Raw genomic sequence first — 72,089 nt, 5'->3', positions numbered from 1 at the left:
TTTCCTTCCAAGCACATGAACTTGAAGGAAGCCGCCTAGATAGTAATTAAAACTCTTAGTTTAGTCACTACAAAAGACGACTGAATTTTCTTTATTTCTGGCTGTCTTTATATACAAAATTTCTTAACATAATTAATTAAAAAATGCTATTGATAAATGCTGATATAAATTAATTGTAATGTAGGTCGGATACTAGTAGACATTAAATGCTATGTAAGCAAAATAAATAAATGTGTTAAAGAAACTTAAAAACATTGCAAAAGTGAATGAACCAATGGCCAATGAACTAAAATAAAGAAAATTAACTGTAACAATAAAATAGTCCAAATATGTGATATAATAATGCTGTATAAGCAGTTTTAAAACTTATAAATATGTAGGTGTGTTTGATTTTGTATTTATTGTTTGTTTTTGGTAATTAAATCTAAAGTATGTTTATAGAACAATAAAAAATATTTATGTATGTTTTAACATTCTCCGCCGCGTTGACATTGTTCAATGATTGCGCCTGGGTTGGATGCATGTGGGAATGACTCCATTGTAACATCTATTGTTGATTGATGAGATCTTATAGCTGGTGTAGGTATGAATTGAGATGGCTTCTTAAATTTTGTGTGGATCCTCCAACTCAGCAGGCCAAGTAAAATAAGAATGCAGCAAGCTAAAGATGCGTAGCTAACTGCATGATGATGTGGATTTGATGAGTGAATTAATTGTGGTAGGTGTTTTAGAGTTGATTCATGCAACTGTTTTTGTATATTATCCAATTCTTCTTGATGAATCTTGTAAGAGGTGGTGTTGGTATTTGTTGAAACCTTTTCAATTTCCTCTTGTCGACTTATATATTGAATGCCTTTCAATCTTACATAGGATGTATGTAAACTACTGGAAGCTGCAAAATGTCCATGTATCGTAACAAATTTGTTTTTTATTACGCAGGTAGGACCAATTTCCATTATTCCGGAATTTTTAATGATGATGAGGTTGGTTTCAGATCCGCATACCATTGAAGATTCAATATCGGCTGTAGTAGCAAAGATCCATTTATTTTGATGATGTAATTGACTCCAAACTGCTGTTCCAGTAATTTTGTGAAGACGGCAATTGCTAGTTGATTGGTTATTGAAGATATTGATCTCGCACGGGTTAACAAGTGCATTTTTCTTGAGCTTTGACTGCTGATTTCTGCAAATATATTCATCATCGTTTGGTTTGAGACAGCTTGAAATATCCTCTGATTGGACATGAATATATTCTTCTCTATGTGCATCGGTAGACATGTATTCCGTTTCTGGTTGAATGGCGATTAAGGTGTCATTTTGTATTGTTGGAACTGCAACTATTTTGAACAACTCAAAAAACTGTTGGTTAACTAAGGGTATCTTCACTTCAAAAATTATTTCATATTTTGTAACTGCCCCTTTGACACTCATAAGCTTATAAAGTTGAATCAAATTGTCACCTGATGTTGGCAACGCATGTGAAATTGGAAGATTAGCCTTAATGACACTAATTTCTTCTTTCAATTGTTGAGGAGCCAATAACAGGGGACTTATTTTTCCATGATGAGTATCAGTAAGTACATTAATGATTTCGGCCTGTGTTCTCTGTAGCTTTATTGCGGATAACATCAAATGCGTTGATAGAAGTCCAAACAGTTGAGAATTGTTGAATTGGGCGGATTCTTCAGCTATATCGTTATTGTGTTTGTCAATCATTTTCAAAATCTCCCGTATTTTTTGATGAGTGTTAATCTCATCTCTTTTTATAACATTAATAGTTGAATCAATTATTGAAGTCTGATTTTTCAATAGACTGATTATGTGGTCCTGTTCGCCTTTTGCTTGGTTGATAGTCTTTGACATTTCTTCCGCATAGTCCGTATCGAGAACGCCAAAAAGTGAGTGCGCAATATTCCCAATTATGTTGAATGGAGATCTTTTTACACGTTTGTTGATGAATAATTCTTTGTCTTGTAGTAATTCATTTTTCGTCTGCTTCAGGTTGTTTACAAAAATGTTGCACATCTCATGCTGATGCATTACATGGCACATTTGCTGCAACGTTTGTAAGCCGGATGCCAATGACTCTATTTCCGAAACGAAGGGCTTTAAGTCATAATATACTAACATCTTCCATTCTGCTGTATTCAATTTCATTGTTCCTAACCCTTCAAAATACAATCCTGGATCATTGTGAAATTGTGTAACTTTCAAATTGTTGCACAGGACCATAGGTATTAGGAACAATGTTAATAATACTGATAGTATTATAGGACTGTTTGCAATTCTCACTCTTTTTGCCGGAATGACATCTCTTCCATGTTCATCTGTTACCGATTTTTTCTTGTGGGAAATTGTGCTTTCTTGAGTTGTATCTTTGTCAATTATAGCATTATCATGATCTTCTGGAAACAGTGGTGCTAGTCGATGGATGGCCCGCTTGAATACCCCGGTTGAGGTTTTTATTTCAGCAACTCTTACAGCTCCGTCATCACCGAAAAATACGTTAAGAACTCTCCCTAATGGCCACTTCATTGGAGGTAGATTGTCTTCCTTTATAATGACCATATCTCCTTTTCTAAGATTGGGCATCTTTTGCCTCCATTTGTTACGTTGCTGGAGTTCTTGTAGGTACTCTTCCGACCACCTTTTCCAGAATTGGTGCTTAATATGCGAAATTAACTTCCAGTGTGTTATCCTGGATGTTTTCGAAGTTTCTGCTCTACTATCTACCTGCGAAGTTAGAGCTTCGCCGATTAGAAAATGTCCCGGCGTCAATGCATCAAGGCAATCTGGATCGTTTGAAAGAGGTGTGAGCGGACGCGAATTTAAAATAGCTTCGATTTCTACTATTATTGTCTCTAATTCTTCATGAGTAAGTGTTTCCGTTGAAACACTACGGACCAAGAGACGTTTTGCGGACTTTACTGCAGCTTCCCATAAGCCTCCGAAATGCGGAGCTCTTGGTGGAATGAAATGGAACTGTATGCCCTTGGAACTTGCAGCTGATAAAAGTAGCTCTTGCGCCTTGTCCGAATATAAGGTTTCAGATAATTCCTCTAAACTATTTTTGGCTCCAACAAAGTTTGTAGCGTTATCGCAATATATATTTTGGCAGTGACCTCTGCGAGCTATAAATCGTTTAAGAGCGCCAATGAATGATTCGGTTGATAGGTCCGATACGAGCTCCAAATGAACAGCCTTTGTTGCAAAGCAGCAGAATACAGCGACATAAGCCTTTGTTGGTCGCTTGCCCCTGACTTTGTAATGGATCCAAAATGGCCCACAGTAGTCGACCCCAGAGTTGATAAATGGTCGAGCAGGAACTACCCTTGTTGCTGGTAAATTTCCCATTATTTGTTGATACAGTTGTGGTCGCGCTCTATTACATTTTATGCATCTTTGAACGGTAGACCTTGCTGTTATCTTGCCTTTTATTGGCCAGAATCGCTGTCTTATTGCGTTTAACAAGGCTTGAGCTCCACAATGTTTATTTTCTTCATGAACTGTCTTAAATAGCAATTTCACCAAAGGATCATTATAAGGCAATATCATTTGGTGTTTCGCATCCATTTGTAGCATAGCATGCTCCAACCTTCCACCAACCCGAAGAATGCCTTCATCATCCAAAAACGGTGATAAACTGCATAGCGAGCTATGCTTATTAATCTGCTTTTCAGCCTTCAACGCGTTGATATCAGCTGCAAATTCAGATGATTGTACGGCTTGAATTATTCGACGAAGGGAGTCGTCTAATTCCTTGGAAGACACTGCTATATGTTGAGGCCGGTGTGCCTTTTGCATACGTGCATTGCTGGTGAATCTAAGCACGTATGCCAAAATTCTTTGTAACTTCCTGAATGAATTTTTGTGCTCGATCATATGTATTAGATGCATGTCAGAAGTTACTATTGACGTCGTAGCTGCAGTCTTTAACTCCATGCTATTTGTTATATCCTCCTGCGGAGAGAATTTGGTCGGCCATAGTTCTTCCTTTCCATGAAGAAAAACTGGACCATGAAACCATAATCGGCATTTAGAAAGATCAGCTGGCGAGAGTCCTCGGGATAAAATGTCGGCAGGATTTTCTTTTGACTTAACGTGGTTCCATTGTTCTGGCAATGTTAAGTTTTGTATGGTGGATACCCTATTAGCCACAAAAGTCTTATATACGTTGGACCTTGATTTTATCCAGGCGAGTACTATTTCAGAATCAGTCCATAAAAACATCAGATTATTCTGAAGCCTTAGGTCATTTTTCACCCTGGTAGCCAGTTGAGCTGCTACCACTGCGGCACATAGCTCTAATCGTGGTAGAGTTTGTTTTTTCAAAGGAGCTACCCTGGATTTAGCACAGATCAGACGTACGACGACTCGTCCATCTTTCCCAATAAAACGAATATAAATAGCCGCGCCAAAAGCTCTTTCCGATGCATCGGCAAACACATGCAACTGGGTTTTCGTCGGGATCTCTCCACAGAATACATGTCGCGGTATCTTAAAGTTGTTGAGACCTTCCAATTCCCTTCGAAATGTTTTCCAAGTGGCACAAAGTTTTTCGGGTAATGCTTCGTCCCAATCTAATGTATGTTGCCACAGCTGCTGAATAAATATTTTTGCCTTCACCACAATCGGTGCAAGTAGGCCAAACGGATCAAATAATTTTGCTAGTTCAGACGTAACTACTCGTTTTGATATGATTTCATTATGATCAATGTTCGTTTTTACACAAAATTGATCTGCTTGCGGCATCCAATATAATCCCAACGTCTTTATTGTTTGTGATTCGTTGAGATCCAGGTTCACTTCTCGATCGCTATGTGGTATGTCCTTCAGCAATCTTGGTGTATTGGATGACCATTTCCTTAGAATGAAGCCGTGTTGTTTCAAGATTGTTATTAACTCCTTTTGTATTTCAATAGCTGTACTTAGGCTATCTGCACCGCCGAGACCGTCATCCATATAAAAATTATCTTTCAGCATTTGTGAGCCTAATGGATAACGCTCCATGTTCTCGTTTGCAATCTTTTGTAAGCATTTTGTAGCCAGATACGGTGCTGAACGTGTCCCATATGTGACCGTATTAAGTTTGTAATAACTGACTGGATGGGATGGATCCTCTCTCCAGATAATTAGCTGATACCTTTGATCATCGGGATGCATTAAAATTTGCCTGTACATCTTTTCAATATCGGTTGTGAAGACGAATTTTGGCAATCGAAACCTCAGCAAAATAGAAAACAATTCACTTTGTACGATTGGTCCTGTATACATTAGATCATTTAACGATTGACCTGATGAAGTTTTCGCTGATGCGTCAAATACAACCCTAAGTTTTGTTGTTGTACTATCGGGCTTGAGAACACAATGATGCGGAATAAAATATTTAGGATTTGATACGGTACACACGTCAATCTTTTGCATGTGTCCTAATTGTTCATATTCTCGCATAAATTTAATGTACTGACTTCGGATATCTTCCTTCCGTAGAAGTCGGCGTTCAAGGCTCATAAATCGGTTATAAGCCATTGCATGTGATTTCCCCAATGCTGTTGGAGATTCTTGAAACGGAAAGCTGACGATGAAACGACCATTCTGATCCGTCTTAACATGTTGATTGAAGTGAGATTCGCAAAGGGTTTCTAATGGAGACATGACCTTTTCAGTTGATTCCACTTCCTCAAGTTTCCATAATTTTTCGATAGCTTGTTCCAGTGATGTTTCACTAAAAATTGCGCATGTTAGCGCTGCTGATGTGTCGTCCGCTGACGATTGTTGAACTAAACCACCTACAATCCAGCCAAGCGCCGTATTTTGGAGTATGGGTTGATGACCATTTAGTTTTATTGTGCCTGGTTGCATTAAACTGAAGTAAAACTCAGCTCCGAGTAAAATGTCAATTTTTCCTTGAACGTTAAAATTAGGGTCTGCTAATCTAATATTCTTGGGAATTTGCCAGTTTTGTATATCCAAATCATGATTTGGTTGCGGAGGTATAATTGTGGGCAAAACAAATGCTTCCAAATTTGTGGAAAATTCAGAATTGCTTGATAACATTTGTATGTTTACCCGATGATAAGCCTTCTTCTGAATCCTTCCGACTCCGGAAATAGATAAAGAGGCATCTGCTGTTCTAAGTGACAATTTTTGTATGAGTCTTTCCGTCACAATGTTCACTTGCGAACCCGAGTCTAACACCGCTCTAAATTCGCCTGACATACCGTTAGTCGCTTTGATGATGACTCTAGCCGTTGCTAGAATAACATTTTTCTGATCTTCTGCTGATGCCGAAGAAACTGCAGTAACGTTGACTGGTGCGATATCGATTTTTGTTGGTGGTGATTGATTTGAGGCCTTCGGCGACGGTTGAGATTTTTTTGGCAAATGTAGCAATGTATTGTGCTTATTACTACATATTTTGCAGTTGCCAGAAAAACAAGTTTTTGCTGCATGGTCCGATTTGAAACAATTTACACACAATTTATGTTGCTGTATCCATTTCAATCGCTCACCTTCTGTCATTGCCAAGAACTTCTTACAATGATAAATTGGATGGGAGTCGTTCTTGCATAGTTTACAACTCCTGTGATCCTCCACTGATGTTACGGACGAAACAGTTTTGGTTAAACCCTTGTGCGTAGATGCCGCTTTTCCAATCGATTCCATTGATTCGAATTGAAGTTCCAAAAATGAAAACAGCTCTTTCATAGTAGGAACTTCCTTCGGATTCGCCAGTGATTGCATGAATCGTATGTACAGAGCGTGATCCAATTTCTTTGTGATCAATTGAATCAACAGAGCATCCCAAGACGTTGTGTCGATTTGAAGATTGTTGAGGGCTAGCATGCATTCCTTTGTAGTGTCATGCAGAGCCTTGATGGAGGCCGTTGATGAAGTTCCATTTGGTTGACTCAAAATCCGTTCTACTAGAGTGGAAACAAGAACCCGCTTATTGTTATAACGTTCTTGCAGCAACATCCATGCCGTTTTGTAATTATCCTCTGTCAAGGATAGATGACTGATTAGTTTGCCAGCCTCGCCAGACAAATTGGTTTTGAGATACCACATTTTTTGAACACTTGGAAGAGACTGTTTGTCTACCATCTCCAAGAAAAGTTCATAGAACTGACGCCACTTCAAACAATCCCCATTGAATTGAGGAATTGTTACCTTTGGTAGTGGGAGTGAACTGTGTGCTATAATGTCACTCCCTAATTGAGGTGCAATGGTCACGGTTTCGCTGTATTTGTCTTTCAAGACTGCAAGTTTTATTAAGTTGTCTTGTACCGAATCTTCCAGCATATCGTAGTTTTCTTGACTTAATCCAATTTTCGATGGATCTTCAATCTGCTGCAATATTTCATCGTAGAACTCCGTTATTTGATTCCATAGCTTTTTTATAGTATCTTCTTTGATGCTATAAAATTGCTTCGGCTGTTCCGCTTCGATTGTGCCCAAGCCTTGCAAGTGACGACTAAGGGCACTCATTCGAGCATTTATCATTCTGACAAGCCCATCAACACGGGAAGGTATTTTGTCTCCTGCGACAACTTCAGTCGATTTCTCTCTCAAGGTGGGAACTGGCTTACTTTTGGCTGACCTCAGTTTCTTTATTTCCGCGTCTATGTATTCCATTGTTGAGCTGAACTTCTCTCCAATCGTTCTATATAGATTCCGAGCAATATACGGATCATCCTCTGACAATGATGGATCATCGCGAATTCTGTTTTCTGCCTTCTCAAAATTCTGCCATAACAGCCTTAGTTCATCAAGTTTGCTCTTGTAGAACTCTTCCGTTCTCCTTTCAAGAGGTGCCTTCTTTATAGTAGAGACGAATTTTTCGAAATTGCTGCCTCTTTCTTCTTGCTGAGAAATAAACTCTTGAACGTTTGCCATTATTGTTTGTTGATTTATCAGCGAGTAGCAGCAGTTGTTGTATGATGATTAGTTACCGGCAATTTCCTCCTGGTTTTCCTCCAGAGCTCCAAAAGGGGGTTTTTGAAATTGGTACGCGTGCGTTACGTCCTCACACCTTGTGGATAACGTCACCAAAAAATGTTTCGGTCTAGTTATCGTCAGGATCACGTCTTACGATTCAAATCCTTTACCACTTGTGGGGCAAAAGGATGTGTGTAAACGATCACGTCTTACGATTCAAATCCTTTACCGCTTGTGGGGCAAAAGGATGTGTGTAAACGATCTCGCCGGGGCCTCCAAAAAAAAAAAAATGTTTTGATCGGGGTCACCAAAAAATGTTTTGATAGTAGGATCTAGTGCGATTCAATCCAAACACATAAATTTGAACTGACACTTAGTATCCAAATTAATTTCCTTCCAAGCACATGAACTTGAAGGAAGCCGCCTAGATAGTAATTAAAACTCTTAGTTTAGTCACTACAAAAGACGACTGAATTTTCTTTATTTCTGGCTGTCTTTATATACAAAATTTCTTAACATAATTAATTAAAAAATGCTATTGATAAATGCTGATATAAATTAATTGTAATGTAGGTCGGATACTAGTAGACATTAAATGCTATGTAAGCAAAATAAATAAATGTGTTAAAGAAACTTAAAAACATTGCAAAAGTGAATGAACCAATGGCCAATGAACTAAAATAAAGAAAATTGACTGTAACAATAAAATAGTCCAAATATGTGATATAATAATGCTGTATAAGCAGTTTTAAAACTTATAAATATGTAGGTGTGTTTGATTTTGTATTTATTGTTTGTTTTTGGTAATTAAATCTAAAGTATGTTTATAGAACAATAAAAAATATTTATGTATGTTTTAACACACTCCTTTGGATTTATTCATCCGAGCTACTAATGCTTTGGTAAAATTTGATGCCAATTTCAGTTCCCAACGGGACGAAGAGCTCGATGTTTGCATCCTAGAATTACAAGGCGCTGAGGTCATAACACTATGGGATAAAGTTAAATTCGTATTTGAAAAGTGCCTCGATTACCTACATGAAGATAAAAATTCTAATGAGGACGACATTTCAGCCGCCGACATCAAATACGATGTCGCCTACAAATGTTTTTTAAATGTTTTAGCGTCCATTAATAGAAAGTTTGGCGCGCTACGGGCTCCGCCTGAGTCACCTACTGTAATTACACCAAAATCTCATGTAGGTAACGCTTCAATACCTCGTTCCGAGGATACAGCGACCGTATCAAATGCTCCGCATCGATCCGAAACTTCCCAAAATTCATCTTTCACATCCTGTGGAAATGAAAATTCCAGTCACAGGTTAAATTTGCCATTCTGTGACATCGAAGTATTCAATGGCGATTTTCTTTCCTGGCCTACGTTCAGGGACTTATTTTCTGTCATATATATAAATAATAGCGGTATAAGCGATATCGAGCGTTTATGCCATTTAAATAACAAAACTAGTGGTGATGCCCATGAAATTGTGTCTAAGTTTTCGCTTACACACAAACACTTTAATCTAGCATGGAGTGCATTATTCTCTACATATGACGATCCTCGAATTTTGGTGAACCATCAACTTAAGCTCCTCTTTGACCTTCCAGTTTTATACAAAGAAACTAGTGCAGGGCTAAAGAAATTACAGAGAGGCATAAACGGGTGTATTCCGTCCATGTCTAATTATGATGTGTCGACAAAAGACTGGGATCCTATTCTAGTTTTCCTGTGTCTTCAGAGGTTACCTAAGAACTGCGTGGTGCTTTGAGAACAAAGAATAAAGAACAAATGTACTTTGTCTACGTGGAAGGATTTGGATCACTTTCTTACAGAAAGGATCCAAACTCTGACCTGTTTACGTGACATTAGGGGAATCGATTACGTCGAACTTCTAAACAATGATAAACGTTCCCTTTCTACGAATGGTGCAACGAATACATCAAATTCCGTCACGGCTCAAAGTGTCCCTCATTTCTTTAAGTTACCTCGTACATCCTCGCCTAAATCATGTGCTCTTTGTTCACGACAAAGGCATCATCTAAGAGTTTGTCATAAATTCCTAAGACTTTCAGTCCCTGAAAGAATCCGCACAGTTAAGAAACACTTCTGTTGTCTTGATTGTTTGTCTCACGGACATGAATCTTCATCTTAATCTTCCAGCATAGACAATTTTCTGTCACAGGCTGTAGCATCCATTTCGAACTTCAAATAAAACATCTCAAACAGTTTCGGGGGTTTTTGTACCTAAACTCGTCAAAATACCGAATATAGGGGGTACTGATATATGGGGCCTATACGAAGACCTGGACCTGCATAGACAATTTTCTGTCACAGACTGTAATTCCTATTACGAACTTCAAATATTAAACTTCAAACAATTCCGGTGAATAATGTCGCTAAAATCATCAAAATACCGAATATAGGGAGGTACCGTTATATGTGCGCTATACGAAGACGGGGACCTGCACATATAGTTTTCTGTCTTAAGCTGTAGTATCCATTTCGAACTTCAAATACCAAATTTGAAACCATTCCGGAGAAGGGACGTACCGTTATATGGGGGCTACACGAAGACGTGGACCTGCACAGACAATTTTCTGTCATAAACTGTACAATTTATTACGAACTTTAAATACCAAATTTAAATCAATTCCGGTGAATAATGTCGCTAAAATTATCAAAATACCGAATATAGGGGGTACTGATATATGGGGCCTATACGAAGACCTGGACCTGCATAGACAATTTTCTGTCTTAGGTGGTAGTTCCTATTACGAACTTCAAATATCAAATTTGAAACAATTCCGGTGAATAATGTCGCTAAAATCATCAAAACACCGAATATCGGATGGTACCGTTATATGGGGGCTATACCAAAACGTGGACCTACATGACCTATTTTCAATACCAAAAGTCCTGTAGACATAATATACATTTGAGTAAAATGTTATTAATCTACTTCAATTCAGATATATCTCATTTTCAATACTAACTATCCTAGACACAATACAAATTGCTCTGCTACGTAAAATAATGTGGGCTGTATCGTGATTTCAACAGACAGACAGACAGACGGACATCGTTAAATCGACTTAGAATTTTACGCTGATATATATTTTATGGGGTCTACGACGAATATTTAAGGATGTTACACACGGAATGACAAACTTAATATACCGTCCTTTCCAATGTGGAGGGTATAAAAATATCATTTTTGACAATTTCACCAAAACTTGAGAAAAGTATTAAAAGATTATCCAAAACCTACTTGCTTTTATTTGTGCTTTTTGACCAACTTGTCTAAATTAAGTAGGTTTTTTAAATCAGCTATTTGACGTTTAAGATAGCGGTGGCATTTTTGAAAAAATTTTGCCTATCTAAAGGAAAAAGATCAATTCAAAACTTCCAAATATAAGAATTTGTGAATTGATTTCTTTTATATTTGTTTAATTTCAAACTTAGTTTTCATTAAATTGCGTTAATATTACATGTTTGTAACACGGGTGATTTTTCTCCTCCTTAGGTAATGTCTACTACCTCTTTATACGACTTTGTACTTCGTACATAATGTCAAAGGTAATGACATTTCCTAAGGAGTGACGTTTTTGTAATTGCCGCCTTTACAGTATTCTACCGACTCTACGAGTACTAACAAGCATAGGATTACGTCCTACTGCTAAAAACCCTTTGTACGAAGGTAATATTGTTCTACGAACAGCCATCCTATAAAAAATATACAGTCCACTGCTCAGTGGGAAAAAATATTAATTGATTGTGTTTTTATTTTTCTCCCATTTCCCTTATTTTCATTTTGCTACGCAAACATTGGTCCGATCGATCCGGATTTTATGATCTGTCTCGTTCCTTCAAGAGGAAAAACAAACAAACGCCTGCACCGCAGTAATCATCGGATTATACGATCCACCTATTTGCCTTGGCGAGGAATACAACGACTACGTCGTCAACAACAACAAAGGGATCATCGATCCCATCCATCTAATTAATTGCATTGCATCCTAATTAAACTCCACAACAAAGGTATGTACACTGTGAATTACTTCTAAAGTGGCATACCGAAATTTGTTATTGTTGTGCTTGCAAAACAAACCAAAGCCTTCGGTCGTTTTTCAACAAGTTTGTATGTCCGTCCGTCTCCTACGAGATTGCCGTCGGAATTTATATCCAACAACAAAACATAACTAGTGTCACATTTCGATTTGTTTCCAACAAAACACACACTCACAACCACAATCACAGAATTGGATATTTTCTCATTGCCTATTTACATTTTTGGCATATTTCTTTTATATTTGTGATTTCTTTTCTCGTTGCGCTTATTGTGTTTTACATCTTCATGTAAGTAGTTAAACATAACAACAACAACAGAAAAGAATATTTGTTGTCATCACTGCTGATTGTTGTTTCCTCTTTATTTACATATTCGTGTAAATAACAATAGTGACACTCACATACCATTTATCATAATATATTTATTGAAAAATTGAAAGTGCCATTTGCAATGAAATTTTGTGTTGATTTCTTCGAATATCAACCAATAATAAAATTTTACTTGCGTCTCCGATACAATACACCCTACATTCGGTATATACATACATATACGTGCATAGTAATATTTTATTAAATAACGTTTAATACAAATATTACTATTTATTTTTGCAAACTCTTTCGAGAAAGCTGTTTCGTTTCTTCCTTTATTCTCAACGATTGGAAGAGCACAACTAACGGTCTGTGCACCCTACCATCGGCTTTAGTGATTTTCGTCACATTTTTGAGTTTTTCGACTTTTTACACATTTCTTTTAGATTTTTTTGTCCGTAAGTGGTATTTACGATACCCTGCCACGCACTGTGTGTATTTTACGATACATTGTAAGCAATATAAAGTACACTGAAAGAAAAATTGAAAACTTTCGAGTTTCTGTATAATAATATTTTACTTCTTGTGGTTTAATCACGTTAAACCTCAATTAATATTGGGAATAGCCCACGACTATTATACAATCAGCGTATTTTCATTAAATAAATATTGATTTTCTTGACATTACGTGTCGTTTTAAAGATATTTTACGCATTTTCGTGCAAATTAAATTACAATTTCTTGTATTTACGCTGCAGTTTTGTATTCTTCGGCTGCATTTGTTTTTCAAACAAGACATTACGTGCCTAAATAAACATTATTCATTTGTTTTGCTTCTGATTTGCATTCAAAATGCCACTCACTCCTTTGGATTTATTCATCCGAGCTACTAATGCTTTGGTAAAATTTGATGCCAATTTCAGTTCCCAACGGGACGAAGAGCTCGATGTTTGCATCCTAGAATTACAAGGAGCTGAGGTCAGAACACTATGGGATAAAGTTAAATTCGTATTTGAAAAGTGCCTCGATTACCTACATGAAGATAAAAATTCTAATGAGGACGACATTTCAGCCGCCGACATCAAATACGATGTCGCCTACAAATGTTTTTTAAATGTTTTAGCGTCCATTAATAGAAAGTTTGGCGCGCTACGGGCTCCGCCTGAGTCACCTACTGTAATTACACCAAAATCTCATGTAGGTAACGCTTCAATACCTCGTTCCGAGGATACAGCGACCGTATCAAATGCTCCGCATCGATCCGAAAATTCCCAAAATTCATCTTTCACATCCTGTGGAAATGAAAATTCCAGTCACAGGTTAAATTTGCCATTCTGTGACATCGAAGTATTCAATGGCGATTTTCTTTCCTGGCCTACGTTCAGGGACTTATTTTCTGTCATATATATAAATAATAGCGGTATAAGCGATATCGAGCGTTTATGCCATTTAAATAACAAAACTAGTGGTGATGCCCATGAAATTGTGTCTAAGTTTTCGCTTACACACAAACACTTTAATCTAGCATGGAGTGCATTATTCTCTACATATGACGATCCTCGAATTTTGGTGAACCATCAACTTAAGCTCCTCTTTGACCTTCCAGTTTTATACAAAGAAACTAGCGCAGGGCTAAAGAAATTACAGAGAGGCATAAACGGGTGTATTCCGTCCATGTCTAATTATGATGTGTCGACAAAAGACTGGGATCCTATTCTAGTTTTCCTGTGTCTTCAGAGGTTACCTAAGAACTGTGTGGTGCTTTGAGAACAAAGAATAAAGAACAAATGTACTTTGTCTACGTGGAAAGATTTGAATCACTTTCTTACAGAAAGGATCCAAACTCTGACCTGTTTACGTGACATTAGGGGAATCGATTACGTCGAACTTCTAAACAATGATAAACGTTCCCTTTCTACGAATGGTGCAACGAATACATCAAATTCCGTCACGGCCCAAAGTGTCCCTCATTTCTTTAAGTTACCTCGTACATCCTCGCCTAAATCATGTGCTCTTTGTTCACGACAAAGGCATCATCTAAGAGTTTGTCATAAATTCCTAAGACTTTCAGTCCCTGAAAGAATCCGCACAGTTAAGAAACACTTCTGTTGTCTTGATTGTTTGTCTCACGGACATGAATCTTCAAAATGCAACAGCATTTACAACTGCACTATATGCAATAAACGGCATCACACGCTGTTACACATCGAGGCCACGCCTCAATCGTCTCCGACGACTTCAAATGTTAAAAGTCTAGATCAGGTAATTCTACCTACTACTTCTACCAATACTATAATAGGGTCTTCAAACCGACAGGTATTTCATTCCAACCAGAGCAGAAAAATATTGTTAGGCACAGCTATGGTGCATATTGTGCACAACGGTACTACGTACCCAGCTAGAGCCTTAATAGATCCTGCTTCAGAAGCACCTTTTGTTTCTGAACGTATACAAAAAAGACACGCTTCAATCTCGGGGATTAGTGGGTCCGTTTCACAAATTTCCCGTAAGCAATGTCCCGTTCGTATCAGTTCTCCATTGGATGCTACGCAGACAATGAAAACTAATACTCTGGTTCTGCCGACAATTGCAGAAAATCTGCCATCATTTTCCATAAAACGTGACACCATTCCATAATTCACATAAATATAACCGAATGTGAGGAGCGAAATTTAATATTGAAAACGGCACTTTCGTCCGACGGCCATTTCAATTCCTTTCCCACTCCTACGGAGTTAGTTATAGTCGATGTTTCGCGTCGTCTACGCCTCCTCTCTACTTTTTCACTACAAATTTGGAAAAAATTTAGTTTAATGGCCGAGCTGCAGCCGCGAAGTATCGAACGACCTACGGTTTTGTGGTCATTCTGACCAACGTTCGTTCCTATTTACATTTTCCCTTCCTCTCTACTTTTCATATGAGTTGGAAAATTTAGAATGATGGTTGCGATGATGGTGTGCGGATTACGTCCCATATACAATAAGGAACAACGATTTGATGGCTGCACTGATCCCTGAAGCCCACGGCATACACAACGGATGAAGCAGAACCTCCCTCGGAGAAATTTGAATTAAAAATCCGTCTTCGACAGCCCCTAGAGTTCCTCCAGGAGAGATCAGTGGTTTCGCCACATTAGACTCGACGAGTTCAACCTTTAAAAGATCAGGACCTTTTCGGGCATTGCACGATCGTGCTCTATGAGCTCGCATGAAAAATTGAAAAAACCTTTTTTATTTTTTTGTCCATTGTTTTCATGAGACGATCAGTTCCTCCTCGAGGCATAGTACGATCGTGCTCCACGAGCTCACATGAAAATAACTAACATTAACGTAAAATTTACAACACGGTGAAATGTTGCAAAGGCAAGGAAACTTCCCAAAATTCATCTTTCACATCCTGTGGAAATGAAAATTCCAGTCAAAGGTTAAATTTGCCACCCTGTGACATCGAAGTATTCAATGGCGATTTTCTTTCCTGGCCTACGTTCAGGGACTTATTATGTGCCATATATATAAATAATAGCGGTATAAGCGATATCGAGCGTTTATGCCATTTAAATAACAAAACTAGTGGTGATGCCCATGAAATTGTGTCTAAGTTTTCGCTTACACACAAACACTTTAATCTAGCATGGAGTGCATCATTCTCTACATATGACGATCCTCGAATTTTGGTGAACCACCAACTTAAGCTCCTCTTTGACCTTCCTGTTTTATACAAAGAAACTAGTGCAGGGCTAAAGAAATTAAAAAGAGGCATAAAGGGTGTATTTCGTCCATGTCTAATTATGATGTGTCGACGAAAGACTGGGATCCTATTCTAGTTTTCCTGTGTCTTCAGAGGTTACCTAAGAACTGCGTGGTGCTTTGGGAACAAAGCATAAAGAACAAATGTACTTTGTCTACGTGGAAAGATTTGGATCACTTTCTTACAGAAAGGATCCAAACTCTGACCTGCTTACGTGACATTAGGGGCATCGATTACGTCGAACTTCTAAACAATGATAAACGTTCCCTTTCTACGAATGGTGCAACGAATACATCAAATTCCGTCACGGCCCAAAGTGTCCCTCATTTCTTTAAGTTACCTCGTACATCCTCGCCTAAATCATGTGCGCTTTGTTCACGACAAAGGCATCATCTAAGAATTTGTCATAAATTCCTTAGACTTTCAGTTCCTGAAAGAATCCGCACAGTTAAGAAACACTTCTGTTGTCTTGATTGTTTGTCTCACGGACATGAATCTTCAAAATGCAGCAGCATTTACAACTGCACTATATGCAATAAACGGCATCACACGCTGTTACACATCGAGGCCACGCCTCAATCGTCTCCGACGACTTCAAATGTTAAAAGTCTAGATCAGGTAATTCTACCTACTACTTCTACCAATACTATAACAGGGTCTTCAAACCGACAGGTATTTCATTCCAACCATAGCAGAAAATATTGTTAGGCACAGCTATGGTGCATATTGTGCACAACGGTACTACGTACCCAGCTAGAGCCTTAATAGATCCTGCTTCAGAAGCACCTTTTGTTTCTGAACGTATACAAAAAAGACACGCTTCAATCTCGGGGGTTAGTGGGTCCGTTTCACAAATTTCCCGTAAACAATGTCCCGTTCGTATCAGTTCTCCATTGGATGCTACGCAGACAATGAAAACTAATACTCTGGTTCTGCCGACAATTGCAGAAAATCTGCCATCATTTTCCATAAAACGTGACACCATTCCGCAATTGTCGCGCAAATGAATTAATCCGCATAAACAATCGCTATACGGCCATCTGTACTTCATTTGCCCAAAGGCATCCCATATTGTTTATCTTGCATATTTTGAATGCCAAATCTTGAAGCAGATGCTACGCATCTATAATTATTTATATTGCTGGATCACCGATCCATAATTCACATAAATATAACCGAATGTGAGGAGCGAAATTTAATATTGAAAACGGCACTTTCGTCCGACGGCCATTTCAATTCCTTTCCCACTCCTACGGAGTTAGTTATAGTCGATATTTCGCGACGTCTAGGCCTCCTCTCTACTTTTCCACTACAAATTTGGAAAAAAATTAGTTTAATGGCCGAGCTGCAGCCGCGAAGTATCGAACGACCTACAGTTTTGTGGTCATTCTGACCAATGTTCGTTCCTATTTACATTTTCCCTTCCTCTCTACTTTTCATATGAGTTGGAAAATTTAGAATGATGGTTGCGATGATGGTGTGCGGATTACGTCCCATATACAATAAGGAACAACGATTTGATGGCTGCGCTGATCCCTGAAGCCCACGGCATACACAACGGATGAATCAGAACCTCCCTCGGAGAAATTTGAATTAAAAATCCGTCTTCGACAGCCCCTAGAGTTCCTCCAGGAGAGATCAGTGGTTTCGCCACATTAGACTCGACGAGTTCAACCTTTAAAAGATCAGGACCTTCTCGAGGCATTGCACGATCTTGCTCTACGAGCGCATTCTTTCAGTTTTCATGTTACGATCGGTTCCTTTTCGGGCATTGCACGATCGTGCTCTATGAGCTCGCATGAAAAATTGAAAAAACCTTTTTTATTTTTTTGTCCATTGTTTTCATGAGACGATCAGTTCCTCCTCGAGGCATAGCACGATCGCGCTCCACGAGCTCACATGAAAATAACTAACATTAACGTAAAATTTGCAACACGGTGAAATGTTGCAACAGGCAAGGAAACTTCCCAAAATTCATCTTTGACATCCTGTGGAAATGAAAATTCCAGTCACAGGTTAAATTTGCCATTCTGTGACATCGAAGTATTCAATGGCGATTTTCTTTCCTGGCCTACGTTCAGGGACTTATTTTCTGCCATATATATAAATAATAGCGGTATATTACGTGTCGTTTTAAAGATATTTTACGCATTTTCGTGCAAATTAAATTACAATTTCTTGTATTTACGCTGCAGTTTTGTATTCTTCGGCTGCATTTGTTTTTCAAACAAGACATTACGTGCCTAAATAAACATTATTCATTTGTTTTGCTTCTGATTTGCATTCAAAATGCCACTCACTCCTTTGGATTTATTCATCCGAGCTACTAATGCTTTGGTAAAATTTGATGCCAATTTCAGTTCCCAACGGGACGAAGAGCTCGATGTTTGCATCCTAGAATTACAAGGAGCTGAGGTCAGAACACTATGGGATAAAGTTAAATTCGTATTTGAAAAGTGCCTCGATTACCTACATGAAGATAAAAATTCTAATGAGGACGACATTTCAGCCGCCGACATCAAATACGATGTCGCCTACAAATGTTTTTTAAATGTTTTAGCGTCCATTAATAGAAAGTTTGGCGCGCTACGGGCTCCGCCTGAGTCACCTACTGTAATTACACCAAAATCTCATGTAGGTAACGCTTCAATACCTCGTTCCGAGGATACAGCGACCGTATCAAATGCTCCGCATCGATCCGAAAATTCCCAAAATTCATCTTTCACATCCTGTGGAAATGAAAATTCCAGTCACAGGTTAAATTTGCCATTCTGTGACATCGAAGTATTCAATGGCGATTTTCTTTCCTGGCCTACGTTCAGGGACTTATTTTCTGTCATATATATAAATAATAGCGGTATAAGCGATATCGAGCGTTTATGCCATTTAAATAACAAAACTAGTGGTGATGCCCATGAAATTGTGTCTAAGTTTTCGCTTACACACAAACACTTTAATCTAGCATGGAGTGCATTATTCTCTACATATGACGATCCTCGAATTTTGGTGAACCATCAACTTAAGCTCCTCTTTGACCTTCCAGTTTTATACAAAGAAACTAGCGCAGGGCTAAAGAAATTACAGAGAGGCATAAACGGGTGTATTCCGTCCATGTCTAATTATGATGTGTCGACAAAAGACTGGGATCCTATTCTAGTTTTCCGGTGTCTTCAGAGGTTACCTAAGAACTGCGTGGTGCTTTGAGAACAAAGAATAAAGAACAAATGTACTTTGTCTACGTGGAAAGATTTGAATCACTTTCTTACAGAAAGGATCCAAACTCTGACCTGTTTACGTGACATTAGGGGAATCGATTACGTCGAACTTCTAAACAATGATAAACGTTCCCTTTCTACGAATGGTGCAACGAATACATCAAATTCCGTCACGGCCCAAAGTGTCCCTCATTTCTTTAAGTTACCTCGTACATCCTCGCCTAAATCATGTGCTCTTTGTTCACGACAAAGGCATCATCTAAGAGTTTGTCATAAATTCCTAAGACTTTCAGTCCCTGAAAGAATCCGCACAGTTAAGAAACACTTCTGTTGTCTTGATTGTTTGTCTCACGGACATGAATCTTCAAAATGCAACAGCATTTACAACTGCACTATATGCAATAAACGGCATCACACGCTGTTACACATCGAGGCCACGCCTCAATCGTCTCCGACGACTTCAAATGTTAAAAGTCTAGATCAGGTAATTCTACCTACTACTTCTACCAATACTATAATAGGGTCTTCAAACCGACAGGTATTTCATTCCAACCAGAGCAGAAAAATATTGTTAGGCACAGCTATGGTGCATATTGTGCACAACGGTACTACGTACCCAGCTAGAGCCTTAATAGATCCTGCTTCAGAAGCACCTTTTGTTTCTGAACGTATACAAAAAAGACACGCTTCAATCTCGGGGATTAGTGGGTCCGTTTCACAAATTTCCCGTAAGCAATGTCCCGTTCGTATCAGTTCTCCATTGGATGCTACGCAGACAATGAAAACTAATACTCTGGTTCTGCCGACAATTGCAGATAATCTGCCATCATTTTCCATAAAACGTGACACCATTCCATAATTCACATAAATATAACCGAATGTGAGGAGCGAAATTTAATATTGAAAACGGCACTTTCGTCCGACGGCCATTTCAATTCCTTTCCCACTCCTACGGAGTTAGTTATAGTCGATGTTTCGCGTCGTCTACGCCTCCTCTCTACTTTTTCACTACAAATTTGGAAAAAATTTAGTTTAATGGCCGAGCTGCAGCCGCGAAGTATCGAACGACCTACGGTTTTGTGGTCATTCTGACCAACGTTCGTTCCTATTTACATTTTCCCTTCCTCTCTACTTTTCATATGAGTTGGAAAATTTAGAATGATGGTTGCGATGATGGTGTGCGGATTACGTCCCATATACAATAAGGAACAACGATTTGATGGCTGCACTGATCCCTGAAGCCCACGGCATACACAACGGATGAAGCAGAACATCCCTCGGAGAAATTTGAATTAAAAATCCGTCTTCGACAGCCCCTAGAGTTCCTCCAGGAGAGATCAGTGGTTTCGCCACATTAGACTCGACGAGTTCAACCTTTAAAAGATCAGGACCTTCTCGAGGCATTGCACGATCTTGCTCTATGAGCGCATTCTTTCAGTTTTCATGTTACGATCGGTTCCTTTTCGGGCATTGCACGATCGTGCTCTATGAGCTCGCATGAAAAATTGAAAAAACCTTTTTTATTTTTTTGTCCATTGTTTTCATGAGACGATCAGTTCCTCCTCGAGGCATAGTACGATCGTGCTCCACGAGCTCACATGAAAATAACTAACATTAACGTAAAATTTACAACACGGTGAAATGTTGCAAAGGCAAGGAAACTTCCCAAAATTCATCTTTCACATCCTGTGGAAATGAAAATTCCAGTCAAAGGTTAAATTTGCCACCCTGTGACATCGAAGTATTCAATGGCGATTTTCTTTCCTGGCCTACGTTCAGGGACTTATTATGTGCCATATATATAAATAATAGCGGTATAAGCGATATCGAGCGTTTATGCCATTTAAATAACAAAACTAGTGGTGATGCCCATGAAATTGTGTCTAAGTTTTCGCTTACACACAAACACTTTAATCTAGCATGGAGTGCATCATTCTCTACATATGACGATCCTCGAATTTTGGTGAACCACCAACTTAAGCTCCTCTTTGACCTTCCTGTTTTATACAAAGAAACTAGTGCAGGGCTAAAGAAATTAAAAAGAGGCATAAAGGGTGTATTTCGTCCATGTCTAATTATGATGTGTCGACAAAAGACTGGGATCCTATTCTAGTTTTCCTGTGTTTTCAGAGGTTACCTAAGAACTGCGTGGTGCTTTGGGAACAAAGCATAAAGAACAAATGTACTTTGTCTACGTGGAAAGATTTGGATCACTTTCTTACAGAAAGGATCCAAACTCTGACCTGCTTACGTGGCATTAGGGGCATCGATTACGTCGAACTTCTAAACAATGATAAACGTTCCCTTTCTACGAATGGTGCAACGAATACATCAAATTCCGTCACGGCCCAAAGTGTCCCTCATTTCTTTAAGTTACCTCGTACATCCTCGCCTAAATCATGTGCGCTTTGTTCACGACAAAGGCATCATCTAAGAGTTTGTCATAAATTCCTTAGACTTTCAGTTCCTGAAAGAATCCGCACAGTTAAGAAACACTTCTGTTGTCTTAATTGTTTGTTTGTAAGCATTTACAACTGCACTATATGCAATAAACGGCATCACACGCTGTTACACATCGAGGTCACGCCTCAATCGTCTCCGACGACTTCAAATGTTATAAGTCTAGATCAGGTAATTCTACCTACTACTTCTACCAATACTATATCAGGGTCTTCAAACCGACAGGTATTTCATTCCACCCAGAGCAGAAAAATATTGTTAGGCACAGCTATGGTGCATATTGTGCACAACGGTACTACGTACCCAGCTAGAGCCTTAATAGATCCTGCTTGAGAAGCACCTTTTGTTTCTGAACGTATACAAAAAAGACACGCTTCAATCTCGGGGGTTAGTGGGTCCGTTTCACAAATTTCCCGTAAACAATGTCCCGTTCGTATCAGTTCTCCATTGGATGCTACGCAGACAATGAAAACTAATACTCTGGTTCTGCCGACAATTGCAGAAAATCTGCCATCATTTTCCATAAAACGTGACACCATTCCGCAATTGTCGCGCAAATGAATTAATCCGCATAAACAATCGCTATACGGCCATCTGTACTTCATTTGCCCAAAGGCATCCCATATTGTTTATCTTGCATATTTTGAATGCCAAATCTTGAAGCAGATGCTACGCATCTATAATTATTTATATTGCTGGATCACCGATCCATAATTCACATAAATATAACCGAATGTGAGGAGCGAAATTTAATATTGAAAACGGCACTTTCGTCCGACGGCCATTTCAATTCCTTTCCCACTCCTACGGAGTTAGTTATAGTCGATATTTCGCGACGTCTAGGCCTCCTCTCTACTTTTCCACTACAAATTTGGAAAAAATTTAGTTTAATGGCCGAGCTGCAGCCGCGAAGTATCGAACGACCTACGGTTTTGTGGTCATTCTGACCAATGTTCGTTCCTATTTACATTTTCCCTTCCTCTCTACTTTTCATATGAGTTGGAAAATTTAGAATGATGGTTGCGATGATGGTGTGCGGATTACGTCCCATATACAATAAGGAACAACGATTTGATGGCTGCGCTGATCCCTGAAGCCCACGGCATACACAACGGATGAATCAGAACCTCCCTCGGAGAAATTTGAATTAAAAATCCGTCTTCGACAGCCCCTAGAGTTCCTCCAGGAGAGATCAGTGGTTTCGCCACATTAGACTCGACGAGTTCAACCTTTAAAAGATCAGGACCTTCTCGAGGCATTGCACGATCTTGCTCTACGAGCGCATTCTTTCAGTTTTCATGTTACGATCGGTTCCTTTTCGGGCATTGCACGATCGTGCTCTATGAGCTCGCATGAAAAATTGAAAAAAACCTTTTTATTTTTTTGTCCATTGTTTTCATGAGACGATCAGTTCCTCCTCGAGGCATAGCACGATCACGCTCCACGAGCTCACATGAAAATAACTAACATTAACGTAAAATTTGCAACACGGTGAAATGTTGCAACAGGCAAGGAAACTTCCCAAAATTCATCTTTGACATCCTGTGGAAATGAAAATTCCAGTCACAGGTTAAATTTGCCATTCTGTGACATCGAAGTATTCAATGGCGATTTTCTTTCCTGGCCTACGTTCAGGGACTTATTTTCTGCCATATATATAAATAATAGCGGTATAAGCGATATCGAGCGTTTATGCCATTTAAATAACAAAACTAGTGGTGATGCCCATGAAATTGTGTCTAAGTTTTCGCTTACACACAAACACTTTTATCTAGCAGGGAGTGCATTATTCTCTACATATGACAATCCTCGAATTTTGGTGAACCACCAACTTAAGCTCCTCTTTGACCTTCCAGTTTTATACAAAGAAACTAGTGCAAGGCTAAAGAAATTACAAAGAGGCATAAACGGGTGTATTTCGTCCATGTCTAATTATGATGTGTCGACAAAAGACTGGGATCCTATTCTAGTTTTCCTGTGTTTTCAGAGGTTACCTAAGAACTGCGTGGTGCTTTGGGAACAAAGCATAAAGAACAAATCTACTTTGTCTACGTGGAAAGATTTGGATCACTTTCATATAGAAAGGATCCAAACTCTGACCTGCTTACGTGACATTAGGGGCATCGATTACGTCGAACTTCTAAACAATGATAAACGTTCCCTTTCTACGAATGCTGCAACGAATACATCAAATTCCGTCACGGCCCAAAGTGTCCCTCATTTCTTTAAGTTACCTCGTACATCCTCGCCTAAATCATGCGCGCTTTGTTCACGACAAAGGCATCATCTAAGAGTTTGTCATAAATTCCTTAGACTTTCAGTTCCTGAAAGAATCCGCACAGTTAAGAAACACTTCTGTTGTCTTAATTGTTTGTCTCACGGACATGAATCTTCAAAATGCAACAGCATTTACAACTGCACTATATGCAATAAACGGCATCACACGCTGTTACACATCGAGGCCACGCCTCAATCGTCTCCGACGACTTCAAATGTTAGAAGTCTAGATCAAGTAATTCTACCTACTACTTCTACCAATACTATATCAGGGTCTTCAAACCGACAGGTATTTCATTCCACCCAGAGCAGAAAAATATTGTTAGGCACAGCTATGGTGCATATTGTGCACAACGGTACTACGTACCCAGCTAGAGCCTTAATAGATCCTGCTTCAGAAGCACCTTTTGTTTATGAACACATACAAAAAAGACAAGCTTCAATCTCGGGGGTTAGTGGTTCCGTTTCACAAATTTCCCGTTCGTATCAGTTCTCCATTGGATGCTACGCCGACAATGAAAACTAATGCTCTGGTTCTGCCGACAATTGCAGAAAATCTGCCATCATTTTCCATAAAACGTGACACCATTCCGCAATTGTCACGCAAATGAATTAATCCGCATAAACAATAGCTATACGGTCATCTGTACTTCATTTTCCCAGAGGCATCCCATATTGTTTATCTTGCATATTTTGAATGCCAAATCTTGAAGCAGATGCTACGCATCTATAATTATTTATATTGCTGGATCACCGATCCATAATTCACATAAATATAACCGAATGTGAGGAGCGAAATTTAATATTGAAAACGGCACTTTCGTCCGACGGCCATTTCAATTCCTTTCCCACTCCTACGGAGTTAGTTATAGTCGATGTTTCGCGTCGTCTACGCCTCCTCTCTACTTTTTCACTACAAATTTGGAAAAAATTTAGTTTAATGGCCGAGTTAGGGCCGCGAAGCATCGAACTATACAGTTGGAAAACGACCTACGGTTTTGTGGTCATTCTGACCAAAGTTCGTTCCTATTTACATTTTCGCTTCCTCTCTACTTTTCATATGAGTTGGAAAATTTAGAATGATGGTTGCGATGATGGTGTGCGGATTACGTCCCATATACAATAAGGAACAACGATTTGATGGCTGCGCTGATCCCTGAAGCCCACGGCATACACAACTGATGAAGCAGGACCTCCCTCGGAGAAATTTGAATTAAAAATCCGTCTTCGATAGTCCCTGGAGTTCCTCCAGGAAAGATCAGTGGTTTCGCCACATTAGACTCGACGAGTTTAACCTTTAAAAGATCAGGACCTTCTCGAGGCATTGCACGATCTTGCTCTACGAGCGCATTCTTTCAGTTTTCATGTTACGATCGGTTCCTTTTCGGGCATTGCACGATCGTGCTCTATGAGCTCGCATGAAAAATTGAAAAAAATCTTTTTTATTTTTTTGTCCATTGTTTTCATGAGACGATCAGTTCCTCCTCGAGGCATAGCACGATCGCGCTCCACGAGCTCACATGAAAATAACTACCGACTCTACGAGTACTACATAGGACTACATAGGATTACGTCCTACTGCTAAAAACCCTTTGTACGAAGGTAGTATTGTTCCACGAACAGCCATCCTATGAAAAATATACAGTCCACTGCTAAGTGGAAAAAAAATATTAATTGAGTTTTGCCTTGTTATGGCGAAGATCATATGTTTTATGATTTAAGTGTTTGTTTTCTCTTTCGAGACGAGCTTAATGATCTGAAATTTGCAGTCTATTGGCAGATCTTTTTTCACAGCAACGTTTTTTTTTTTTTTTTTTTTTTTTTTTTTTTTTTTTTTTTTTTTTACCAATAGAACTTGAGTCGAGCCTGGAGAGTTTCTAGTGTATAATTCGCATATGCTAAATTGCAATAAGTTCGAAATATATACTACTTTCCAGAGAACGGCCCTTGTAAGCCATCATCCACATCAAATATGCCTGATGAGCCGCTTAACCAACGGCGAAACGCGTCGCATAGTGGTGAGTATGTGATAGTGTCTATCTGGCTTTCCTTTTCACTGCAAATTTCAGATCATTAAGCTCGTCTCGAAAGAGAAAACAAACACTTATATTAATTGATTGTGTTTTTATTTTTCTCCCATTTCCCTTATTTTCATTTTGCTACGCAAACAAAATTAATTTTATTTTTATTTTAATTGAAAATCCATACGTTACGAAGGTAACCATACTATTTTTGATTTTCTACCTATATTTAGTTTAGAATGATAATTAAATAATACACTATTTAAAATCGAAATTAATAAATTATAACGAAATTTAGCATTGTTTTATGCTATTTGAAATAAAAAATACCGACTACTAGCAACTGGCAAAAAGCTACTATTTTAGTAAAATTGAAATTCTGCCAATTTAATAAAAACAAATTCGATTTTTGTTCATTATTTCGAAAACTAAACAAAATTTGGAATCTGAACTACTTTATTTTTCTACATTTGAAAGATTTTACACAAAATGTTGAAAGATTGAAAAATCGAAAATCCTAAAAGTGCCGACTACTGGTACACTTACCCTATAAATGAAACAATTATAACTAAATGTTAACAGAATTTTTTGTTTGCTTCGAATATGTCAGCTATCTTTTTGTACAATTTCGCTAAGAAAAGATGATTTATTCTAATAAAAATTAAATTTTTGTCTGTGAAGGTCCACAGCATGAACGGTACAATCCATATTCTTAAGAAAAGTTCAATAAAGACATCGAATCCGTTTAACAAAACAAAAATATAATATTTTAATAAATTAATTAATTAATTTATTTATTTATTTATTTTATTTTATTTATTTATTTTTTTTTTTTTTTGTAATGCTACGGAAGAACGAAAATGTGAAAGATGGAGATCTGAAAAACAAGTTAAATCGCTTATTACTCTTTCAAATCTAAGCAGAAAAGGGAGTCCTACAAACCTGACCAACATTTCGGCTGATGGCAACTACAATTCTCAATTTTTTCCAATGAGTAAATCTTCTAATTGTATTATAAGAAACTTAAATGATGAAATTGCAGAAGAATGACTAAAATAAAGTACAGCAAAATAGCAGCTCCTCGTACCATTATCAATCATCCAGTAGCCAGTCCTATCAATGTCACACCTTCAATCCCTGTTTATGGACACTAATCCTTTACCAATGTATAAGAACTGGAAAAAACAATGCCAATTTTTACAAAACAAATGTCTCAGTTACTTACCTCGCTGAACTGCACGGAAAGTTTAGACATATTAGACAACTTCAGAAAATCCCTCTTACCAGGTCCTGCAAAAAACACAACAAATAACATGATATCAAATGAAATAGCAAATCTCCAACTTCAATTCAAAAAATTTAAATTAAAAAAATTAAAACAAATGATATACTGTCATGTGAAAATATTACAACACATCATTCAAAGCCTCAAAAAGAACTATCTTGAATTATATTTGAATAAGCTTTGTAACAATGCTGTAAAATTTGCCAAAACGAAGTTCTTTAAAACAAAAATTCAGGATCTTAACAACGAACCACACTCTAAAGCACTTTTTAAATTCGTTCGCTCACATTTATAAAACAAAATGGCCTTCTGAAAATGATAAACAGTTTTTTATCCATCTTAGAGATCAAGTTCCCAATAATGCTCCAATTCAAGTCACGTGTACAAGTTCAAACACATCGCCAATTTTTTCAACAGAAAGAATTTGAAAATGTGGCGTTACCTATGAAATGGTTAACCATTTGTCTGACACGGTAAACATAACTTACTAAGAACTATGAACAATGATTGGAAAGATTGCCATTTCTTTGAGGAATGGAGACAAATCAAAATTGTCCCCATCCCAAAACAAGACAGACATGAAAATAATCACAAACTACAGGCCAATCGCTTTGAAACAGTTTTCGCCAAAATTATTAACTCGATGGTTAAGGAAAAACTTCAGACTTTTTTAGATCAAAATAACATATTTCCCCACAACACATATGCATATGGGAAAAATCTATCCGCCTCTATGTGAATAAATGATTTGATACATACAATATATTATTATAAAGAGCAAGGTGATAAAGTCATCATTGTATCTTTAGATGTGAGTAAGACATATGACTGTTTTAACATTGAATTTATTGTCAAAATTTTGAACAAGCTCTGTTGTCCTAGTGATATAATTATGTGGATCACCAATTTCTTAAAAAAGGATCTTAATAATGGGAAATGAAAGTCTAGAGATTAATAATGGTCTACCTCAAGGAAGCTGCCTAAGCCCCACTTTGTTTAGCATTTATACGCTGGGCTTACATGATATAAACAACCAATGCATAAAAACTTTTCAGTTTACACCACACAAAGATTTTGACAGGCTAACAATATTCTTCAAAGCAAGATTAATGAATTCTTTAAAATATTAAAATCGCTTCAGTGATTTTCGTCGCATTTTTGAGTTTTTCGACTTTTTACACATTTCTTTTAGATTTTTTTGTCGGTAAGTGGTATTTATAATACCCTGCCACGCACTGTGTGTATTTTACGATACATTGTAAACAATATAAAGTACACTGAAAGAAAAATTGAAAATTTTCGAGTTTCTGTATAACACTATGGGATAAAGTTAAATTCCAATTTGAAAAGTGCCTCGATTACCTACATGAAGATAAAAATTCTAATGAGGACGACATTTCAGCCGCCGACATCAAATACGATGTCGCCTACAAATGTTTTTTAAATGTTTTAGCGTCCATTAATAGAAAGTTTGGCGCGCTACGGGCTCCGCCTGAGTCACCTACTGTAATTACACCAAAATCTCATGTAGGTAACGCTTCAATACCTCGTTCCGAGGATACAGCGACCGTATCAAATGCTCCGCATCGATCCGAAACTTCCCAAAATTCATCTTTCACATCCTGTGGAAATGAAAATTCCAGTCACAGGTTAAATTTGCCATTCTGTGACATCGAAGTATTCAATGGCGATTTTCTTTCCTGGCCTACGTTCAGGGACTTATTTTCTGTCATATATATAAATAATAGCGGTATAAGCGATATCGAGCGTTTATGCCATTTAAATAACAAAACTAGTGGTGATGCCCATGAAATTGTGTCTAAGTTTTCGCTTACACACAAACACTTTAATCTAGCATGGAGTGCATTATTCTCTACATATGACGATCCTCGAATTTTGGTGAACCATCAACTTAAGCTCCTCTTTGACCTTCCAGTTTTATACAAAGAAACTAGTGCAGGGCTAAAGAAATTACGGAGAGGCATAAACGGGTGTATTCCGTCCATGTCTAATTATGATGTGTCGACAAAAGACTGGGATCCTATTCTAGTTTTCCTGTGTCTTCAGAGGTTACCTAAGAACTGCGTGGTGCTTTGAGAACAAAGCATAAAGAACAAATCTACTTTGTCTACGTGGAAAGATTTGGATCACTTTCTTACAGAAAGGATCCAAACTCTGACCTGCTTACGTGACATTAGGGGCATCGATTACGTCGAACTTCTAAACAATGATAAACGTTCCCTTTCTACGAATGGTGCAACGAATACATCAAATTCCGTCACGGCCCAAAGTGTCCCTCATTTCTTTAAGTTACCTCGTACATCCTCGCCTAAATCATGTGCGCTTTGTTCACGACAAAGGCATCATCTAAGAATTTGTCATAAATTCCTTAGACTTTCAGTTCCTGAAAGAATCCGCACAGTTAAGAAACACTTCTGTTGTCTTGATTGTTTGTCTCACGGACATGAATCTTCAAAATGCAGCAGCATTTACAACTGCACTATATGCAATAAACGGCATCACACGCTGTTACACATCGAGGCCACGCCTCAATCGTCTCCGACGACTTCAAATGTTAAAAGTCTAGATCAGGTAATTCTACCTACTACTTCTACCAATACTATAACAGGGTCTTCAAACCGACAGGTATTTCATTCCAACCATAGCAGAAAAATATTGTTAGGCACAGCTATGGTGCATATTGTGCACAACGGTACTACGTACCCAGCTAGAGCCTTAATAGATCCTGCTTCAGAAGCACCTTTTGTTTCTGAACGTATACAAAAAAGACACGCTTCAATCTCGGGGGTTAGTGGGTCCGTTTCACAAATTTCCCGTAAACAATGTCCCGTTCGTATCAGTTCTCCATTGGATGCTACGCAGACAATGAAAACTAATACTCTGGTTCTGCCGACAATTGCAGAAAATCTGCCATCATTTTCCATAAAACGTGACACCATTCCGCAATTGTCGCGCAAATGAATTAATCCGCATAAACAATCGCTATACGGCCATCTGTACTTCATTTGCCCAAAGGCATCCCATATTGTTTATCTTGCATATTTTGAATGCCAAATCTTGAAGCAGATGCTACGCATCTATAATTATTTATATTGCTGGATCACCGATCCATAATTCACATAAATATAACCGAATGTGAGGAGCGAAATTTAATATTGAAAACGGCACTTTCGTCCGACGGCCATTTCAATTCCTTTCCCACTCCTACGGAGTTAGTTATAGTCGATATTTCGCGACGTCTAGGCCTCCTCTCTACTTTTCCACTACAAATTTGGAAAAAATTTAGTTTAATGGCCGAGCTGCAGCCGCGAAGTATCGAACGACCTACGGTTTTGTGGTCATTCTGACCAATGTTCGTTCCTATTTACATTTTCCCTTCCTCTCTACTTTTCATATGAGTTGGAAAATTTAGAATGATGGTTGCGATGATGGTGTGCGGATTACGTCCCATATACAATAAGGAACAACGATTTGATGGCTGCGCTGATCCCTGAAGCCCACGGCATACACAACGGATGAATCAGAACCTCCCTCGGAGAAATTTGAATTAAAAATCCGTCTTCGACAGCCCCTAGAGTTCCTCCAGGAGAGATCAGTGGTTTCGCCACATTAGACTCGACGAGTTCAACCTTTAAAAGATCAGGACCTTCTCGAGGCATTGCACGATCTTGCTCTACGAGCGCATTCTTTCAGTTTTCATGTTACGATCGGTTCCTTTTCGGGCATTGCACGATCGTGCTCTATGAGCTCGCATGAAAAATTGAAAAAACCTTTTTATTTTTTTGTCCATTGTTTTCATGAGACGATCAGTTCCTCCTCGAGGCATAGCACGATCACGCTCCACGAGCTCACATGAAAATAACTAACATTAACGTAAAATTTGCAACACGGTGAAATGTTGCAACAGGCAAGGAAACTTCCCAAAATTCATCTTTGACATCCTGTGGAAATGAAAATTCCAGTCACAGGTTAAATTTGCCATTCTGTGACATCGAAGTATTCAATGGCGATTTTCTTTCCTGGCCTACGTTCAGGGACTTATTTTCTGCCATATATATAAATAATAGCGGTATAAGCGATATCGAGCGTTTATGCCATTTAAATAACAAAACTAGTGGTGATGCCCATGAAATTGTGTCTAAGTTTTCGCTTACACACAAACACTTTTATCTAGCAGGGAGTGCATTATTCTCTACATATGACAATCCTCGAATTTTGGTGAACCACCAACTTAAGCTCCTCTTTGACCTTCCAGTTTTATACAAAGAAACTAGTGCAAGGCTAAAGAAATTACAAAGAGGCATAAACGGGTGTATTTCGTCCATGTCTAATTATGATGTGTCGACAAAAGACTGGGATCCTATTCTAGTTTTCCTGTGTTTTCAGAGGTTACCTAAGAACTGCGTGGTGCTTTGGGAACAAAGCATAAAGAACAAATCTACTTTGTCTACGTGGAAAGATTTGGATCACTTTCATATAGAAAGGATCCAAACTCTGACCTGCTTACGTGACATTAGGGGCATCGATTACGTCGAACTTCTAAACAATGATAAACGTTCCCTTTCTACGAATGCTGCAACGAATACATCAAATTCCGTCACGGCCCAAAGTGTCCCTCATTTCTTTAAGTTACCTCGTACATCCTCGCCTAAATCGTGCGCGCTTTGTTCACGACAAAGGCATCATCTAAGAGTTTGTCATAAATTCCTTAGACTTTCAGTTCCTGAAAGAATCCGCACAGTTAAGAAACACTTCTGTTGTCTTAATTGTTTGTCTCACGGACATGAATCTTCAAAATGCAACAGCATTTACAACTGCACTATATGCAATAAACGGCATCACACGCTGTTACACATCGAGGCCACGCCTCAATCGTCTCCGACGACTTCAAATGTTAGAAGTCTAGATCAAGTAATTCTACCTACTACTTCTACCAATACTATATCAGGGTCTTCAAACCGACAGGTATTTCATTCCACCCAGAGCAGAAAAATATTGTTAGGCACAGCTATGGTGCATATTGTGCACAACGGTACTACGTACCCAGCTAGAGCCTTAATAGATCCTGTTTCAGAAGCACCTTTTGTTTATGAACACATACAAAAAAGACAAGCTTCAATCTCGGGGGTTAGTGGTTCCGTTTCACAAATTTCCCGTTCGTATCAGTTCTCCATTGGATGCTACGCCGACAATGAAAACTAATGCTCTGGTTCTGCCGACAATTGCAGAAAATCTGCCATCATTTTCCATAAAACGTGACACCATTCCGCAATTGTCACGCAAATGAATTAATCCGCATAAACAATAGCTATACGGTCATCTGTACTTCATTTTCCCAGAGGCATCCCATATTGTTTATCTTGCATATTTTGAATGCCAAATCTTGAAGCAGATGCTACGCATCTATAATTATTTATATTGCTGGATCACCGATCCATAATTCACATAAATATAACCGAATGTGAGGAGCGAAATTTAATATTGAAAACGGCACTTTCGTCCGACGGCCATTTCAATTCCTTTCCCACTCCTACGGAGTTAGTTATAGTCGTCTACGCCTCCTCTCTACTTTTTCACTACAAATTTGGAAAAAATTTAGTTTAATGGCCGAGCTGCAGCCGCGAAGTATCGAACGACCTACGGTTTTGTGGTCATTCTGACCAACGTTCGTTCCTATTTACATTTTCGCTTTCTTTCTACTTTTCATATGAGTTGGAAAATTTAGAATGATGGTTGCGATGAAGGTGTGCGGATTACGTCCCATATACAATAAGGAACAACGATTTGATGGCTGCGCTGATCCCTGAAGCCCACGGCATACACAACTGATGAAGCAGAACCTCCCTCGGAGAAATTTGAATTAAAAATCCGTCTTCGATAGTCCCTGGAGTTCCTCCAGGAAAGATCAGTGGTTTCGCCACATTAGACTCGACGAGTTTAACCTTTAAAAGATCAGGACCTTCTCGAGGCATTGCACGATCTTGCTCTACGAGCGCATTCTTTCAGTTTTCATGTTACGATCGGTTCCTTTTCGGGCATTGCACGATCGTGCTCTATGAGCTCGCATGAAAAATTGAAAAAACCTTTTTTATTTTTTTGTCCATTGTTTTCATGAGACGATCAGTTCCTCCTCGAGGCATAGCACGATCGTGCTCTACGAGCTCACATGAAAATAACTACCGACTCTACGAGTACTACATAGGACTACATAGGATTACGTCCTACTGCTAAAAACCCTTTGTACGAAGGTAATATTGTTCCACGAACAGCCATCCTATGAAAAATATACAGTCCACTGCTAAGTGGGAAAAAAATATTAATTGATTGTGTTTTTATTTTTCTCCCATTTCCCTTATTTTCATTTTGCTACGCAAACAATATTAATTTTATTTTTATTTTAATTGAAAATCCATACGTTACTGAAGATAACCATACTATTCTTGATTGTCTACCTATATTTAGTTTAGAATGATAATTAAATAATACACTATTTAAAATCGAAATTAATAAATTATAACGAAATTTAGCATTGTTTTATGCTATTTGAAATAAAAAATATACAAAATAATATTTTTACTGAAATACCATATGCCGACTACTAGCAACTGGCAAAAAGCTACTATTTTAGTAAAATTGAAATTCTGCCAATTTAATAAAAACAAATTCGATTTTTGTTCATTATTTCGAAAACTAAACAAAATTTGGAATCTGATCTACTTTATTTTTCTGCATTTGAAAGATTTTACACAAAATGTTGAAAGATTGAAAAATCGAAAATCCTAAAAGTGCCGACTACTGGTACACTTACCCTATAAATGAAACAATTATAACTAAATGTTAACAGAATTTTTTGTTTGCTTCGAATATGTCAGCTATCTTTTTGTACAATTTCGCTAAGAAAAGATGATTTATTCTAATAAAAATTAAATTTTTGTCTGTGAAGGTCCACAGCATGAACGGTACAATCCATATTCTTAAGAAAAGTTCAATAAAGACATCGAATCCGTTTAACAAAACAAAAATATAATATTTTAATAAATTAATTAATTAATTTATTTATTTTATTTATTTTTTTTTTTTTTTTTTTTGTAATTCTACGGAAGAACGAAAATGTGAAAGATGGAGATCTGAAAAACAAGTTAAATCGCTTATTACTCTTTCAAATCTAAGCAGAAAAGGGAGTCCTACAAACCTGACCAACATTTCGGCTGATGGCAACTACAATTCTCAATTTCTTCCAATGAGTAAATCTTCTAATCGTATTATAAGAAACTTTAATGATGAAATAGCAGAAGAATCACTAAAATAAAGTACAACAAAATAGCAGCTCCTCGCACAATTATGAATCATCCAGTAGTCATTCCTATCAATGTTACACCTTCACTCCCTGTCTATGGACACTAATCCTTTACCAAAGTATAAGAGCTGGAAAAAACAATGTCAATTTTTACAAAACATATGTCTCAGTTAAGGTTTAGACATATTAGACAATTTCAGAGAATACCACTTACCAGGTCCTGCAAAATACACAACAAATAAAATGATATCAAATGAAACAGCCAATCTCCAATTTCAATTCAAAAAATTTAAATTCAAAAAATCAAAACAAATGATATACTGTCATGTGAAAATATTACAACACATCATTCAAAGCCTCAAAAAGAACTATCTTGAATAATATTTGAATAAATTTAACATCGACATCTCCATATTGAGTGAGCATATATTTAATATAGACGAACCGCAAAATAATACAAGCATATGCAATTATAATATCGTGTCAAAGAAAAGACAACTGCGGAGAAGTTTTCACACTATTAAAAAGATTCAATTTCAAACCCCATTGGACATCATTATATGCCAACATACATTCGAATAGCATAACCATTTGCATCCATATACATCCCTCATTCAATTAGAGCTAGTGAATTAAAACATGAACTCGAAAAATTGCTATGCTTTCTGGAATCACGTACTAATGTACTAATCTGTTGTGACTTTAATGCAGGGCATTGACCATCGAGTCAATATTTCCAAATCCTTTTTCGACTCATCAAATTTTTATTCTCTCAATAATGAAAACTTCACCTTTAGAAAACGCTCAACTGACACAACCGGTTCTGTTTTTGATCCGCCATTTACGAATACAACGTTAACCACTTCCAGGAAAGTACAACTTTTTACATTTGGAGGAAGCCATCATTACCCCATAGTCATAAATATTGTTATCAGCAATATTACAAACCAAAGGAAATGTTGTTTAAATCTCTGAACAACACAAATATTAAGCCCCGCTTTGATGATATACATGCAACCTTCAAGGATGAAATAAACAAATCTACATTTATTTTTAAAAAAATAACCAATTTCCAAAACTTTGGTGGGACTCTGTCGTAGAAAAACCCACAGACTTCAGCTCGCAGCTCAAAAAACATACGATATGTTCAACAACAACATAAATGCTTGTAAACTTATTGAGGCTAACAAAGCTTTTAATAATGCTGTTAAATTTGCCAAAAGGAATTTCTTTAAAACCAAAATTCAGGATCTTAACAACGAACCACACTCTAAAGCACTTTTTAAATTCGTTCGCGCCCATTTATAAAACAAAATGGCCTTCTGAAAATGATAAACAGTTTTTTATCCATGTTAGAGATCAAGTTCCCAATAATGCAAGTCACGTGTACAAGTTCAAACACATCGCCAATTTTTTCAACAGAAAGAATTTGAAAATGTGGCGTTACCTATGAAATGGTTAACCATTTGTCTGACACGGCTAAACATAACTTACTAAGAACTATGAACAATGATTGGAAAGATTGCCATTTCTTTGAGGAATGGAGAAAAATCAAAATTGTCCCCATCCCAAAACAAGGCAGACATGGAAATAATCACAAACTACAGGCCAATCGCTTTGATAACAGTTTTCGCCAAAATTATAAACTTGATGGTTAAGGAAAGACTTCAGACTTTTTTAGATCAAAATAACATATTTCCCCACAACACATATGCATATAGGAAAAATCTATCCGCCTCTATGTGAATAAATGATTTGATACATACAATATATTATTATAAAGAGCAAGGTGATAAAGTCATCATTGTATCTTTAGATGTGAGTAAGACATATGACTGTTTTAACATTGAATTTATTGTCAAAATTTTGAACAAGCTCTGTTGTCCTAGCGATATAATTATGTGGATCACCAATTTCTTAAAAAAGGATCTTAATAATGGGAAATGAAAGTCTAGAGATTAATAATGGTCTACCTCAAGGAAGCTGCCTAAGCCCCACTTTGTTTAACACTTATACGCTGGGCTTACATGATATAAACAACCAATGCATAAAAACTTGTCAGTTTGCACCACACAAAGATTTTGACAGGCTAACAATATTCTTCAAAGCAAGATTAATGAATTCGTTAAAATATTAAAATCGCTTAATCTCTCTGTGAACGCCGATAAACCAGCTGTCATGTATGTGGCAAAAGGAGATAGAAAAATACAACAAATAATGTCGCAAAAATCATCAAAATACCGAATATAGAAGGTACTGTTATATGGGGGCTATACGAAGACGTGGACCTGCACAGACAGTTTTCTGTGACAAACTGTAGAACCCACTACGAACTTTAAATACCAAATTTGAAACAATTCCGGTGAATAATGCCTGTATCGTGATTTGTGGGCTGTATCGTGATTTCAACAGGCAGACAGACAGACGGACATCGTTAAATCGACTTAGAATTTTATGCTGATTATGAATAAATATATATTATATGGGGTCTACGACGAATATTTAAAGATGTTACAAACGGAATGACAAAGTTAATAAACCGTCCTTTCCAATGTGGAGGGTATAAAAATATCATTTTTGACCAATTTCACCAAAACTTGAGAAAAGTATTAAACAAGTAACAAGTAAAAAAACATTAAGTTCGGCCGGGCCAAACTTTTAATACGCTCCACCTTAGGGTAAGGAAACATTTGACAACAACCGTTAAAATGTCGAATATTGGGAGGTTTCGTTATATGGGGGCTATACCAAATCGTGGACCTACACATGCAATGTTTCGCCAACGGAGCTAGAACACATTGTGACCTACAAATACCAATTTTTAGACCAATCCGCGAAAATATGTGGCAAAAATGATCAAAATACCGAATATAGGGAGGTACTGTTATATGGGGGCTATACCAAAACGTGCACCTATAATTACAATGACTCGCCACACGAACTGGGACCCATTATGATCTACAACTACCAATTTTCAGAGAAAATCGTGAAAAAATGTGTCAAAAATCATCAAAATACCGAATATTGTGAGGTACCGTTATATGGGGACTAAACCAAAATGTGGACCTATACATACAATGTTTCGCCACACGAACTAGGACCCATTACGACCCACAAATACCAATTTTTAGACAAATCAGTGCAAAAATGTGGCAAAAACCATCATAATACCGAATATCGGGAGGTACCGTTATATGGGGACTATACCAAATCGTGGACTATACCAAATGTTTCGCTACCGGAGCTGGAACCCATTATGACCAACAAATACCAATTTTTAGACAAATCCGTGAAAAAATGTGGCAAAAGTAATAAAAATATCGAATATCGAGAGGTACCTTTATATGGGGCTATACCAAAACGTGGACCTATACATGCAATGTTTTGCCACACGTACAGGGACCCGTTATGACCTACAAATACCAATTTTCCGACAAATCCGTGAAAAAATGTGGCATAAATCATCATAATACCGAATATCGGGAGGTACCGTTATATGGGGATTATATCAAAACGTGGACCGATATATCTCATTTTCAATACCAACCATCCTAGACACAATACAAATTACTCTGCTAAATTTTGGCGCTCTACGTCAAATAATAATAATCAAATATCGTGATTTCAACAGACAGACAGACGGACATCGTTAAATCTTAGAATTGTATGCTGATTATGAATATATATACTTTATGGGGTCTACGACGAATAATTAAGGATGTTACAAACGGAATGACAAAGTTAATATACCCTCCTTTCCAAGGTGGAGGGTATAAAAAAGCTGTAAGTACGGCCTTGCCGAACTTTGAATACCCTCCACCATTTGGTACAAATTTAACAATTTTCAAAAAAATAAAATCCCTTAAAAATCTGTTAAAATCTGGAAAATACCTAATGTAGCCGTATATTAGAGTCTATACGACGATGTGGATCTGCACAGACAATTTTCTGTCATAGGCTGTAGCATCCGTTAAGAACTTCAAATGCAAAATGTGAAACAATTACGGTAAATAATGCCGCTAAAATCTTCAAAATACCGAATATTGGGAGGTACCGTTATATGGGTGCTATACGAAGACGTGGACCTACATGGCTCATTTTTTGTCTTAAGCCATAGCATCTATTATTAACTTTAAATATCAATTTTGAAACAATTCCAGTAAAAAATGTCGCTAGAATCATCAAAATACCGCATATCGGGAGGTACCGTTATATGGGGGCTATACGAAGACGTGGACTTACATGGCCCATTTTCAATACCAAAAGTCCTGCAGACATAGTACACATTTGAGTAAAATTTTATCAACCTACTTCATTTCGTTCGGAAACTAGAGTGATTTTCACAGACGGATAGACGGACGGACGTTGATAAATCGACATAGAATTTTATGCTCATCAAGAATATATATACTTTGTGGGGTCTAAAATGTATATTTCGAGGTGTTACAAACGGAATGACAAACTTAATATACCCTCCATACTATGGTGGAGGGTATAAAAATCATCCAAAAACTACTCAAAAGAAAAATGAGTCGGCAGTTGCTTGTATTTGTGCTTTTTGGCCAACTTGTCTAAATTAAGAATGTTTTTTAAATCAGCTATTTGACGTTTAAGATAGCGGTGGCATTTTTTAAAAAATGTTGCCTATCTAAGGGAAGAAGATCAATTCACAAATTCCAAACATTAGAATTTGTGAATTGATTTCGTTTTATATTAATTTTATTTTTATTTTAATTGAAAATCCATACGTTACTGAAGGTAACCATACTATTCTTGATTTTCTACCTATATTTAGTTTAGAATGATAATTAAATAAAACACTATTTAAAAACGAAATTAATAAACTAAAACGAAATTTTGCATTGTGTTATGCTATTCGAAATGAAAAATATACAAAATAATATTTTTTACTGAAGTACCATATGCCGACTACTAGCAAACAGACAGAGCCTTGGAAAATGGTGCCGACTACTGGCAAAAAGCTACTATTTTAGTAAATGAAATTCTGTCAATTTAATAAAAACAAATTCGATTTTTGTTCATTATTTCGAAAACTAAACAAAATTTGGAATCTGAACTACTTTATTTTTCTGCAATTGAAAGATTGCACTCAAAATGTTGAAAGTTTGAAAAATCGAAAATCCCTAAAGTTCCGACTACTGGTACACTTACCCTATAAATGAAACAATTATAACTAAATGTTAACAGAATTTTTTGTTTGCTTCGAATATGTCAGCTATCTTTTTGTACAATTTCGCTAAGAAAAGATGATTTATTCCAATAAAAATTAAATTTTTGTCTGTGAAGGTCCGCAGCATGAACGGTACAATCCATATTCTTAAGAAAAGTTCAATAAAGACATCGAATCCGTTTAACAAAACAAAATACAATATTTTAATAAATTAATTAATTTTTTTTTTTTGTAATGCTACGGAAGAACGAAAATGTGAAAGATTGAGATCTGAAAAACAAGTTAAATCACTTATGACTCTTTCAAATCGAAGCATAAAGGGAGTCCTACAAACCTGACCAGAATTCCACAATTATTACAACATTTCGGCTGATGGCAACTACAATTCTCAATTTCTTCCAATGAGTAAATCTTCTAATTGTATTATAAGAAACTTAAATGATGAAATTGCAGAAGAATGACTAAAATAAAGTACAGCAAAATAGCAGCTCCTCGTACCATTATCAATCATCCAGTAGCCAGTCCTATCAATGTCACACCTTCAATCCCTGTTTATGGACACTAATCCTTTACCAATGTATAAGAACTGGAAAAAACAATGCCAATTTTTACAAAACAAATGTCTCAGTTACTTACCTCGCTGAACTGCACGGAAAGTTTAGACATATTAGACAACTTCAGAAAATCCCTCTTACCAGGTCCTGCAAAAAACACAACAAATAACATGATATCAAATGAAATAGCAAATCTCCAACTTCAATTCAAAAAATTTAAATTAAAAAAATTAAAACAAATGATATACTGTCATGTGAAAATATTACAACACATCATTCAAAGCCTCAAAAAGAACTATCTTGAATTATATTTGAATAAGCTTTGTAACAATGCTGTAAAATTTGCCAAAACGAAGTTCTTTAAAACAAAAATTCAGGATCTTAACAACGAACCACACTCTAAAGCACTTTTTAAATTCGTTCGCTCACATTTATAAAACAAAATGGCCTTCTGAAAATGATAAACATTTTTTTATCCATCTTAGAGATCAAGTTCCCAATAATGCTCCAATTCAAGTCACGTGTACAAGTTCAAACACATCGCCAATTTTTTCAACAGAAAGAATTTGAAAATGTGGCGTTACCTATGAAATGGTTAACCATTTGTCTGACACGGTAAACATAACTTACTAAGAACTATGAACAATGATTGGAAAGATTGCCATTTCTTTGAGGAATGGAGACAAATCAAAATTGTCCCCATCCCAAAACAAGACAGACATGAAAATAATCACAAACTACAGGCCAATCGCTTTGAAACAGTTTTCGCCAAAATTATTAACTCGATGGTTAAGGAAAAACTTCAGACTTTTTTAGATCAAAATAACATATTTCCCCACAACACATATGCATATGGGAAAAATCTATCCGCCTCTATGTGAATAAATGATTTGATACATACAATATATTATTATAAAGAGCAAGGTGATAAAGTCATCATTGTATCTTTAGATGTGAGTAAGACATATGACTGTTTTAACATTGAATTTATTGTCAAAATTTTGAACAAGCTCTGTTGTCCTAGTGATATAATTATGTGGATCACCAATTTCTTAAAAAAGGATCTTAATAATGGGAAATGAAAGTCTAGAGATTAATAATGGTCTACCTCAAGGAAGCTGCCTAAGCCCCACTTTGTTTAGCATTTATACGCTGGGCTTACATGATATAAACAACCAATGCATAAAAACTTTTCAGTTTACACCACACAAAGATTTTGACAGGCTAACAATATTCTTCAAAGCAAGATTAATGAATTCTTTAAAATATTAAAATCGCTTCAGTGATTTTCGTCGCATTTTTGAGTTTTTCGACTTTTTACACATTTCTTTTAGATTTTTTTGTCGGTAAGTGGTATTTATAATACCCTGCCACGCACTGTGTGTATTTTACGATACATTGTAAACAATATAAAGTACACTGAAAGAAAAATTGAAAATTTTCGAGTTTCTGTATAACACTATGGGATAAAGTTAAATTCCAATTTGAAAAGTGCCTCGATTACCTACATGAAGATAAAAATTCTAATGAGGACGACATTTCAGCCGCCGACATCAAATACGATGTCGCCTACAAATGTTTTTTAAATGTTTTAGCGTCCATTAATAGAAAGTTTGGCGCACTACGGGCTCCGCCTGAGTCACCTACTGTAATTACACCAAAATCTCATGTAGGTAACGCTTCAATACCTCGTTCCGAGGATACAGCGACCGTATCAAATGCTCCGTCCATGTCTAATTATGATGTGTCGACAAAAGACTGGGATCCTATTCTAGTTTTCCTGTGTCTTCAGAGGTTACCTAAGAACTGCGTGGTGCTTTGAGAACAAAGCATAAAGAACAAATCTACTTTGTCTACGTGGAAAGATTTGGATCACTTTCTTACAGAAAGGATCCAAACTCTGACCTGCTTACGTGACATTAGGGGCATCGATTACGTCGAACTTCTAAACAATGATAAACGTTCCCTTTCTACGAATGGTGCAACGAATACATCAAATTCCGTCACGGCCCAAAGTGTCCCTCATTTCTTTAAGTTACCTCGTACATCCTCGCCTAAATCATGTGCGCTTTGTTCACGACAAAGGCATCATCTAAGAATTTGTCATAAATTCCTTAGACTTTCAGTTCCTGAAAGAATCCGCACAGTTAAGAAACACTTCTGTTGTCTTGATTGTTTGTCTCACGGACATGAATCTTCAAAATGCAGCAGCATTTACAACTGCACTATATGCAATAAACGGCATCACACGCTGTTACACATCGAGGCCACGCCTCAATCGTCTCCGACGACTTCAAATGTTAAAAGTCTAGATCAGGTAATTCTACCTACTACTTCTACCAATACTATAACAGGGTCTTCAAACCGACAGGTATTTCATTCCAACCATAGCAGAAAAATATTGTTAGGCACAGCTATGGTGCATATTGTGCACAACGGTACTACGTACCCAGCTAGAGCCTTAATAGATCCTGCTTCAGAAGCACCTTTTGTTTCTGAACGTATACAAAAAAGACACGCTTCAATCTCGGGGGTTAGTGGGTCCGTTTCACAAATTTCCCGTAAGCAATGTCCCGTTCGTATCAGTTCTCCATTGGATGCTACGCAGACAATGACAACTAATACTCTGGTTCTGCCGACAATTGCAGAAAATCTGCCATCATTTTCCATAAAACGTGACACCATTCCGCAATTGTCACGCAAATGAATTAATCCGCATAAACAATCGCTATACGGCCATCTGTACTTCATTTGCCCAGAGGCATCCCATATTGTTTATCTTGCATATTTTGAATGCCAAATCTTGAAGCAGATGCTACGCATCTATAATTATTTATATTGCTGGATCACCGATCCATAATTCACATAAATATAACCGAATGTGAGGAGCGAAATTTAATATTGAAAACGGCACTTTCGTCCGACGGCCATTTCAATTCCTTTCCCACTCCTACGGAGTTAGTTATAGTCGTCTACGCCTCCTCTCTACTTTTTCACTACAAATTTGGAAAAAATTTAGTTTAATGGCCGAGCTGCAGCCGCGAAGTATCGAACGACCTACGGTTTTGTGGTCATTCTGACCAACGTTCGTTCCTATTTACATTTTCGCTTTCTTTCTACTTTTCATATGAGTTGGAAAATTTAGAATGATGGTTGCGATGAAGGTGTGCGGATTACGTCCCATATACAATAAGGAACAACGATTTGATGGCTGCGCTGATCCCTGAAGCCCACGGCATACACAACTGATGAAGCAGAACCTCCCTCGGAGAAATTTGAATTAAAAATCCGTCTTCGATAGTCCCTGGAGTTCCTCCAGGAAAGATCAGTGGTTTCGCCACATTAGACTCGACGAGTTTAACCTTTAAAAGATCAGGACCTTCTCGAGGCATTGCACGATCTTGCTCTACGAGCGCATTCTTTCAGTTTTCATGTTACGATCGGTTCCTTTTCGGGCATTGCACGATCGTGCTCTATGAGCTCGCATGAAAAATTGAAAAAACCTTTTTTATTTTTTTGTCCATTGTTTTCATGAGACGATCAGTTCCTCCTCGAGGCATAGCACGATCGTGCTCTACGAGCTCACATGAAAATAACTACCGACTCTACGAGTACTACATAGGACTACATAGGATTACGTCCTACTGCTAAAAACCCTTTGTACGAAGGTAATATTGTTCCACGAACAGCCATCCTATGAAAAATATACAGTCCACTGCTAAGTGGGAAAAAAATATTAATTGATTGTGTTTTTATTTTTCTCCCATTTCCCTTATTTTCATTTTGCTACGCAAACAATATTAATTTTATTTTTATTTTAATTGAAAATCCATACGTTACTGAAGATAACCATACTATTCTTGATTGTCTACCTATATTTAGTTTAGAATGATAATTAAATAATACACTATTTAAAATCGAAATTAATAAATTATAACGAAATTTAGCATTGTTTTATGCTATTTGAAATAAAAAATATACAAAATAATATTTTTTACTGAAATACCATATGCCGACTACTAGCAACTGGCAAAAAGCTACTATTTTAGTAAAATTGAAATTCTGCCAATTTAATAAAAACAAATTCGATTTTTGTTCATTATTTCGAAAACTAAACAAAATTTGGAATCTGATCTACTTTATTTTTCTGCATTTGAAAGATTTTACACAAAATGTTGAAAGATTGAAAAATCGAAAATCCTAAAAGTGCCGACTACTGGTACACTTACCCTATAAATGAAACAATTATAACTAAATGTTAACAGAATTTTTTGTTTGCTTCGAATATGTCAGCTATCTTTTTGTACAATTTCGCTAAGAAAAGATGATTTATTCTAATAAAAATTAAATTTTTGTCTGTGAAGGTCCACAGCATGAACGGTACAATCCATATTCTTAAGAAAAGTTCAATAAAGACATCGAATCCGTTTAACAAAACAAAAATATAATATTTTAATAAATTAATTAATTAATTTATTTATTTTATTTATTTTTTTTTTTTTTTTTTTGTAATTCTACGGAAGAACGAAAATGTGAAAGATGGAGATCTGAAAAACAAGTTAAATCGCTTATTACTCTTTCAAATCTAAGCAGAAAAGGGAGTCCTACAAACCTGACCAACATTTCGGCTGATGGCAACTACAATTCTCAATTTCTTCCAATGAGTAAATCTTCTAATCGTATTATAAGAAACTTTATTGATGAAATAGCAGAAGAATCACTAAAATAAAGTACAACAAAATAGCAGCTCCTCGCACAATTATCAATCATCCAGTAGTCATTCCTATCAATGTTACACCTTCACTCCCTGTCTATGGACACTAATCCTTTACCAAAGTATAAGAGCTGGAAAAAACAATGTCAATTTTTACAAAACATATGTCTCAGTTAAGGTTTAGACATATTAGACAACTTCAGAGAATACCACCAACAAATAAAATGATATCAAATGAAACAGCCAATCTCCAATTTCAATTCAAAAAATTTAAATTCAAAAAATCAAAACAAATGATATACTGTCATGTGAAAATATTACAACACATCATTCAAAGCCTCAAAAAGAACTATCTTGAATAATATTTGAATAAATTTAACATCGACATCTCCATATTGAGTGAGCATATATTTAATATAGACGAACCGCAAAATAATACAAGCATATGCAATTATAATATCGTGTCAAAGAAAAGACAACTGCGGAGAAGTTTTCACACTATTAAAAGGATTCAATTTCAAACCCCATTGGACATCATTATATGCCAACATACATTCGAATAGCATAACCATTTGCATCCGTATACTTCCCTCATTCAATTAGAGCTAGTGAATTAAAACATGAACTCGAAAAATTGCTATGCTTTCTGGAATCACGTACTGATGTACTAATCTGTTGTGACTTTAATGCAGGGCATTGACCATCGAGTCAATATTTCCAAATCCTTTTTCGACTCATCAAATTTTTATTCTCTCAATAATGAAAACTTCACCTTTAGAAAACGCTCAACTGACACAACCGGTTCTGTTCTTGATCCGCCATTTACGAATACAACGTTAACCACTTCCAGGAAAGTACAACTTTTTACATTTGGAGGAAGCCATCATTACCCCATAGTCATAAATATTGTTATCAGCAATATTACAAACCAAAGGAAATGTTGTTTAAATCTGTGAACAACACAAATATTAAGCCCCGCTTTGATGATATACATGCACCTTCAAGGATGAAATAAACAAATCTACATTTATTTTTAAAAAATAACCGATTTCCAAAACTTTGGTGGGACTCTGTCGTAGAAAAACCCACAGACTTCAGCTCGCAGCTCAAAAAACATACGATATGTTCAACAACAACATAAATGCTTGTAAACTTATTGAGGCTAACAAAGCTTTTAATAATGCTGTTAAATTTGCCAAAAGGAATTTCTTTAAAACCAAAATTCAGGATCTTAACAACGAACCACACTCTAAAGCACTTTTTAAATTCGTTCGCGCCCATTTTTAAAACAAAATGGCCTTCTGAAAATGATAAACAGTTTTTTATCCATCTTAGAGATCAAGTTCCCAATAATGCAAGTCACGTGTACAAGTTCAAACACATCGCCAAGTTTTTCAACAGAAAGAATTTGAAAATGTGGCGTTACCTATGAAATGGTTAACCATTTGTCTGACACGGTAAACATAACTTACTAAGAACTATGAACAATGATTGGAAAGATTGCCATTTTTTGAGGAATGGAGACAAATCAAAATTGTCCCCATCCCAAAACAAGACAGACATGAAAATAATCACAAACTACAGGCCAATCGCTTTGATAACAGTTTTCGCCAAAATTATTAACTTGATGGTTAAGGAAAAACTTCAGACTTTTTTAGATCAAAATAACATATTTCCCCACAACACATATGCATATGGGAAAAATCTATCCGCCTCTATGTGAATAAATGATTTGATACATACAATATATTATTATAAAGAGCAAGGTGATAAAGTCATCATTGTATCTTTAGATGTGAGTAAGACATATGACTGTTTTAACATTGAATTTATTGTCAAAATTTTGAACAAGCTCTGTTATCCTAGTGATATAATTATGTGGATCACCAATTTCTTAAAAAAGGATCTTAATAATGGGAAATGAAAGTCTAGAGATTAATAATGGTCTACCTCAAGGAAGCTGCCTAAGCCCCACTTTGTTTAGCATTTATACGCTGGGCTTACATGATATAAACAACCAATGCATAAAAACTTGTCAGTTTGCACCACACAAAGATTTTGACAGGCTAACAATATTCTTCAAAGCAAGATTAATGAATTCGTTAAAATATTAAAATCGCTTAATCTCTCTGTGAACGCCGATAAACCAGCTGTCATGTATGTGGCAAAAGGAGATAGAAAAATACCACAAATAATGTCGCAAAAATCATCAAAATACCGAATATAGAAGGTACTGTTATATGGGGCTATACGAAGACGTGGACCTGCACAGACAGTTTTCTGTCACAAACTGTAGAACCCACTACGAACTTTAAATACCAAATTTGAAACAATTCCGGTGAATAATGCCTGTATCGTAATTTGTGGGCTGTATCGTGATTTCAACAGGCAGACAGACAGACGGACATCGTTAAATCGACTTAGAATTTTATGCTGATTATGAATAAATATATATTATATGGGGTCTACGACGAATATTTAAGGATGTTACAAACGGAATGACAAAGTTAATAAACCGTCCTTTCCAATGTGGAGGGTATAAAAATATCATTTTTGACCAATTTCACCAAAACTTGAGAAAAGTATTAAACAAGTAACAAGTAAAAAAACATTAAGTTCGGCCGGGCCAAACTTTTAATACGCTCCAACTTAGGGTAAGGAAACATTTGACAACAACCGTTAAAATGTCGAATATTGGGAGGTTTCGTTATATGGGGGCTATACCAAATCGTGGACCTACACATGCAATGTTTCGCCAACGGAGCTAGAACCCATTATGACCTACAAATACCAATTTTTAGACCAATCCGCGAAAATATGTGGCAAAAATTATCAAAATACCGAATATAGGGAGGTACCGTTATATGGGGGCTATACCAAAACGTGCACCTTTAATTACAATGACTCGCCACACGAACTGGGACCCATTATGATCTACAACTACCAATTTTCAGAGAAATTCGTGAAAAAATGTGTCAAAAATCATCAAAATACCGAATATTGTGAGGTACCGTTATATGGGGACTAAACCAAAATGGGGACCTATACATACAATGTTTCGCCACACGAACTAGGACCCATTACGACCCACAAATACCAATTTTTAGACAAATCAGTGCAAAAATGTGGCAAAAACCATCATAATACCGAATATCGGGAGGTACCGTTATATGGGGACTATACCAAATCGTGGACTATACCAAATGTTTCGCTACCGGAGCTGGAACCCATTATGACCAACAAATACCAATTTTTAGACAAATCCGTGAAAAAATGTGGCAAAAGTAATAAAAATATCGAATATCGAGAGGTACCTTTATATGGGGGCTATACCAAAACGTGGACCTATACATGCAATGTTTTGCCACACGTACAGGGACCCGTTATGACCTACAAATACCAATTTTCCGACAAATCCGTGAAAAAATGTGGCATAAATCATCAAAATACCGAATATCGGGAGGTACCGTTATATGGGGATTATATCAGAACGTGGACCGATATATCTCATTTTCAATACCAACCATCCTAGACACAATACAAATTGCTCTGCTAAATTTTGGCGCTCTACGTCAAATAATGTGGGCTGTATCGTGATTTCAACAGACAGACAGACAGACGGACGGACAGACAGACAGACGGACATCGTTAATTCTTAGAATTGTATGCTGATTATGAATATATATACTTTATGGGGTCTACGACGAATAATTAAGGATGTTACAAACGGAATGACAAAGTTAATATACCCTCCTTTCCAAGGTGGAGGGTATAAAAAAGCTGTAAGTACGGCCTTGCCGAACTTTGAATACCCTCCACCATTTGGTACAAATTTAACAATTTTCAAAAAAAATAAAATCCCTTAAAAATCTGTTAAAATCTTGAAAATACCTAATGTAGCCGTATATTAGAGTCTATACGACGATGTGAACCTGCACAGACAATTTTCTGTCATAGGCTGTAGCAACCGTTAAGAACTTCAAATGCAAAATGTGAAACAATTACGGTAAATAATGTCGCTAAAATGATCAAAATACCGAATATCGGGGGGTAGCGTTACATGGGGGCTATACGAAGACGTGGAACTACATGGCCCATTTTCTGTTTTATGCTGTAGTATCTATTAAAAACGTCAAATACGAAATTTGAAACAATTCCGGTAAATAATGTGGCTGAAATCATCAAAATACCGAATATCGGGAGGTACCGTTATATGGGTGCTATACGAAGACGTGGACCTACATAGCCCATTTTCTGTCTTAAGCCATAGCATCTATTATGAACTTTAAATATCAATTTTGAAACAATTCCAGTAAAAAATGTCGTTAGAATCATCAAAATACCGCATATCGGGAGGTACCGTTATATGGGGGCTATACGAAGACGTGGACTTACATGGCCCATTTTCAATACCAAGTCCTGCAGACATAGTACACATTTGAGTAAAATTTTATCAACCTACTTCATTTCGTTCGGAAACTAGAGTGATTTCCACAGACGGATAGACGGACGGACATTGATAAATCGACATAGAATTTTATGCTGATCAAGAATATATATACTTTGTGGGGTCTAAAATGTATATTTCGAGGTGTTGCAAACGGAATGACAAACTTAATATACCCTCCATACTATGGTGGAGGGTATAAAAATCATCCAAAATTACTCAAAAGAAAAATGAGTCGGCAGTTGCTTGTATTTGTGCTTTTCGACCAACTTGTCTAAATTAAGAAGGTTTTTTAAATCAGCTATTTGACGTTTAAGATAGCGGTGGCATTTTTTAAAAAATGTTGCCTATCTAAAGGAAGAAGATCAATTCACAAATTCCAAATATTAGAATTTGTGAATTGATTTAGTTTTATATTAATTTTATTTTTATTTTAATTGAAAATCCATACGTTACTGAAGGTAACCATACTATTCTTGATTTTCTACCTATATTTAGTTTAGATTGATAATTAAATAAAACACTATTTAAAAACGAAATTAATAAACTAAAACGAAATTTTGCATTGTGTTATGCTATTCGAAATGAAAAATATACAAAATAATATTTTTTACTGAAGTACCATATGCCGACTACTAGCAAACAGACAGAGCCTTGGAAAATGGTGCCGACTACTGGCAAAAAGCTACTATTTTAGTAAATGAAATTCTGTCAATTTAATAAAAACAAATTCGATTTTTGTTCATTATTTCGAAAACTAAACAAAATTTGGAATCTGAACTACTTTATTTTTCTGCAATTGAAAGATTGCACTCAAAATGTTGAAAGTTTGAAAAATCGAAAATCCCTAAAGTGCCGACTATTGGTACACTTACCCTATAAATGAAACAATTATAACTAAATGTTAACAGAATTTTTTGTTTGCTTCGAATATGTCAGCTATCTTTTTGTACAATTTCGCTAAGAAAAGATGATTTATTCCAATAAAAATTAAATTTTTGTCTGTGAAGGTCCGCAGCATGAACGGTACAATCCATATTCTTAAGAAAAGTTCAATAAAGACATCGAATCCGTTTAACAAAACAAAATACAATATTTTAATAAATTAATTAATTTTTTTTTTTTTTGTAATGCTACGGAAGAACGAAAATGTGAAAGATGGAGATCTGAAAAACAAGTTAAATCGCTTATGACTCTTCCAAATCGAAGCATAAAGGGAGTCCTACAAACCTGACCAGAATTCCACAATTATTACAACATTTCGGCTGATGGCAACTACAATTCTCAATTTCTTCCAATGAGTAAATCTTCTAATCGTATTATAAGAAACTTTAATGATGAAATAGCAGAAGAATGACTAAAATAAAGTACAGCAAAATAGCAGCTCCTCGTACCATTATCAATCATCCAGTAGCCAGTCCTATCAATGTCACACCTTCAATCCCTGTTTATGGACACTAATCCTTTACCAATGTATAAGAACTGGAAAAAACAATGTCAATTTTTACAAAACAAATGTCTCAGTTACTTACCTCGCTGAACTGCACGGAAAGTTTAGACATATTAGACAACTTCAGAAAATCCCTCTTACCAGGCCCTGCAAAAAACACAACAAATAACATGATATCAAATGAAATAGCAAATCTCCAACTTCAATTCAAAAAATTTAAATTAAAAAAATTAAAACAAATGATATACTGTCATGTGAAAATATTACAACACATCATTCAAAGCCTCAAAAAGAACTATCTTGAATTATATTTGAATAAGCTTTGTAACAATGCTGTAAAATTTGCCAAAAGGAAGTTCTTTAAAACAAAAATTCAGGATCTTAACAACGAACCACACTCTAAAGCACTTTTTAAATTCGTTCGCGCACATTTATAAAACAAAATGGCCTTCTGAAAATGATAAACAGTTTTTTATCCATCTTAGAGATCAAGTTCCCAATAATGCTCCAATTCAAGTCACGTGTACAAGTTCAAACACATCGCCAATTTTTTCAACAGAAAGAATTTGAAAATGTGGCGTTACCTATGAAATGGTTAACCATTTGTCTGACACGGTAAACATAACTTACTAAGAACTATGAACAATGATTGGAAAGATTGCCATTTCTTTGAGGAATGGAGACAAATCAAAATTGTCCCCATCCCAAAACAAGACAGACATGAAAATAATCACAAACTACAGGCCAATCGCTTTGATAACAGTTTTTGCCAAAATTATTAACTTGATGGTTAAGGAAAAACTTCAGACTTTTTTAGATCAAAATAACATATTTCCCCACAACACATATGCATCTGGGAAAAATCTATCCGCCTCTATGTGAATAAATGATTTGATACATACAATATATTATTATAAGAGCAAGGTGATAAAGTCATCATTGTATCTTTAGATGTGAGTAAGACATGCGATTGTTTTAACATTGAATTTATTGTCAAAATTTTGAACAAGCTCTGTTGTCCTAGTGATATAATTATGTGGATCACCAATTTCTTAAAAAAATTTTGAACAAGCTCTGTTGTCCTAGTGATATAATTATGTGGATCAGCAATTTCTTAAAAAAGGATCTTAATTATGGGAAATGAAAGTCTAAAGATTAATAATGGACTACCTCAAGGAAGCTGCCTAAGCCCCACTTTGTCTAACATTTATATGCAGGGCTTACATGATATAAACAACCAATGCATTAACAATATTCTTCAAAGCTAGATTAACGAACTCGTTAAAATATTAAAATCGCTTAATCTCTCTGTGAACGCCGATAAACCAGCTGTCATGTATGTGGCAAAAGGAGATAGAAAAATACCACAAATCAAAATAGAAGGAGTATCAATTAACTCAGTTGATACAACTAAATTTCTTAAAAGGCACATACAAAATAGTTAGCAAAGAAACGTTTTGAACGAATTGGAAAATGTTCAAAAAATAAAATCCATAAACAATTCTGTTAAGATTTTAAAAATACCGAATATAGCCGTTATAATGGTGTCTATACGACGTGGACCTACATAGGCTTTGTTTGTCATAAGCCATTACCATATTCAAATTCGAAACTTGAAATAAACGGTGAATAATGTAGCTAAAACCATCAAGATATCGTATATAGGGAGATACCTTATATCGGAGCTGTGCGAAGACCTGGTCCAGCATAGACAACTTTCTGTCACAGGCTGTAGCATCCATTACGAACTTCAAATACGACATCTCAAACAATTTCGGTGGTTTTTGTACCTAAACTCGTCAAAATACCGCATATAGGGGGGTACTGATATATGGGGCCTATACGAAGACCTGGACCTGCATAGACAATTTTCTGTCACAGACTGTAATTCCTATTACGAACTTCAAATATTAAATTTTAAACAATTCCGGTGAATAATGTCGCTAAAATCATCAAAATACCGAATATAGTGAGGCTATACGAAGACAGGGACCGCTAAATCGGTCGCAATACTTTGCTGCCAAAGAGTTATTCAAATTCAAAATGTTTCACTGGAACACATATGAAAAATCACGTATTACCCATCTAAGAAAACAAGTCTTGGCATGATATACAATAAGTTCAAGCAAAATAAGTTCAAGCTCATTTTTGACAACACCAAAATAAGTCCTTCTAAGTGCTTCTAAGTGCTATGAACATTTTTAATGCTGGAAAAAACACGAAATCAACAGAATATTTTTATAGTATTTACCTCGAAAAATTAACGAGTTCAAATCTAATAGCACGTCAATAGGGGCGACCGATGCTTCGGTTATTGGAAATGCAACAGGTTGTGGAGTTTGCAATATCATCGATTCAAAACCTTTGTTTGCGCCAATGCGGGGAAAGGGGGAATATGCAAAGCAAACCAATACAAAATAGAATAAATAAAAAAAATGATAGTGGTTAGTTTTATAATATAAAAAATAAGGCAAAAGCCAAGGTTTATTGATAAAAAAATATAAAGGTTTTGGTAAAAAATATTACCTTTTTGGGCAGAGAGCCTTCGTTCGTATCGGGGCGATAGAAGAAGAGAGTGATTAACAACAAAACAACGATCCCAACATGAAGTGAGGCGGCGTTGGCGCCATTCGCCACTCGTTGAAATTTGTTGACATTGACAGATTTCAACGATGTTAATCATTTACAAGTAGTTAGGCAACATATTGAGATGTTTTAACCAAAATACAATACATAATTACATTTTTCAACTTTTTTTCCAATTCAATTCCCTTTTTTTCTTTATTTTAAATTCAATTCGTTTTCTTTAAAAAACATTTTGTAACACTATATGTTACATATGCCCGACAATACCCTCCTAAATATGGTGTAGTGGGCTATCGGTAACCCTGGTGTCCCATGCACCCGATGTGTTACGACCCTGGAATAGACTTCCGGCCCAAGTACAAGGGCCACCCGACCAGGCCTATTAAAATCGGGCTCTGCCAAAGGAAGACCAAGAAAGGAGTCTTTTATGCGCTCTGGGATTGCCGCTGTAGGCGTACGCGCATGGTCTAGATGGGTCACCACAGCCACAATTGACAAGGACTGACTCCGGTCGTATATGGAGGTGAGATTAAGCCTACATATATGGCTACCATCGATTCTAGAAGTAGGGATACGAATACTATGCACCAGAGAGGAGCATATCTGACTCTGCCTACTACATTGGTCCAATACCGCAATCACGATAGAGGGACGGCCAAAAGCATCAACTTTGGCTAACAAAGTCGGGGAAAGGCAGATACCAGACTGGAGGGACATCAAGCTGACCAGTCCTACATGCGAGGGGGAAGCATTTTCAGTCGGACGATAGTATGGACTATGACGCGAACGGTGCCTATAATCCGTATGCGGATGACGCCGACTATTACTTATGGGTGTAACCACGGTCTTCAAATCAACGTGAAGAAGATTGTGGCGATCTTCGTTGCATACGGCACACTTTCTTTTACTTTGACAGTCCCTGACTTGGTGGGATTTCGCTAAACACCGTATGCAATCATTAAATTCAACAACAATTCTACGTCGCATGTCAACATTTTTGACTCGGAAGTCGCTACATCTATCAAGCGGGTGCAAGCGATCACAAAGGCGATATTTGTGTGAGGCCGCAGATGAATCCCGAGAGGATTCGGACAATGTGGTCTCAGTGGGGGGACAATCCGGGGTGGCATTACCGTCATCCACGTTCAAGAGATCGTCTTCGGCCCAACTTGGTGGTGGACCGTCTTACAACGCCGTTCTCGGTTCGGACGTCCGCGACTTGAACGTTACCGGATGAACATTTACGACACGGCCTAATTTCCACGACGTTGGCGGAAGCTGGTCATGACGAACAACAACTAGATTGTCTATGGATATCTCGCGCTCTGGAAACTTCCATTGTGTAAATGTTTCAAATATTCCTCTTTCCACCTCAAACTAAACTGGTGGGCGAGGGCCTGAACTTTCTTAGACCGATTAACGAAGTTTAATGGTTGCTCTGTGATGAGAGGTTCAGGCGTTGCTAACAAAGGGGGTCCAAATAAGGGAATGTCTTGGCGTCGACGCGACTATTTCGTCAGAACTGTGCGACATCGAAAAAAAAAACTTTTCCAATCAGCCTCAGTAGCTGTTAAAAGTTAATCTTCTCCGCTGCAACAATCATTGGGGGATGAAACATTTTCGCAAAAGCCGAAAGAACTTCCCTCTTAGTTTAACTGGGGTTATTAACCGTAGAGTTAACTGCAAAGTAGACAAAAAATCTAAAATCAAATTTCACCTAACGCCCACAGGTTTGTGACTACTAGCTCCAACATACGATAATAATTGAGCGTCAACCAAAAGCTCAGGGGGGATCGATCCACAAATGCTCTATTATTGGTGGTCCTGTGCTGCTGGTATAGGACCCGTGACAAGCCAGCCGAACACTGAATTTTGAGCCAGCTAAGCTCCAGACAAAAACGAACGAAAACCATCTAAAACAATATTGGGGTAAAGATCGGCTCCTAACTCCAAGCGAATGTCGGGGATTCGGGTTCTCAAGTCAGAATTGGCCCCAAATGACGGAAGATTTTCTGAAATAGTAGGCAACACTAAAACACTTGTTTCTAATGCCAAAGAATTATCGAGTGGACTTTACTTGCAGAAGCCGAGAGGGAACGATTAACTCCTGACACAACAGCATTAGCAGGATATACGGGAAGCTTGAAACGATTTTGGAGTCGCTCTGAAATAAAAGAGGACTCTGACGCAGGATCTATTAGCGCCCTAGCAGGATACAAACACCTTGGTGAACGATATTCACAACCGCCGTACCTAAAAGTACAGATTTGTTCTGTGCGGTGTGGAACACCTGGCGGGGTGATGTTGCATTATTTCCCAAACTAGATGGACTGGAACTCGAATTTTGAGGGACATCAGATGTCGAATTACCCAATGTAATATCTTCCCGATGTAACAATGTATGATGTGCCTTATTGCACTTCGAACACCGATGTTTACTATCACAATTCTTTACTTCGTGACCATAACGAAGACAATTTATACAAAGGTGATGACGTTTCATAACTTTATACCTATCAGCGAATTTTAAGCTCTTAAAACGAGGACAGTCATACAATTTATGACGTTGATTTCGACAAATGACGCAATTTGAATTTTTGTCTATTACAAAACCGTTTAGATTGATCGGTGCCACGCTTGTCATGAATACACATGAGCGTACGAATTTGCTCGGTGAGGAAGGCATCCAAGTCTTTCCAAGATGAAAGAGAGGATTTATCATTCACACTCTGTTCCCAAAGAGTCTGAGTTATTTTTGGCAGTAGTTGGAGACACAAAAAAACAATAAGTGGATCCCAATTTTCAGTTCAGACTTCATAAATTGCCATCGAAATTAAAAAAAAAACATTTATACCGCGTTGGATCGTCTTTAATCCAGAATTAGTCTCACTATAGAGAACGGGAATATCGAATAAAACCTTCAACTGGTTATAAACAAGAAATCGAGGATTGTCATAAGTTTCGATCAAAGCCTTCCAAGCAGGCGCAAAACTACGATTAGTTAGTAGAAACTTTGACACTATCTCGCGAGCTTCCGCTATCGTCTTCCAGACCAAATGACAAAGTCTTTCAATGTCGCTTAGACGAGCATTATTAATGTACACAGCGGTAAACAAATCCCTAAAGGCTGGCCATGAGGGGAAATCGCCTTCAAAAACATCTATATCACAAGGCGGCAGTGCCAGATTATGTACAACATCTGAATTTGAAACAAAATCTAAAGTTCGAAAACTCGCACTACTATTCCCCACAATAGAGGTAAGCGAAGTCTGAATTCGGGAAGGATTTTCGAGCGATGCCTGATTCGAAACATTCAATTGGTTTCGCGTATCAAACGACATTTTCGGCTGAATTGGATTAGTGGATATTTCTAGGGTTTCACCCGAGGTTTCTAACAAAGACGCTACAGAACCACTAACGCTTGAATTAATAGAAGAAGAACGATTTCTTTTAAATTGATCTAACTTCCTATTAATTGCAGCCTGGGATCGCAAATAGAGTTGGAAAGATGCATTATATTTTTGATCGACATCATCTATTACTTCTTTTGACGTCTCTACAGACGTCATCATAAAATCACAGCCTTTTTCAAACTTCTGCTGCACTCTTTCCCACAAGTTTTCTAATCCATTGATTTGAGATTGTAAAGTCTGGAAGTCTAATTCTTCGTCACGCATAGATTCAAAACTAGAAAAGCTCTGATAAACATATCAATTGGAGTGAAAGGCATTTTGAAAAGTTTTTAAGAAGTCTCTACTACAATAAGTAAGGGAAAAACAAATAAAGCACAATTTGCTATAAAAAATTAACCGAAGCCAAAATATACAAAGGAATAAGAACGCAAAATTATCAACAAACTCAAAAATTTCCAAAATACCATCCAAATTGGTTAAATATTCAAGGAACGTACCGAAAGATGCCAAGAATTAACGGAAACCGCACTATAGGGCCAAAAAAATTTATATAATTTTAATAATTTTCTAAAAATAATTAATTCTCCAAAAACCGTATTTTATATATATATATATATATATATATATATATATATATATATATATATATATATATATATATATAAAATAAAAATAAAAATAATTAATTCTCCAAAAACCGTATTCTCGCGCACAAAAAAATAAAATATTTTAATTTTTACTATTTTCTAAGGAAAGTTACCTACAATTTAGGAAACTAATTTTTATTTCTCCAGGTTCTAAAGACAGTTCGGCATGCCAGTGTTTTTTTGGTGGAGAAAATGAGAGAAGTTTGTGCCTTTTGATATCGACAATAGTCTATAATTTCTAACCCATTCATCCCATAGGGCTTCATATAATTCCGCATTGTTCCCGATTGGATTCCAATATGGGAAAAGAAAGATGACTTATATTTATTTATTATTTATCTTACTGATAATTGTGTTTCTAAATAGTTGAGTGATGTGTTATTGTAACCAGGCATTTTTGCTATCGGTCAGGATTACCGCCCTTTGAATTTCATCTTCTAAAATAAGGTCTACGGCCTTGTTAATAGCGTTAAGTTCACCCATAAGTGATGAACATTTGGAGTTAATTTTAAAAAGGAGGTTGTTTAATTTAGATTGAAAATAAGTGTTTTGCTGCGTTAACAATTTAATTACTTGTAAATGATTAACATCGTTGAAATCTGTCAATTTCAACAGATTTCAACGAGTGGCGAATGACGCCATCGCCGCCTTACTTCATGTTAGGATCGTTGTTTTGTTGTTAATCACTCTCTTCTTCTATCGCCCCGATACGAAAGAAGGCTCTCCCCGCTATTGTGCAAAAAGGTAATATTGTTTACCAAATCCTTTATATTATTTATCAATAAAGCCTGGCTTTTGCCTTATTTTTTATATTATATAACTAACCCCACTATCGTGTTTTTATTTATTCTATTTTGTATTGGTTTGCTTTGCATATTCCCCCTTTCTCCGCATTTGCGCAAACATTGGACACTTCGTACCGGATTACGAGCCCTTGGTAAAAAGAAGTTAATCGTTTCTTCTTTTTTTCTACTTGTAAAGCAAACTTCATCAACACAACAAAAATACAATCCACGCACTCATCGTCATCCTCATCATGATCTATTTTCTATTAAAAACAACTAGGTACGTACAGTGAAAAAGTGCCTTGTGAAATTAAAAAACAATATTCTCTAAGGAAAGAATTTTCGGAAAAAAATTGTGTAAAACAACAACAAATCGTCTCGTTTATTTGTTCAGTGGCCGTTTTACAACGCGTCGCGTACCTCGTTCCCCGCCGACTAGTTTTGCAAATATTAGTTGTGTTCCAGAACCTGCAAATTAGTACTAATTAGCACTAATTCTGCTACAACGCGTTCCCGTACTCCAAAAACTAGCAAAACTTGCTGCTCTCTCGAGAAAAAAATGGCGCTGAGTGGTGCACATTTTTGCTTGTTTTAGCTACATGAATTTGGCCGAGCAGAAATGTGCATATTGTAAATTTGACATTTAATTGGCAGGGCTAACAAGGTTGAAAAATGTATTGATATATTTCAATAAAGAAAGTGATCAACTTGAAAACTAAAGGAAAAACTAACATTTGTCGTGCAAAAAACAAAAAGAGAAAATATGGAGCAACTGATGTATTCACTTTTGGATGATTCCAGCAGTGAAGAGGACTGGCTGAATGAGGAATCGGATTATTAATTATTATTATAAATTATAAATTTTAACTTATAGTCTTCAATACTCATTTTTTAAATGTTGGCGCTCTTTTCAGTAAGGTTTCACCAGTCCGATTTAGGCTGTTTACTTTTGGAATATTGAATTTTGACATTTTATCGCATTTCTGCTAATTTTCCGTTCCCTTATTTTTTGAGCAAACCTAAATGAGAATGACATTTCGAACTGTTCTCTCTTCTGCTGGTTTTACTACTAAAAAAGTACTGGAACACAACTATTGTTTTGCCGTCGGCATTCGAAAAAAAATCATAGAAAACAAATAAAGCAAAATAATTGTAAAAAAGTGTATTTTTCTAGTGAAAATAAAATATTGTTGTCGGGTGTCATTTTAATGTACGCTAAATTTCCTATCGATCGGTATAGTTGAAATTAGAAAATTGTTAATTTTTTTGCGAAATTTGCATTCTTTGTAATTAAAATATTATTAAAAATCACCCCCAAAAAATACACGCAGCGATTACATTGGTTTGTTCGGTTGTTCGCTAACAATCGATATACAAACATACAAACGCAGTAATGGGCCCACGGCTGATGATCACTGTTTGGTCGGTAAGCCACACATAAGCGTATACATACATACGTTTGATCATGGTACAATGAAGAGAAGGTAGGCCAAGTTTGAAAAAATTGCAAGTATAGAGGTCTACCTGTTTGGCTTGTAATGTCAGAATTAGTATCAAAACAATAAAAAAATCATACAACTTGTTGCATTTATTTTGAATAAATAATTGAAAACCGCGAAAACTGAATGAAAGGTCAACACTTCTTTTCAAAACCAGGTTCTATATATCTATAAAGGATTATTTCGCTACAAAAACTCTAGATTTTGTTGATGCATACGATGAAATAAACATTTTGAAAACATCCGAATTTGAATGTTTTCTGAACAATTCTTTTGTTATTGAAAAGAAAACGCATACATAAACAAATAAAGATGACATATTAGGCCAAGAAAATGAAAAAATTGAAATCATATGGTATAATAGCCCTACCTTGATATCATTGTACCATGCGTTTGATATTTTTCTATCGTTCGTTGCATTACAGGTGAACCGTGATAAAACGCCCTGTAATATAATATATGAAATATTTTTGATTTTTGTTTTGAATAATTATTAAAGATAATTGGGTGTAAGAAAACGACGGTTTGGAAAAAATAAATAACGCGTGCACCCTACGATCGGTCAATACGACTTTTTGAGTAAACAGTGTTAAAATTGATATTTTTCGTGTGGAATTTGAAATTTTTAATTAATTTTGGAGGTTTTGCTCAGAAATTTTATTTTTGGTAAATATTTATTGGAAAATCACGCTACATTTGGTAGTTTAGTTTCCTAAATTTTAGGTAACTTTCGTTAGAAAATAGTAAAAATTAAAATATTTTATTTTGTTTGTGCGCGAAAATACGTGTTTTGGAGAAATACCGGTAAAATATAATATTTTTAGAAAAAAAAAAAAAAAAATATATATATATATATATATATATTCATCCCATAGGGCTTCATATAATTCCGCATTGTTCCCGATTGGATTCCAATATGGGAAGGAACCCACACAAAAGTAAGATGACTTATATTTATTTATTATTTATCTTACTGATAATTGTGTTTCTAAATAGTTGAGTGATGTGTTATTGTAACCAGGCATTTTTGCTATCGGTCAGGATTACCACCCTTTGAATTTCATCTTCTGAAATGAGGTCTACGACCTTGTTAATAGCCTTAAGTTCACCCATAAGTGATGAACATTTGGAGTTAATTTTAAAAAGGAGGTTGTTTAATTTAGATTGAAAATAAGTGTTTTGCTGCGTTAACAATGGGTTAACGCCTAATTACTTGTAAATGATTAACATCGTTGAAATCTGTCAATGTCAACAGATTTCAACGAGTGGCGAATGACGCCAACGCCGCCTTACTTCATGTTAGGATAGTTGTTTTGTTGTTAATCACTCTCTTCTTCTATCGCCCCGATACGAAAGAAGGCTCTCGCCGCTATTGTGCAAAAAGGTAATATTGTTTATCAAATCCTTTATATTATTTATCAATAAAGCCTGGCTTTTGCCTTATTTTTTATATTATATAACTAACCCACTATCGTGTTTTTATTTATTCTATTTTGTATTGGTTTGCTTTGCATATTCCCCCTTTCCCCGCATTTGCGCAAACATTGGTCACTTCGTACCGGATTACGAGCCCTTGGTAAAAAGAAGTTAGTCGTTTCTTCTTTTTTTCTACTTGTAAAGCAAAATTCATCAACACAACAAAAATACAGTCCACGCACTCATCGTCATCCTCATCATGATCTATTTTCCATTAAAAACAATTAGGTACGTACAGTGAAAAAGTGCCTTGTGAAATTAAAAAACAATATTCTCTAAGGAAAGAATTTTCGGCCGTTTTACAACGCGTCGCGACCTCGTTCCCCCGTCGTCTAGTTTTGCAAATATTAGTTGTGCTCCAGAACCGGCAAATTAGTACTAATTAGCACTAATTCTGCTACAACGCGTTCCCGTACTTCAAAAACTAGCAAAACTTGCTGCTCTCTCGAGAAAAAAATGGCGCTGAGTGGTGCACATTTCTGCTTGTTTTAGCTACATGAATTTGGCCGAGCAGAAATGTGCATATTGTAAATTTGACATTTAATTGGCAGGGCTAACAAGGTTGAAAAATGTATTGATACATTTCAATAAAGAAAATGATCAGCTTGAAAACTAAAGGAAAAACTAATATTTGTCGTGCAAAAAACAAAAAGAGAAAATATGGAGCAACTGATGTATTCACTTTTGGATGATTCCAGCAGTAAAGAGGACTGGCTGAATGAGGAATCGGATTATTAATTATTATTATAAATTATTAATTTTAACTTATCGTCTTCAATACTCATTTTTTAAATGTTGGCGCTCTTTTCAGTAAGGTTTCACCAGTCCGATTTAGGCTGTTTACTTTTGGAATATTGAATTTTGACATTTTATCGCATTTCTGCTAATTTTCCGTTCCCTTATTTTTTGAGCAAACCTAAATGAGAATGACATTTCGAACTGTTCTCTCTTCTCCTGGTTTTACTACTAAAAAAGTACTGGAACACAACTATTGTTTTGCCGTCGGCATTCGAAAAAAAATCATAGAAAACAAATAAAGCAAAATAATTGTAAAAAAGTGTATTTTTCTAGTGAAAATAAAATATTGTTGTCGGGTGTCATTTTAATGTACGCTAAATTTCCTATCGATCGGTATAGTTGAAATTAGAAAATTGTTAATTTTTTTGCGAAATTTGCATTCTTTGTAATTAAAATATTATTAAAAATCACCCCCAAAAAATACACGCAGCGATTACATTGGTTTGTTCGGTTGTTCGCTAACAATCGATATACAAACATACAAACGCAGTAATGGGCACACGGCTGATGATCACTGTTTGGTCGGTAAGCCACACATAAGCGTATACATACATACGTTTGATATTTTTCTATCGTTCGTTGCATTACAGGTGAACCGTGATAAAACGCCCTGTAATATAATATATGAAATATTTTTGATTTTTGTTTTGAATAATTATTAATGATAATTGGGTGTAAGAAAACGACGGTTTGGAAAAAATAAATAACGCGTGCACCCTACGGTCGGTCAATACGACTTTTTGAGTAAGCAGTGTTAAAATTGATATTTTTCGTGTGGAATTTGAAATTTTTAATTAATTTTGGAGGTTTTGCTCAGAAATTTTATTTTTGGTAAATATTTATTGGAAAATCAAGCTACATTCGGTAGTTTAGTTTCCTAAATTTTAGGTAACTTTCGTTAGAAAATAGTAAAAATTAAAATATTTTATTTTGTTTGTGCGCGAAAATACGGGTTTTGGAGAATTTTGGAGAAATGTTTAGAAAATTTTATAATTTATATATATATATATATATATATATATATATATATATATATATATATATATATATATATATATACATATATATATATATATATATATATATATATATATACATATATATATATATATATACATGGTACAATGAAGAGAAGGTAGGCCAAGTTTGAAAAAATTGCAAGTATAGGGGTCTACCTGTTTGGCTTGTAATGTCAGAATTAGTATCAAAACAATAAAAAATCAAACAACTTGTTGCATTTATTTTGAATAAATAATTGAAAAACGCTATAACTGAATGAAAGGTCAACACTTCTTTTCAAAATCATGTACAATATATCTCTAAAGGATTATTTCGCTACAAAAACTCTAGATTTTGTCGATGCATACGTTGAGATAAACATTTTGAATGTTTCCTGAACAATTTTGTTGTATTTGAAAAATAAAGAAACACATACATAAACAAATAAAGATGACATATTAAGCCAAGAAAATAAAAAATTTAAAATCATATGGTATCATAGCCCTACCTTGATATCATTGTACCATGTATGTATATATATATATATATATTTTTTTTTTAACACTTTTATATATATATATATATATATATATATATATATATATATATATATATATATATATATATATATATATATATATATATATATATACATATATATATAAATTATAAAATTTTCTAAACATTTCTCCAAAATTCTCCAAAACCCGTATTTTCGCGCACAAACAAAATAAAATATTTTAATTTTTACTATTTTCTAACGAAAGTTACCTAAAATTTAGGAAACTAATCTACCGAATGTAGCGTGATTTTCCAATAAATATTTACCAAAAATAAAATTTCTGAGCAAAACCTCCAAAATTAATTAAAAATTTCAAATTCCACACGAAAAATATCAATTTTAGCACTGTTTACTCAAAAAGTCGTATTGACCGATCGTAGGGTGCACGCGTTATTTATTTTTTCCAAACCGTCGTTTTCTTACACCCAATTACCATTAATAATTATTCAAAACAAAAATCAAAAATATTTCATATATTATATTACAGGGCGTTTTATCACGGTTCACCTGTAATGCAACGAACGATAGAAAATATCAAACGTATGTATGTATACGCTTATGTGTGGCTTACCGACCAAACAGTGATCATCAGAAAGAATGCAAATTTCGCAAAAAAATTAACAATTTTCTAATTTCAACTATACCGATCGATAGAAAATTTAGCGTACATTAAAATGACACCCGACAACAATATTTTATTTTCACTAGAAAAATACACTTTTTTACAATTATTTTGCTTTATTTGTTTTCTATGATTTTTTTTCGAATGCCGACAGCAAAACAATAGTTGTGTTCCAGTACTTTTTTAGTAGTAAAACCAGGAGAAGAGAGAACAGTTCGAAATGTCATTCTCATTTAGGTTTGCTCAAAAAATAAGGGAACGGAAAATTAGCAGAAATGCGATAAAATGTCAAAATTCAATATTCCAAAAGTAAACAGCCTAAATCGGACTGGTGAAACCTTACTGAAAAGAGCGCCAACATTTAAAAAATGAGTATTGAAGACTATAAGTTAAAATTTATAATTTATAATAATAATTAATAATCCGATTCCTCATTCAGCCAGTCCTCTTCACTGCTGGAATCATCCAAAAGTGAATACATCAGTTGCTCCATATTTTCCCTTTTTGTTTTTTGCACGACAAATGTTAGTTTTTCCTTTAGTTTTCAAGTTGACCATTTTCTTTATTGAAATGTATCAATACATTTTTCAACCTTGTTAGCCCTGCCAATTAAATGTCAAATTTACAATATGCACATTTCTGCTCGGCCAAATTCATGTAGCTAAAACAAGCAAAAATGTGCACCACTCAGCGCCATTTTTTTCTCGAGAGAGCAGCAAGTTTTGCTAGTTTTTGGAGTACGGGAACGCGTTGTAGCAGAATTAGTGCTAATTAGTACTAATTTGCAGGTTCTGGAACACAACTAATATTTGCAAAACTAGACGGCGGGGGAACGAGGTACGCGACGCGTTGTAAAACGGCCACTGAACAAATAAACGAGACGATTTGTTGTTGTTTTACACAATTTTTTTCCGAAAATTCTTTCCTTAGAGAATATTGTTTTTTAATTTCACAAGGCACTTTTTCACTGTACGTACCTAATTGTTTTTAATGGAAAATAGATCATGATGAGGATGACGATGAGTGCGTGGACTGTATTTTTGTTGTGTTGATGAAGTTTGCTTTACAAGTAGAAAAAAAGAAGAAACGATTAACTTTTTTCTACCAAGGGCTCGTAATCCGGTACGAAGTGACCAATGTTTGCGCAAATGCGGGGATAGGGGGAATATGCAAAGCAAACCAATACAAAATAGAATAAATAAAAACACGATAGTGGGGTTAGTTATATAATATAAAAAATATAGCAAAAGCCAGGCTTTATTGATAAATAATATAAAGGATTTGATAAACAATATTACCTTTTTGCACAATAGCGGCGAGAGCCTTCTTTCGTATCGGGGCGATAGAAGAAGAGAGTGATTAACAACAAAACAACGATCCTAACATGAAGTAAGGCGGCGTTGGCGTCATTCGCCACTCGTTGAAATCTGTTGACATTGACAGATTTCAACGATGTTAATCATTTACAAGTAATTAGGCGTTAACCCATTGTTAACGCAGCAAAACACTTATTTTCAATCTAAATTAAACAACCTCCTTTTTAAAATTAACTCCAAATGTTCATCACTTATGGGTGAACTTAACGCTATTAACAAGGTCGTAGACCTCATTTTAGAAGATGAAATTCAAAGGGTGGTAATCCTGACCGATAGCAAAAATGCCTGGTTACAATAACACATCACTCAACTATTTGGAAACACAATTATCAGTAAGATAAATAATAAATAAATATAAGTCATCTTACTTTTGTGTGGGTTCCTTCCCATATTGGAATCCAATCGGGAACAATGCGGAATTATATGAAGCCCTATGGGATGAATGGGTTAAATAACGCGTGCACCCTACGATCGGTCAATACGACTTTTTGAGTAAAAAGTGTTAAAATTGATATTTTTCGTGTGGAATTTGAAATTTTGAATTAATTTTGGAGATTTTGCTAAGAAATTTTATTTTTGGTAAATATTTATTTGAAAATCACGTTACATTCGGTAGTTTAGTTTCCTAAATTGTAGGTAACTTTAGTTAGAAAGTAGTAAAAATATTTTTTTATTAAAATATTTTATTTTGTTTGTACGCGAAAATACGGTTTTTGGAAAATTGCCGGTAAAATATAAAATGTTTAGAAAATTTTATAATTTATATATATATATATAAATATATATATATACATATATATATATATATATATATATATATATATATATATATATATATATATATATATATATATATATGTATATATATATATATATATATATGAGGGCTATGATACCATATGATTTTAAATTTTATATTTTCTTGGCTTAATATGTCATCTTTATTTGTTTATGTATGTGTTTCTTTATTTTTCAAATACAAAAAAATTGTTCAGGAAACATTCAAAATGTTTATCTCAACGTATGCATCGACAAAATCTAGAGTTTTTGTAGCGAAATAATCCTTTAGAGATATATTGTACATGATTTTGAAAAGAAGTGTTGACCTTTCATTCAGTTATCGCGTTTTTCAATTATATATATATATATATATATATATATATATATATATATATATATATATATATATATATATATATATATATACATACATATATATATATATATATATATATATATATATATATATATATATATATATATATATATATATATATATATATATACATATATATATAAATTATAAAATTTTCTAAACATTTCTCCAAAATTCTCCAAAACCCGTATTTTCGCGCACAAACAAAATAAAATATTTTAATTTTTACTATTTTCTAACGAAAGTTACCTAAAATTTAGGAAACTAATCTACCGAATGTAGCGTGATTTTCCAATAAATATTTACCAAAAATAAAATTTCTGAGCAAAACCTCCAAAATTAATTAAAAATTTCAAATTCCACACGAAAAATATCAATTTTAGCACTGTTTACTCAAAAAGTCGTATTGACCGATCGTAGGGTGCACGCGTTATTTATTTTTTCCAAACCGTCGTTTTCTTACACCCAATTACCATTAATAATTATTCAAAACAAAAATCAAAAATATTTCATATATTATATTACAGGGCGTTTTATCACGGTTCACCTGTAATGCAACGAACGATAGAAAATATCAAACGTATGTATGTATACGCTTATGTGTGGCTTACCGACCAAACAGTGATCATCAGAAAGAATGCAAATTTCGCAAAAAAAATTAACAATTTTCTAATTTCAACTATACCGATCGATAGAAAATTTAGCGTACATTAAAATGACACCCGACAACAATATTTTATTTTCACTAGAAAAATACACTTTTTTACAATTATTTTGCTTTATTTGTTTTCTATGATTTTTTTTTCGAATGCCGACAGCAAAACAATAGTTGTGTTCCAGTACTTTTTTAGTAGTAAAACCAGGAGAAGAGAGAACAGTTCGAAATGTCATTCTCATTTAGGTTTGCTCAAAAAATAAGGGAACGGAAAATTAGCAGAAATGCGATAAAATGTCAAAATTCAATATTCCAAAAGTAAACAGCCTAAATCGGACTGGTGAAACCTTACTGAAAAGAGCGCCAACATTTAAAAAATGAGTATTGAAGACTATAAGTTAAAATTTATAATTTATAATAATAATTAATAATCCGATTCCTCATTCAGCCAGTCCTCTTCACTGCTGGAATCATCCAAAAGTGAATACATCAGTTGCTCCATATTTTCTCTTTTTGTTTTTTGCACGACAAATGTTAGTTTTTCCTTTAGTTTTCAAGTTGATCATTTTCTTTATTGAAATGTATCAATACATTTTTCAACCTTGTTAGCCCTGCCAATTAAATGTCAAATTTACAATATGCACATTTCTGCTCGGCCAAATTCATGTAGCTAAAACAAGCAAAAATGTGCACCACTCAGCGCCATTTTTTTCTCGAGAGAGCAGCAAGTTTTGCTAGTTTTTGGAGTACGGGAACGCGTTGTAGCAGAATTAGTGCTAATTAGTACTAATTTGCAGGTTCTGGAACACAACTAATATTTGCAAAACTAGACGGCGGGGGAACGAGGTACGCGACGCGTTGTAAAACGGCCACTGAACAAATAAACGAGACGATTTGTTGTTGTTTTACACAATTTTTTTCCGAAAATTCTTTCCTTAGAGAATATTGTTTTTTAATTTCACAAGGCACTTTTTCACTGTACGTACCTAATTGTTTTTAATGGAAAATAGATCATGATGAGGATGACGATGAGTGCGTGGACTGTATTTTTGTTGTGTTGATGAAGTTTGCTTTACAAGTAGAAAAAAAGAAGAAACGATTAACTTTTTTCTACCAAGGGCTCGTAATCCGGTACGAAGTGACCAATGTTTGCGCAAATGCGGGGATAGGGGGAATATGCAAAGCAAACCAATACAAAATAGAATAAATAAAAACACGATAGTGGGGTTAGTTATATAACATAAAAAATATAGCAAAAGCCAGGCTTTATTGATAAATAATATAAAGGATTTGATAAACAATATTACCTTTTTGCACAATAGCGACGAGAGCCTTCTTTCGTATCGGGGCGATAGAAGAAGAGAGTGATTAACAACAAAACAACGATCCTAACATGAAGTAAGGCGGCGTTGGCGTCATTCGCCACTCGTTGAAATCTGTTGACATTGACAGATTTCAACGATGTTAATCATTTACAAGTAATTAGGCGTTAACCCATTGTTAACGCAGCAAAACACTTATTTTCAATCTAAATTAAACAACCTCCTTTTTAAAATTAACTCCAAATGTTCATCACTTATGGGTGAACTTAACGCTATTAACAAGGTCGTAGACCTCATTTTAGAAGATGAAATTCAAAGGGTGGTAATCCTGACCGATAGCAAAAATGCCTGGTTACAATAACACATCACTCAACTATTTGGAAACACAATTATCAGTAAGATAAATAATAAATAAATATAAGTCATCTTACTTTTGTGTGGGTTCCTTCCCATATTGGAATCCAATCGGGAACAATGCGGAATTATATGAAGCCCTATGGGATGAATGGGTTAGAAAATATAGACTATTGTCGATATCAAAAGGCACAAACTTCTCTCATTTTCTCCACCAAAAAAACACTGGCATGCCGAACTGTCTTTAGAACCTGGAGAAATAAAAATTATCAATAGACTCCTAGCGGGTCACTCATACTGCAAAACGTACCTGTTTAAAATGAAGCTGATAGACATTAATCTTGGCTAAGTTGAGTTTAGGGGCTATGTTCGGATTGACCTGAAAATTTTACCACGCGTAGATCTTTTTAACCTGATTACGGCAAAGTAATTTTTCTGTGGGGAAATACGCGGTTAAAAGTGGTCATATGTTAGGTTGATTTAAATCGGTTCCGGAGTAATACAAAAAATAGGTATTTTTGTACCGGAACTATAAAGGTTAGATACATATAAGTGGAGAAAATCTCAATTTAATGATTTGCAACATTAATATCTCCGGAACTACAAGAGATACCAATACCTTTGGCACCATTTTGGAAAGGGCAGAGTGTAGGCTACAATGTAGTTTATAGTACCCCATAATGGGCCCATTTTCGAAAATGGAGTACTATAAACTACATTGTAGCCTACACTTTGCCCTTTCCAAAATGGTGCAGCACATATAATGCAATTTTGGAAAGGTAGGAATATAGGCTATAATGTAGCATGAAGATCTTAATACCCCATAATGGGTACATTTTCGAGTTTTTAGCAAAGTACTGGTGTAAAAATACTTGCATTACTCCGGAACCGGTTTCTATGGCCCTATCATATGACAAATTGTTAGATAGGTCATTCCATAAGCTTTAAAATAGTACCCATTTTTGTGGAACCGGATGTTGTATTCGAAAATTTGGGTCAAATAACCGTGTAACCGGGTATTTCCCCCATGAAAAAAATTACTTTTCCTTAATGAGTGGTAAAAATTTCAAAATGATCCGAGCGTACCCCTTAACTCAACTTGCTCCCTTAAATTTTTTCAATGTGTTTGCTAACTTACATAATTTATTGAAATGTCGAACAAGCTCCGTCACCAAGGAACTCTGCAATTTCATTACTTCAGCCAAAATTGAATTGTAAACAAAAATGAAGTCACTCACCCAAGGTAGATCTAACAGGTAACCGCATCGGCGAATTGCTACAAAAAAACAACTTTTGTGGTACCCTCAAATGTCAAAATTGGCATCTAAGGGGAAAAATATATATTCGCCATGACATTTAAAGTTTGCGGCAAATTTGTTTCAACCAATCAGAAACGAGATGATTGTTTACATGTTGTGTGTGGGTATCAAGCCAAGTAATAATACGACTCTCGGGGACCATTGCAAAAGTCCCAAGTTGATAGTTAGCCCTCGAAATTTTTATACAAGCCCACAACTGTACTATCTTCTACGTCTGGGCCGCCTGGAAATGTCCACGATAAATTACATATTAAGGCCAGTGCTGGACATTATCTCAACACCTAGGATTTAAATAAAATTGCACCACATGGTATGGATTCACCCGCCAACATCTCCAGCGACATTGCCCAAAATGTATCGCATGTTAACAGTGTACATATGCAGCAGCAGTAACAACAATTCTCGAACTGTTCCATGCAAATACGGCCATACATACACCACATATTCAACAGCAGAATATGAATAATTTGGACAATAACCAACAACATAATACCCAACAACAAAATCCTTTTCTTTTTCATTTTTTTTTAATTTTTTTACTGGTAATCAGGAAAAATCAGAAAAAAATACTTTTAGTGAAGAAGACATAAACAAACTTTGTTTTTGTGTTGCATTCATTTAGGGCGAATTCAGCATTACAACAACTTGTTTTGACATTTAAAGGTGCCGTCAGCTGGGCTGATGCGACTACCTTGAACTCACCTTTATGCTAGGAACACGATTGGAGCGAACGACGAATTTTTCGCGGCGTATGTTCGTCGTCAAAAATAAAAAACATATGTGTATATGGAAATGCACACAATCGCGGCGCCGTCTAAAATTTTGTCGGACGCCGCGAAGCCAATTAGCTTTTTTTCTATTTCATACGCGGGCGAACGGCGAACAAAACAGTACAAGGTGGCCATACTTGTACGAATTTTATGTGTTTTGGTAAATAAAGTTACTTTTTACTTTAAAATTTGTTATGGTCACTCTACTATCTGTTACTCGTATAAAAAAAAAACATAATTAATTTGTTTATTTATTTGTGTACTTGCACCTGAGTGAAGATGGATATCAGTGAATTTATAATAGAGAAGATGGACATAAGTGAAATTATAATAGAGAACGTAAAGAATTATGAATTCTTGTATAACTAGGACTCAAAAGACTACAAGAATGTTCAAAAAAAGACGGAAGTATGGGAGGAAATTGGCTCCGTAAAAGCCATTCTCTGGAATCTTTCGGTGTTTCTTTTAATGTTAATTGGCCGTACCCACCATCTTCTCCGTAAACGTTTTCGCACAAGCAGATAAGCTTTTACTATAATATACATTATGTTAATAATTTTAACAATTTTAATAAACTTTACTATTCTCTGATTCATTGTAGTCAACAAATGAGCAAAAAGTAAACAACTTCATCAGCTGTTTTATAATTTCGTCGGTATTGTGTTCCATACGACGAATTTACGCAGCTGATTTTGTCGCCGCGTAGGGCGAAATTCGTCGTTCACTCCAATTGGGTTCCTAGCATTACTTATA

At 35.9% G+C, this 72,089-nt stretch overlaps 2 protein-coding genes and 4 long non-coding RNA genes across 10 annotated transcripts; 1 reads left to right on the top strand and 5 right to left on the bottom strand.

The window, feature by feature from the left end:
- Positions 1-4,189: 4,189 nt before the first annotated feature.
- On the bottom strand, positions 4,190-7,898 carry LOC131802721 (uncharacterized). Its single transcript, XM_059123140.1, has 2 exons — positions 4,266-7,898; positions 4,190-4,204 (listed from the first exon to the last, which is right to left on the bottom strand). Exons 1-2 carry the CDS (start codon positions 7,896-7,898, stop codon positions 4,190-4,192), a joined length of 3,648 nt encoding a protein of 1,215 aa, XP_058979123.1.
- Positions 7,899-27,045: 19,147 nt separating this feature from the next.
- LOC131802717 (uncharacterized) lies at positions 27,046-27,938 on the bottom strand. Its single transcript, XR_009342344.1, has 3 exons — positions 27,812-27,938; positions 27,264-27,328; positions 27,046-27,213 (listed from the first exon to the last, which is right to left on the bottom strand). It is a non-coding gene; the product is annotated as an uncharacterized LOC131802717 (long non-coding RNA).
- Positions 27,939-34,438: 6,500 nt separating this feature from the next.
- On the bottom strand, positions 34,439-41,146 carry LOC131802716 (uncharacterized). 2 transcript variants are annotated; one of them, XR_009342343.1, is made up of 4 exons: positions 41,017-41,146; positions 40,469-40,533; positions 40,167-40,418; positions 34,439-34,471 (listed from the first exon to the last, which is right to left on the bottom strand). It is a non-coding gene; the product is annotated as an uncharacterized LOC131802716 (long non-coding RNA). The 2 variants fall into 2 exon arrangements; XR_009342342.1 differs by lacking the exon at positions 34,439-34,471 and adding an exon at positions 39,936-40,102 and having other exon boundaries at positions 41,017-41,145.
- A 3,734-nt stretch (positions 41,147-44,880) lies between these two features.
- LOC131802718 (uncharacterized) lies at positions 44,881-49,003 on the top strand. The gene is made up of 2 exons (XR_009342347.1): positions 44,881-46,895; positions 46,967-49,003. It is a non-coding gene; the product is annotated as an uncharacterized LOC131802718 (long non-coding RNA).
- A 1,058-nt stretch (positions 49,004-50,061) lies between these two features.
- On the bottom strand, positions 50,062-56,054 carry LOC131802715 (uncharacterized). Of its 2 annotated transcripts, XR_009342341.1 has the most exons (5): positions 51,628-51,907; positions 51,080-51,144; positions 50,942-51,029; positions 50,778-50,876; positions 50,062-50,713 (listed from the first exon to the last, which is right to left on the bottom strand). XR_009342341.1 is itself a non-coding variant. In XM_059123138.1 (4 exons), the coding sequence occupies exons 1-4, from the start codon at positions 53,678-53,680 to the stop codon at positions 50,985-50,987; spliced, it is 378 nt and encodes a 125-aa protein (XP_058979121.1). In that variant the 5' UTR covers positions 53,681-56,054; the 3' UTR covers positions 50,862-50,984. The 2 variants fall into 2 exon arrangements, 1 of the variants encoding a protein (XP_058979121.1); XM_059123138.1 differs by lacking the exons at positions 50,062-50,713; positions 51,628-51,907 and adding exons at positions 53,249-53,359; positions 53,524-56,054 and having other exon boundaries at positions 50,862-51,029.
- An 11,733-nt stretch (positions 56,055-67,787) lies between these two features.
- LOC109614314 (uncharacterized) lies at positions 67,788-70,829 on the bottom strand. 3 transcript variants are annotated; one of them, XR_009342345.1, is made up of 4 exons: positions 70,386-70,829; positions 69,445-69,557; positions 69,325-69,387; positions 67,788-69,266 (listed from the first exon to the last, which is right to left on the bottom strand). It is a non-coding gene; the product is annotated as an uncharacterized LOC109614314 (long non-coding RNA). The 3 variants fall into 3 exon arrangements; XR_009342346.1 differs by having other exon boundaries at positions 69,445-70,428; positions 70,486-70,829; XR_002195492.2 differs by having other exon boundaries at positions 69,445-70,829.
- Positions 70,830-72,089: the final 1,260 nt, after the last annotated feature.

This window comes from Musca domestica, unplaced genomic scaffold (genome assembly GCF_030504385.1).
Source record: "Musca domestica strain aabys unplaced genomic scaffold, Musca_domestica.polishedcontigs.V.1.1 230, whole genome shotgun sequence".
NCBI classification, from domain to species: domain Eukaryota; kingdom Metazoa; phylum Arthropoda; class Insecta; order Diptera; family Muscidae; genus Musca; species Musca domestica.
The sequence above is the reverse complement of the archived record's forward strand: the minus strand, read 5'-3'. Positions and strand labels throughout refer to the sequence as shown.

Excerpts from the sequence above, each read along its gene's own strand:
- LOC131802715 (XM_059123138.1), bottom strand. The coding sequence starts at position 53,680 with ATGATTAACATCGTTGAAATCTGTCAATGTCAACAAATTTCAACGAGT. Across the intron at positions 53,360-53,523 it reads AAGGCTCTCTGCCCAAAAAG|GTTTTGAATCGATGATATTG; the intron begins GTAATATTTTTT and ends GCGCAAACAAAG. Across the intron at positions 51,145-53,248 it reads GAACTCGTTAATTTTTCGAG|GGCCTGGTAAGAGGGATTTT; the intron begins GTAAATACTATA and ends TGTTTTTTGCAG.
- LOC131802721 (XM_059123140.1), bottom strand. The coding sequence starts at position 7,898 with ATGGCAAACGTTCAAGAGTTTATTTCTCAGCAAGAAGAAAGAGGCAGC.